This window comes from Syngnathoides biaculeatus, chromosome 8 (assembly GCF_019802595.1).
Source record: "Syngnathoides biaculeatus isolate LvHL_M chromosome 8, ASM1980259v1, whole genome shotgun sequence".
NCBI lineage: Eukaryota > Metazoa > Chordata > Actinopteri > Syngnathiformes > Syngnathidae > Syngnathoides > Syngnathoides biaculeatus.
Genome location: NC_084647.1, coordinates 8,267,932 through 8,340,020, shown reverse-complemented (window position 1 = coordinate 8,340,020; position 72,089 = coordinate 8,267,932). Strand labels below are relative to the sequence as shown.

The window sequence follows — 72,089 nt, the reverse complement described above, 5'->3', positions numbered from 1 at the left end:
TAAGCTTTTATCGGGCAGGCAACATCAGAAGCTGATCACGTTTTAAGAGACTTCAACTCGACTGATGGCGACAACGAGGACGGCGAGTCTACTTTTGGTAGGAAAAAATGCAGGAAACGGGACGCCGGCGCCGTCACGGCCGGTGATGTGAGAGGCAAATCAGAGAAGATTCCGGATGACAAGCGACTACCGGGAGAATGTCCCCCCCCCCCCCCTTTGGCGTGACGCACGCGCGATGCGAGCATAACCCCAAAAGGACAAAAAAAAAAAAAAAAATGATTGGAGGACACTCATAAAGCTCGCATTCCATACTTTCATTCAAGCCTCCGGTTAGAAAAGTTAAATACAGCTGCAATGCTCATAAAATCAGCCAAGTGGACACAACTCCAAAAAGTTCTTTTGTATATCGGAGCACTGTGGAATTTTTAGAGCATCCAAGTGCATTTCCCAGCACTGCACAATCACGATCCCGATAAACTCAAAGTACGAGTGACGTGACGACGTCACAAAGTGGCTTCGGCCCGCAGTCAAGTACAAGTACGCAAGAAAGTCCAAGCCCAAGAGGGACGAAACCGGGAAGCCGAACGCTGCGCGTGCAGCAGCTGCTACGCTCATCTGAGAGGGGCTGCGCTGTTCCGGGTCCGGACGGGACTCGGGTTCACGTTCGAGAGTTTGTGCGGCTCCGAATTAGAATTTTAGCGCCGCACATCTGGCGGGGAGGAGGCAGTCACGACAAAACTGAACGCATGCCGAGAAGACGGATTAAGAGACGTCGGGCAATCTTCGCATTTCCGGGGGGGGGGGGGGGGGGGGTGGAATAATCCAGGATCCGTTTTGACACAATCTGAAGGCCCAAAATAGTAAATTACAAAATTAACATGGAAATAAAAACATTCCAAAATGTAAGTAGTTTAGGCAAGAGATCAACTACTGCGTACTTCGTATACAAATACTGCACACGGGCAGCCACACATTGGCCAGACGTACAAAGAATGGAAATACTTTGATTCAACATCTTGCGAGAAAGCAAAAGTAATTGATCGTCTGCCCCAAATGTGTGTATTAATCCTTTCCAATGTAAAGAAATCAACACAGTTTAATATCATTGCAAATTCAATTGAACGTGACCCTTAAAAGAAATATTTGATGGAGTTTATTTCTGGAAAATAAGATGCACCGGAACTGCGCGTATACAATGTATGCACAAGACACTTCAGAACTTCCACTAACGACCCAGGCTAAATTTCGTTCCTCCGTGACATTGGAAGATTTTCTCTGTGATTTGGGCTGTATCACTCCATCCTTCCCACTAAACTTTCTTTATGCCAATTCCTTTTTTTTTTTTTTTTTAAACAGGACTTTGGTGGCATTTCAGCAAATGACTGAAATATGCTAAGACTGCTTTTGGTTATTTTTGCAGTGAAAAACTGGAGTTGGGTTCCATTTGGAGGGGGGAAAAAAAAAAAAAAAAAAAATCCTCCTTGGCATTACTATATATGGTAATTAAAAAAAAACCTCATTTCTGAAGCTGAAAACAGAAGTAATCACTTTCGGAAGAATTATTGGTGGATAATCAGACGTCACGGTGAGATGTTTTACATTGACGAATTTGGACGTGAAGACGCCTCATTTCTCAGAGCTTTTCCCGACGAGCTTTTGGGAGCAGGAATTTGATTGCTGACCTCGGTCTGAATTCTCAGGCTAAATCTAATAATAGCCCCCACGCAAGCTAGCAGAAGCACCCGGCATCAGGACCAGGACCGGGACCTCGTTCGACAGTCCCTCTTTTAGTTTGGCTCAAAAATCGAAAATCGCTGTCGGTGAGAAATGAAAAGGAGAATGTGCAAAATTGCCCACCGACGTACTGGTGGGCTCCTCTGTAACCGCCGCGCCTTCCACCTCATCGCTTACGAGAAGCAACAACGCAACAAATGCACGACGAGGACCGCGGGTGTCGTTTTCGGAAGGTGAACTGAACAGACGGCACCGATGCGCTTTCCGAATGATCAAAAACGCTGATGCTGCAGACGCCCCTCCCGGCAACAATTTTCCATGGGGACCGGGGGGGGGGGGGGGGGCACACACACACACACACAAGGCGAGAAAGAGAGACCGAGGCCGACCAAGAGTGCGACTGCTCATTCAGAGGAGTGACGAGAGACGTCATTTTGTCTCCACAGCCGATGGAAAAACAAAACTGGTCCAGAGAATTGGGACCAGCGCTTGTTCGAGATTACGTTGCAACGTAAACACAAAGAAATGAAAGTAAGACAATAAATGAATGAGGACGAACGTGCGCCTTGACAAGGAGATGCACACTTGTTCTAGTTGCCGAAATTAGGTTGCAAAAGCCTTCTTGGGAGGTTATGAAATGATTTTTGTGCGCGCGCGTGGCCAACACATAACAAACGTGGGAACAAAGTCATCATCTGCGGGGGTGGAGATCATTTTCATTCATACACAAGTATTAAATTACAAAACAAAATCTGTATTCATTTAGAAAATCCAGCCGTTTTCTAAAGGTGCTTATCCTCACGAGGGCTGCGGGGAGTGCTGGAGCCAATTGCAGGGCACATCGAGACAAAACAACAGCCGCACTCACAATCACACCTACGGGCAATTTAGAGTGTCCAATTAATGTGGATGTGGGAGGAAAGCGGAGTGCCCACCCGGAGAAAAGCCACGCAAGCACGGGGAGAACACGCAAACTCCACACAGGTGGGGCCGGGATCGAACCCGGGTCCTCAGAACTGTGAGGCCAACGCTTTACCAGCTGATCCCTTGAAAGTAAAAAAAAAAAAAAAAAAAGACATAGTTGAAAACATTTTCTGGTGATTGTGGATGTGGATGAGCCAGAAAAGTGCCACAAAGTTTGCACACATGACGGAAACTGGTTGGGAAGATCACGCAAAGAATTTAGAGGAAAAAAATAAGTCAGAAAGCAAAAACAAAATGTTTGGCTACTTAAGTTGCCATTTTATGGGAAATAAGTGGCACGTCACTGTTCATTTTCCCGTCCGATGTGATAAAGTTGCCCGTGTTGTTGTTTGCTCAAAATGTTGAACAAATACCCAAATAATGCCGAGCAAGTGGTCCCAAAAGGTTACCCCTGGCGACCGACCGCTTCACCTCTTCAAACTGGCGGACGTTTTGCGAGTCGCAAGGAGACTGGGAGAGGCTTTCGAACTGTAAAAATAAGGAAGTCATTAGCCGCTTCCAGCACAAAACGCCTCCCCAATAATGGCTAAGCATGCTCCACACTCGCTTATTTGGTGGTTTGCAGCGCGTACAAACTACGCACGCGCAGGCAAAAATGTATCAAATACCTGCAATTTAAAGTACCACACACGCACTTAATGGGTATGCCATTTTCTGGGAGGCGGCCATCTTGAAATTGTGGCCAATTGTGCTTTGGTTGTTTTCTCGGCTGAATTAAATTTAAAGTTAAAAACAAACATTGAGCTGCCTAAGTATCATGACGATATTATTTTTATATTATAATATATATATATATTTTTTGCAGCCCTGAGTCGACAGATGAATTTCTCCCGCAGGATAAAAACGTCACCAAATGTACGTTGAAAGTGTGCGGACGTTGCATAGGTGGGAAGAAAATACATTTAATATTTTATTGTTCACTTGAATTCTGAGCCAAGTCTTCGTTTTGGCCGTTAAGAGTCAAGAAAAAAAAAAAAAATCCTGGTGTGGCGTTCGATTGCAGGGGGGAAAAAAAAAAAAAAAAAAAAAAAAAAAGGTCAAAGCAGGTCACAGGTATGTGGCGTACTTGCAGTACACGAAAGCAACACGGAGGCCCGAGGGGAAAGATGGCTGCCAGTGAGCGGGGTGGAGAATTTTGGAACGGCCATCGGGAGACACCGGCGAAGACCGGGAGGAGAAGAAAAACAAGATGAGAAGAGAGAAGTCGGCGCAAGTGAGGTGGGGGCCGCGTCTGCTTTGATCCGTCAATGAGGGCCATGTGTCGGCGCGCTTGCGACACGCCCAAAAGAACATTCTGGGCCTTGTAAAGCCCCGAGTATTTTGCCCTCATAACTTCATTTTCAAAGCTTTCGCTATCGCGCACGGAGGCCGAGATTCCGACTCGGCCGTCTGAATTGCAAAGCGACATAAGCAGCAGCAGCACAAAAACATAAATTCATAGCAAACTGAATCCATAAATTTGTAAACTTGTTGGATTCGAGAAGCCGTCTCCTCAGCGGATGTCATGAACTCGTCACACGTGAGAAAACCACCAAAAAAAAAAAAAAAAAAAATCTAATCCATCAAGGAATCAAACAAGATTCAGGAGGACTGGTTTGGTTTTTGTCCTCGAGCTCTGCACCCCCAGAGGGACTCTGGAGGGTGGACGGGAGGATGTGGCTCGTGACCAAAAGAACCAGATCCCGGATACGAGCGGCCGACGTGGAGTTTCCCTCGGTCTCCTTTCGAGATTGTCCCAGATGAGGTGGCTCGGGCATCTGATTGGGAGGCGTTCCGGGCCCCTGCCTGGTGAGGTGTTCCGGCCACGTCCAACCAGGAAGAGGCCCCGGGGAGGACCCGGGACACGCCATCTCCCGTCTGGGATGAGGGAATGCGGGAATCGCCTGCTGAAGCTGTGACGTGACGGATGAATAGATCATTATTCGGATTTCACTGAACTGCACCCATCTGTCACTTATCCTCACAAGGTTCGCAGGAGTGCCGGAGCCTATCCCGGCTGTCAACGGGCAGGAGGTTGGCCGCACCCTCAACCGGTCGCCAGACAATCGCAGGCCACAGCCGCACTCACAATCACACCGACGGGGGCAATTTCGAGTGTCCAATTAATGTTTTTGGGATGCGGGAGGAAAGCGGAGTGCTCACCCGGAGAAAAGCCACGCAGGCACGGGGGAGAACACGCAAAGTCCACACAGGCAAGGCCGGGATTTGAACCCCGGACCTCAGAACTTTCCCGTTATCCCGATGACAACTTTTTTGCGCGCGTGCCTTCCACTTGTCGACGTCGCTCTCCATTTTTTTTTCCTACATGACCATATCGCCGCACGAAAAGATGACGGCGATGACTTCCTCTCGCTTCAAATCGTGCTCACTCCCGCCCGTTTGATGCCGAGGGCGCCAAAAGAAAACGGCAAGACGAGCAGCACATCAGCAAGCCTCGCGAATTGTGCCAAAAATCATAACGTGCCCAGAGTGACGGAATTCGTCGCCATCTGCGTGCGTCCAAGACGTGAGCTGAATTATTTCCCCGTTTTATCACGCGGGAATAAAAGCCGATTTGTGGTCCGGGGGACATAAACATCTTCCCACTCCATCTCCAGCATCTCTTCCTGCTCTTCCTCTCGGCCCGCCCGGCATTTCCTGTCGCGGGACCATCTGGACAGATTTGCTTAAAAGAGCCGCGGCGTCCCAAAAATATGACGTGCCAAAATGTAAGCAATTCCAATTAGCATCTGTATGTCGTGCGAGGATATTTAAATATGAAAACTCAATACATGTTGCAGAAGTAACTCTCAATCTGTTGCAGACCGCCGAAAACGGGTTTCAATTCCACGATCCGGACCGAAAGTCGGAGTAATCCCTCAGCGGTCGGAGGTCGGGAATGGAATTCCGCTGCAAATATATTCTATAAATACTTCAACATCGGAGACGTGGACTGTGGGTGTAAAGAAACAGAACACAACAAAAACACACCAAAAAAAAAAAAAAAAAAAGACACTAGTGGAGCTGTAAATCTCACTGTGAAGTCGTTTTCCAGCACTACGTCAGGAGGGAAAAAAAAGCAGTTTCTTCGACGTGCGCGGAAAGGGCGACGGCGGCCGACTTCAAAAACTGCTTGACGCGACGTGACCTCATGAACTTTATCGCCTGCAAAGCGTCTTTGGTAGAAAAGATGAGCTTCCCCTCAGATGCGGGCCCAGCATTCGCGCTTTGCTAGCTAAGCGGCGGGAACCGGTTGGAGGGGGGGGGGGGGGGAGCATGGGAACCAGGCTGGGATTATTTATAGCATGGGGGGGGGGGGGTGCTTGGCAAGCGCTACGTCTACTGTAATGAGCCTTGTGGAGGAATTTTGAAGTTGCACTCTGACCAGAATTTCTGCTGAGGCTGAACTAGATCGGGTTCAAGTGGGACATCTGGACCGATGAGGACACGAGCGGGTCCGGTAAAGGGGAGGCTGGAAGTTGAGGAAGGGTTAGCGGAGGACTGTGGCAAAGCGGGACCTGGATTCTTATGACTGGTACCGCTCCTCACGAAATTAATCTGTTCCGGAAGTCGTTGTGCCGTGTGAGTTTTTCGCAAGTCAAAGCGCATTTTACATGTAAATAGCCTAATCCGTTCTACTTTTGAATGAAGTAGCGGTCTTTTGTGTTTAGCTTTGGATCTTAATCATTTGAGGCGAGCGGGGGGATAAAATAACTAAAACTGCTGTTTAGGCTAACCTCTTTTGACATTCGCCACCTTAGCACACAGGCGGGACAGTTCAAAAACTCTTTCGGTAAATGTCTTGCCCTTAAAAAAAAAAAAAGAACACTAAAAGCACAAAGATGGCCTCTCTTTAAACATTTATCTTTTGGCGTGTCTTTGTTGTACCAGTGGCCACGCGTTGATTGAAGTGCGCCGTGCCGGCTCCCCAACCCGGTTGTTTGTCCGTTCACCAAAGGGGCCGAGCCCCCGGTCCAAAAACGTCGGCTGCATCACCGCAATATGAATATGACGAAATGTACGGAGGAGCTGCGTGTGGCCCGTATACGGTCGTTTCCTCGGTTTGGCGTTTTGCCCTCAGCCTCGACGCAGACGATGCGACGTCATCGGAGGTTGCGTTTGTGTCCATTCTGTTATTCCAGTTTGAAGGACGACTGCGGGTTGCCAAATACAAAACGAGGGGAAAACGGCGGCGACGCCGCCGCAGCTGAAAAGCCGACGGCCTAATAAAGTCCGAGTATAGTCCGACAGGGAAACGGGAGTTTTAATGGCTACTTGAGCAAAAGCCACGAGCGGAACACATCATTGTGCACGTGCGGCCAGCGCAGACGAAAAAAAAAAAAAAACGCTTTTCTTTTGCATGCTTCTCACTCCAAAGCTGGCAAATATGATATAAACAACGTCTTCCTCACTTGGACGTGATGGACGGCTGCGTATACGATTCCAAAGTTATGGAAAAAGTGCGGGGAAAGCACTTTTCTGTTTCAGCACAACACAAAGCAAAAATCCATAAAAAGGTCGCGTCGGACGACCTGACCCCCGACCCCATAAAGCATCTTTAGGATGAACGAAAAAAAAAAAAAATAATGATAATGTCTGTGCAGACCCCAAGACCAAATCCTTGAGTCAGATCACACAAAGTACGCGTTTAAGTACAGTATTTGCTGGGAAGCTTTTCAGGAAATTGGTCCCCCCATAAGCGGAATCCTGGGTTTCAGAAAAGGGCACATGAATTATGTCAGGATGGATGGAGAGAGAGAGAGAGAGAGAGAAAACGAACATTAAATTCAACTGGAGCAAAAAGAAGAAAAAAAAAAAAAAGGGTAAAAAAAATATCATGACAATTGCCGTCAAGTGATTTCACCACACGGCTGCAACAAACCGGATCCTCAAAAACGGGCTTGCCCGGGTGCATTTAAAAAAAAATCAACCACCCCACCCGGGACTTTTTTTTTTTGTGGAACGGAGCTAATCTGGAAATAAAATAAAAATATTGATTCATCGTGTGACTCTTATTCATTCATTTATGCCAACAAGATTTCAGTGTGCTTTCTTTTCTTCTGTGTCCAACTTTTATGGGTCATCAACAGGTAGACACCGAGCACGTGAGCTTTTTGTCACGTCACTATCCGTCCGTCCATTTTCAAAATTTCAGCCAGTTCGAGGTTACACGTGATCTAGATATGAATCCAAACTTTGCATGTGAATGAGACACCGAAAGGGAACTGAACCCCGACCAGTTGAAGGAAAACGAACAACCAAGACACCATCGATGGTTCTGTTGAAATGAATCCAAACATCCATCCATCCATCCCTTTGCTGCTTATCCTCACAAACGGCTATCGACTGGCACCCTGGACTGGTCGCCAGCCTATCGCGGGGCACATGGAGACAAACAGCCGCACTCACAATCACACTCAGGGGCAAAAAAGTGTGTCCAATGAATGTTGCGTGTTTTGGGGATGTGGGAGGAAATCGGAGTGCTGAGAGGAAACCCACACAGGCGCGGGGAGAACATGCAAACTGCACACGGGCGGGCCCGGGATCGAACCCAGGACCTCAGAACTGTGAGGCCAACGGTTTACCGGCGGATCCACCGTGCCGCCCGAATCCAAACAGAGCTTGCAAAGTGACTAAAATACATACACACATGTCAATATTCCATCCTCAGACACAGCAATTTGGTCTCAAAGGTTGGTTACGTAGTTGAGAAAAGTACGTTTGTCGAACCCGCACGGACCCGCTCCTCTCCGCCCGCCTGCGAAACGGCGACGGCGAAAGAGAAAACAAACACACACCCGCTTCCGACCCAGCCAGGGTCCAAACCCAGCTGTCAAGCTTTGTCATCACGGGAGAGGAGAAGTGTGAATGCAGATTGGGAGGGGGGGAAGGTTGGACACCGAGGTGACCGTGAGTGGGCAACCGCCGAGCTCCTCGGTACCTCGGTACCGCTGGCCGTCCGGGCGAACTCGAAACAATGATGCAACGCGTCAGCGGGGACGCACCCAGAAACAGAATGTCGCCTCGTGGAACGAGGAACAAGAAAATCTGGGCTTCGCCAGCCTAGCCAGCACACCTTTTCTCGTCTCTCGCCACCCGTGCGCAACAAACGCACAAAATCGACCTCGGTGGGTATCGGCGGCGTCGAGGGCGAATGAGGGTCAAGAGTTCGGCCGTTGCCACGCAATAAAAAAAAAAAAAAAAAATCAAATGGTGGCGTCCTACCTCCTCATCTGCTCAGCGGTTGGGGCGGAGGCGACCAAACACATTTTGTGGACCCGCAGCCAAACGGTTCGGGAACATGAAAGAGAAGAGCAAAAACGACAAAGTTTACAAAGTGAACGCGTCCAAAAATGACAATTCGAGAACAACAAAAAAATCAAGTTCAAAGCTGATGCAACTATCCAGCCATCCATTTTCTGGGCCGCTTATCCTCAATCCCAGCAGGCATCGGGCAGGAGGCGGGGGTACACCCTGGACCGGTCGCCAGCCAATCGCAGGCCACAAAGAGACAACAGGCGCACTCACGTTCACACTTTTGGGTCTTCAAATATGTTTTGGGGATGTGGGAGGAAGCCGGAGTGCCCACCCAGAGAAAAGCCACACAGGCACAGGCAGAACATGCAAACTCTACACAGGCAGGGCCGGGATTCGAACCCTGGTCCTCAAAACTGGGAGGCAGGCGCTCCAAATGGTTGCTGGTTGATAAATTATGTTCGTGACAAATATGCAGGGATGTTGATGAGCTTTATTAATGAAGACGTACACTTTCGAAAAGGTTAGCATGTCTGCCTCACAGTTCTAAGGTCCCAGGTTCGATCCCGGACCAGCCCGTGTGGAGTAGGCATGTTCTCCCCATGCCTGCGTGGCTTTCCCAAAAACAAACCGGTGCAGAAAATGGACGGACCGCTACTATTACTATTATTTTAACCCCATTTCCAAACGTTCCGTTTTGATCAGCGCCGTCATCAAGATATTCATTTAACAATTTGCCAATTACAATCACGTGGTTGCAGTTTGCAATGGGGAGGAATCGTCCCATCATCATGTGAGATGTTATTATCAATACCAAACATATTGTACATGCATTTTGGATGGCGCATGCGCTCTTCACGTTGTGGCCGATTTACGTACCAAGTATTAATTCCTTATCCAAACAAGAAGACTTCAGAACCACGTAAATGACACCACGCGATGCCTGACGGGCTTTTGTTTTCAATATAGAAAGGTGTATATTTCTTGAAAACATTTCCAAGTATGACTTCAGATCAATTTTGGAAGGAGCAAGATGACATCCTGGAAATGGAAAATCTCCAAGCTTGACATAATTGGCAACCTTCTAAACCGACGCACAACGCGTGCGGCGGGTGCGCTCGACATTCCTGAGCTGCTCGACGGTGGCAATTTCCTCTCTGGCGCAAACCCCCCCCCCCCCCCCCCGCCCCCGACCCCCCCGGACCCCCCCCTCGGATCATCCACCGTCGACGCCGCCGCCGCCGCCGCCGCGTCAGGCAGCCGCAGACGGGATGCGAGCATGGCCCGATCTCGGAATGCCGCCCGTCCGCTTGGCTCTCTCTCTCTCTCTCTCTCTCTCTCTCTCTCTCTTCACGGGTAACTTTTCCAGCCACACTTCATTTTTTTAATGATAAAAAAAATAATATTTGAGTTAAAAAGCAAATGTGTCGCTTCAGGTTGGACGTTTAATTTCACCGCCACTTTCTTGATTGCGAGCGTTTCCTGGCAGGTAGACGGAAAGATCCACGTCTCAACCCCGGAACCAAAAGCGTCACATTTAATTCTCGTCAAAGCTTCATTTTTCCGGACTTGTCCCGGCCAATTTTACACACCCAAAACGCCAGACGTGTACAAACTAAAATATGAAATTCCATCATCATTTCAAATCTTACCAGGGCAGAGAGGAGATGCTGGACACGTGCGTGTAACGTCAACTATAAAATCACTTTCAGGAAGAATTCCACTGATGTAATCGCATGATCACGCAAACCTCTCCTATGAAAAATTCTATGATATCAAAACTACTGCATCTACAATCAACAATATCTCAATTGAGATCTTGACTCTGAATTATTGTCTTTGCACGACCATTTGTTTTTTTTTTTTGATGATTACAGTTCTACGGCTAAATTGATCCATCGATCCATTTTCTTTGCCGCTTATCCTCACGAGGATCGCTGGGAGTGCCGGAGCCTATCCCAGGTGTCAACGGGCAGGCCACACCCTGAATTGGTTGCCAGCCAATCGCAGGGCTAAATTCATTTTTTTTTAATTCATCTTTTTTTTTTTTTAACGTGGATTTAACCAGAACAATCCTGACCAGTTTTGTTTTATTGTGCTGCCCGTTGTCATATTCAGATGCAATATAAATTATTTGAATGATTGTCAAACTGTGTACATATTTTCTTGGCTTTTTTTTAAATCCCCTGTTCACGCATATCGGAAGAAATGTTCGTCTGTCAGCGTACGCGACCGTCAAGTGTCAATACAGGGGTGTCAAACTCGTTTTTCTCGCGGGCCACATTGTCGTTCCGGTTTCCCTCAGAGAGCAGTTATGACTGTGGAACAAAAATGTTTCATCATTGCATCATATTTACATCGGCAATTTATGAACTGGTTTTGCAATCAGAAATGAAGGGGAGTGTGTTGTTGTTTGTTACGATTCACGTTTGGTAACAAAAAAAAAAAACTTTCTTGTAATATCTCAACTTTATCATTTATGATACAATTAGAAACGCTGGTACAGATTTTTTTTTTTTTTTTTTACAAGAATCATGGAAATTGGCACTCGAGATTTGGCTTTGCGGGCCGCATAAAATCATGTGGTGGGCCGGATCTGGCCCCCGGGCCTTGAGTTTGACACCTGCGCCGTATAATCTGGATCTTGACACCACTGAGAAGACTTCAGAGTGCTCTGTTTTTTTTTTTTTTTTTATTTAAATATTTACTATATATATATATATAAGTCAACTACAGCCTAAAACAGCTTCATGAAATATTCGTGTTGTAGTTGATCAAGAACTGAATCCCGGTTGATCGTAGGGGTTAAATTTCAGCGCCGCCTGCGATACGCGGACATAACCCGTCCGCGCCCAAAAGTAGCGAAGCGCTAAGGTCAATTGCAGCGTGTTTTGTCGTGTATACAAGACGCGGGTTACAGATCACACGATGAATACGAGACTAAAGTTCGGAATTTTATTTCATGGCGTTTACATCGAGGGACGGAGCACATTTCTTCGAGTGAGCAAAAGGATTGGAACACGCGACTGATGGGCGTTTCTGGTTGCTCAGGTGAGGTCGAGGTGAGGTTTTTTTTTTTTGGCTTGGGGTACACGTGTGAAAACGACATCGGAGGTTAAGCAAACGTGACGATCCGGAGAGATGTCCAGTGGGAAAAAACAAAAACACGTTCAAGTCGAGAAAAGTGGGAAGAACGATCAGAGGAATGGCACAAAACGTCGGACGGTGCCAGTACAACCATTTGGAGTACCCTGAAAAAGAAATGAAGTACTGCTGTACTGAGCGACGGACATTAAGGGCGTCCAGTCCTCCACAGGGCGGGTGTGAAAGTATCACAATCAGTTGCTCCAAGAAGACTTTCAGAGAAGAAATTTACAGGCCACCAAACCACAACATGAAAACCGCTCAACCAGAAGGCCAAAATGTAGTTTGCAAAGTTTGATAGACTGAAGAGACCAAAATTAAGCTCGACCAAAGCGAACGGGAACGAAACTGTGAAGGATGGTGGCGGTAATGTCACGACCGGTTCTGGAATGGACTTTACTGATGTTGGAAGCAGCAGATAAAAATTCACCAAGTCTGCAGAAAACGGTTTGGTTTGACAGTTTACAGGAAAAGGCCTTCAAACTAAACAGCAGCAACTTCGTTATGCCGCAAGACAAGAACCAAAACACACAACGAAGGAGTTAATCGGGGAGGACTTAAGACTGGCCAAGTCAATTACCGGACCTTAACCCAATAGAGTATGCATTTTTCCTCCTGAAGAGGAGAGTGAAAGGAGAAGCCACCAGAAAACGAAGGATAAAAGCGACTGGTGACTTCAGGGAGTCTATCGCGAGTAGAGGTGGGGACACCAAATACTATTTGTCGTTCGTCTCACAATGTCCGCTCCGATACATTTGCTCACTTGAAAAGACAAGAAAACAAAATGGTCCTCTGTCCCGAATTGTTCAACGCGTATAAATACAAATACCACGAAGTAAAGCCAAAAGTCGGAACTTTTTTTGTTTTTTTTTTAATCTGAAGGGTTTCAGTTTCTTCAGTACGTAACAAAAAAACAAAACAAAAAAAAAAAACAAAAAGGAACTGACCTTGCCGTTTCGGAGAAGCAAATAAAATAGCCCCGCCACATACTTGAAAAACTTTTCAAGTGTTCCTTGGCGCTTCTCGCTTGCACAGTTCTCCACATAATGGGCCCAAACCTACCCGCCGACCCCCCCCAGTTGAGGTTTAGTGCGCAACTGACAGATAAAAAAGATAAAGCATTGTACACCAAAATGTTCAAAACTATCACTTCATCAAACGAAAGTCACGTACCAACGTAGATAGAAGTAGAGCGGTACTAATGAGCCATAAACCTTCACACAACTGCACCGCAGACCCAAATCCTCGCAAGCATACATTCTGCTCTGTCGGAACAAGAACGTTTGCTCGAGATTAGTTGGGGACCTTCTCTGCATCTCTCCTTGCTTTGACCTCAGCGTTGTGCCGCCCCAGATTCCAAATTTTATGCCGTAAAAGCCAAAATCGCTCAAATTTGCAATATCATGTGCGTGGATCAGCTGGTAAAGCGTTGGCCTCACAGTTCGGAGGACCCAGGGTACGATCCAGGCCCTGCCTGTGTGGAGTTTGCGAGTGTGGCTTTTCTCCGGGTGAGCGCAAAAACATTAATTGCCCGTCGGTGTGATCGCGAGTACGACTAAAACGGACGGACGGACGGATGGATGTGCGTGGAGATAGGACGTCTCCCAAGTCAAAACTAGATTTGAAGGAGCACAATTGGCCTGATTCAGACGAAATCCAAATCAAGTGCACTCGTGCTTATTGTACGGCGAGGCGACAGTGAACACATCTCGCTTTGTGTTGCGTTCGCGTTCGCGTTCCCCGCAGAGTAAACAAGCGAGTCTTGCAACGCATCGCATCGCCCTTGCGGCACTCTGGAAATAGTTGAGCGCGGCGAGCGGTCGGCACTACTCTTGCATAACCGCAGGGGGGGGGGGGGGGGGGAAGCCACGCTTTTATTTATTGAGGCCGAATTTGGGTTCGCCGACAGGAAACAGCGGCAAGTGAGCGTTGTCGACGACCGACTTGGACGCTGACGCGACAGGGAACCCACTCGTTCGCTCGCTCGCTCGCTCGCGGACTGACCGAAACTCACCGTGGTTGAAGATCGCCGACCGAAGGCGGTTCCGACTGCTCGAGTACTCCATGTCGCTTCCTTCCCCTTCAAGCTTCTTCTGCCGTTTTCGCTTTTGTCCTTCCTCGGCCCGGTTTCTGTCGCCGCCGCGTCGGACCAGCCAAACCCGTCCCCTTTTTTTCCGTGCGGGGCGCGCGGCAGTCCCGACTTCGCTCGCCTTGTGCCGGGCTTGTGACGTCACGGCACGCAGGCGCTTGCCGCAGCTGCGTCGGAATGAAAACAATTGCACGTGCACACGCGCGCGCTAAAATAAATCGATCAAGCAAATAAAACCTGCGCAAATGAGCAATCATTTCACCAAGTGCATCATCGTGTTTTGAGCAAAATAAAAGAAAAATAGAAATACATATTGTTACGTTTTCCAGTGTGATACAAACATAAAAATACCAAAATTGTCACCTGCTGCACGTTTTGTTGAATAAGTTTGAATCCATTGATCGTAAAAGATTGCAGGGTTCGGGCTACTCCGTTCGGGTTTTTGCATTTTGTTTTTATTTTCTCTCCTTCAAAAAAAAAAAAAAAAATAGTGCCTCTCATATTCTTGTGAAACAAAAATGCAACTTTTCGATGTACACTTTTATTCATTTAATTTCACCTCATCTACCAAAGACCAGGCCCGTCTGTTTTAGAAATTATAAGTGAGTGACCCGTTCCCACATTTACCCACTCCTGGATTATTATTATTATTTTTTTTTTTCAGGAGCATTAATTTGATCGATCATCAATAAGCTTTGAGCAACACTATATAAAACGCCGTTATTCATTCATTAAATGAAAGCAAAAAATCAGGCTTTTGAGATAGCGACATCTTGTGGTAGAAATAAAGCACGACCGTTTGCTTGTGACGAGGATAAGTGCGACATTATTATTATATGGATGGAGATGGAAAATCTTTAATTTCCTTGTCTCTGATGTCATCATTATAAAATCAATGACCATAGAGCGGTTTCTTCAAGGGGGCAACAATTTTATTTTCCACCTGTGGCAAAAAGTAAAAAGAAAAAACAGAAACAAACAAACAAACACTCGCCTCCTCAGGAGTTTGAATGTCCACGTTCAGAATTTAAAGTGCAGAATTGTATTCACAGCTTGTGTAAAAATTAAAGAAGACGAGAAAAAAAAGGTGTAATATCAAAACAGGAGAGTGAGGGTACAGAAAATATAAATATGAGATTGGACTGGAAGAAAATCTTAACACGATCAGCGATGATATTCAGTCCACTGAAGTCAGGCTTGCACGAATGGTACATTACAGAAAAAAATAAACAGATGAAATAAATACAAATAATAATCAGGAAAGCAGGTCATTTTCAAGTCATTAGCAAGGCTAGCTTACAACAAAGGCACAGCATTGATCAGAGGTATTGATCCTTTGCAAAGAAGGGCCGCGGCAACATTCTAATCCACAGTGGCGTCTCTGCATTCGGGGGCCCCACCAGATGGCGCTGGCGGCCTCAAAAATCATTCTCACCACGAAGAATAATATCCAGAATTATGAATACCAATGATTTTGCTCAGGCAATGCCGTTGGAAACATTTTGCATAATCCAAAAGGCTTTACCAAAATCAATCACAAATTTCAGTAATTTCGACTGAAAAAGTGTCGCCCAGTCCGAAATCGGCCACTGACAGTAACAAACGTTCAGTTGTGGGGGCGAGCTTAAAAGACGAATAAAAGCAACTCATAAAAAAAAAAAAAAAAAAAATGAACGATGCCCATATTTTGATGACGGCTCAATTTAGCACTTTGCCGCTTGAGCAAAAAAATGAGAAATTAAACGTTTGGGACCGCGTCAGCCGGTGGATTTTTAACATCGTTCAAGCAGCAAAGGACAAAACCTCGAAAGGTTCGAGAGGAAACCGTGGCTGACCAGATACGCGATCAGAAAATCACTGTTTTGCTTTCCTCGAGATGCTAAAAGGCCTACAACCGGATTCAAAGATCTGAAATATCTTTTGAAGGTCTGGCCGTGGCTCACATGTTGCGGATTCCCCGAAACCGAATTTGCGTGGGACAGTTAAATTGCCCTCATAAATGTGCCATTGAAGCGCACAATGAGGAATACGAGCATGTGCCTGCGAGCATTAGTACGTGCTTGAATGCAAAATCATGATACGGGGCAGAAGCAGCAGCACAACCGGTGGACTGCACACTTTCTGTAGTTCCAGTTCAGAAAGTCATTTCCATGAGCTGAATTTGAAAAGCGCGACTAAAATTTGGCCACCTGGAAGCAAGAAACTCAACTGAGCAGTCACTCAAGAGTTGGGTACTGGCGACGCCGTGCCACGGCTGCAGTTAAGTTGATGCATTAACCCAACGCGTCACTGCCCAAAATGATCATGACAAACAACCGTGTCAGAAACTTTTCAACGCTTAAAAAAACATCAAGACAGCGACGAGAACCACAATAGACCAGCAGAGATTAAATGCACTGGCCATGTTGTCCATTTGAAAATGAATTCATACGTGGGATTATTGGACCGGAGATGAAAGGTCGACGTGAACGGCGCCGGTGAGTCATACTTTCATTTGGAAGCCAAGTTTTTATTCACAGCCTTCACATGTAAAGCTACGAAATAAAACGGATTCTCTTCCAGATTTTGAGATATCATTTCTTGTGCAGGTTTGGCCCGCGTGTCGCCCCGCTCAACTTTTCATGCCAGAGACGCCACCGCTCGTCCATCACCGCGCCGACCTCACCGAGACATCATCGACGCGCTCGCGCCAGAAATTAGCCGCGGCGTTGAGCCGTTTTTCAACAGCGGCCGTTAAAAGCCGTCGCAGGCGCTTTCGCTCTCGTCGTCTGCTGTCGTGCTGCGGATTGACGGAACAACCGGGGAAAAAGGGGACGGCCCTGAGCCAGAAGACGTCAACGTTCGGGTGCGCTTTGGGCCAAAAAAAAAAAAAAAAAAAAAAAAAAAGACTCGCTCAGTGTTTGCAACGCTTACAAACGACACGCCTGACGAGAGACCACTGAGCAAGGCAGCAAGCGGAGCTGGGAGAAGCAAACGCGGGGAAACGCCCCCCGCGCATTCAAACTGGACACCTTTAAAATGTTATTTAGCGATCCAAATGACGCAAGCTGTTACATTTTCATAAATCAAGTCCAGTTTGATGTCGAGGGGGTTGGATTCCCCAAAAACGTCCCAAATATTTCAACCAGTGTCTTCGCATCAACCTGAACCAACATCATCTTCTAATTATCACAAGTAGCCCAAAAAAGGGAAAAAAACATCAACAAAAACATGGCATAAACAAGCCATTTGGTTAATATAGTGCAAATAAAATCGATACAAAAGATTTCAGTGGTTTCCATAGCGATATCTATCAAAAAAAGAGATGCTGTTTTTGAAATATCCATTTCAAAACGTCACAATATTCAGGCTTAGAAGGCGGACCCGACGTTCGGAATTGTACCATGCAGCTTGTGTGAGCGTAAGCCAGAAATAAGAGTGATTATTATCATTATTATTATTATTATTTTTTTTTTGCAGTTTACAGCCAACAGATTTAAAAGGTGCGAGTGAGAAATTTTGTGGACGCGAGAATTTCCAACGCGGCCCCGTCGTGCACGTCGCAAACTTGTGAGCCAGTATCTGGTATTGCTCAAAGGAACAACGTAAAAATATACTGTATACAGTATCTCCTCTTTTCAGAATTTGAAGGGCGTTTTCATCATATTCCAAAAGGGAACGGAAATGATTCGACGCCGGATGAAAACGCGGGACGAGCGCAAACGGGAGTAAAAAGTACACGCAAATCGTCCGTCAAAACTTTGCAACTTCCGTAAAGTGGGGCCGGCCAATAAGAATATGGCATTCATTCAAATATGTATACAAAATATGTCTTTACATGTACAATATTTAACACATTTACAATGTCGCCGCTGACGCACACCGGAGCGAGTTGGAATATTGAAGACGCCACAATATCGGGTAGGACGATGACGCGTTTTAGCTTTAGCTTTAGCCTTAGCCGTGCGCGTGAGTGCACGTGTTTATGTGTGTGTGTGTCCCTCACAGTTGAATCAGTGCTACACAATCAGGATGAACAATTTTCGGACAGGACGAATGAAAATGAAACCAAAATGTACAGTCATGCACTCTCGAGACGACCTCGCTATGAGATCAAAGTCACGCTTGCAAAAACGCGTGTCGTGCGTGACGTGCTCGACAGAAGCCCAGACTTTCTTTTTTAATTTTTTTTTTTGCCTGCTTCGTTGTTTTGGCCACATGAATATATACGCACACACCTGGAACTGCAATTGTATATCGAGATCATCCACGACCAGAGTTATTATTAGAAAGGCGGATGCTGATTGCGAACGTCATTGCCGTATTTTCAGCATCGTGTGCAGTAGAATCAAGCGGTCATGGGAGAAGTCTCACCACTGGACTCGAACTCGAACTCCAAGTGGCTTTTCAGATGCACGCTGACCCCCCTCCACGCCCCCGAGTCTAAACCAGGGCGCACGGGTCGCGAGGGGGGAGCGACTACAGTACGTATACGCGATTGCCTCGAGGACGCCGCCCGCCGCTTCGGACTCTCTCCGGTCCCCCCCCCCCCCCCCAGTCCCCCGCCTTACTCCGGCTGTTCCGGGTGGACGTGCAGGCCGTTCTCGGGCCGCGGGACGCCGTTGCTCTCCCAGAAGGCCTTATGCAGCTGCTCCGCCTCCGACACGAGCGGCAGACCCATTTCCAGGTGCATCTTCAGGTTCTCCAACCATTCCTCCAGTTTGGAGAAAGCCGGGCTGAAGATTGAAATGGAAAAGTCAAGTTTTCAAACTCAATCGCCGGCCACTTGAACAAAAAAACTGTAAAGTTTGCCACCGTTATCATGAATGTTGCCTCTAAGCTGCGCAACTGCGCATTTGCGCACTCGTCGCAGACTCTCAGCGCAGAGGAAAACAGATCCAGCGCAGTGAACTACAGCCTGACTTCTTTTTTTTTTTTTTTTCATTTTATACAGGCCACACACTCTTCTTCCTAGTTTACCTGACGCCGCCCCCCTCGATTTTAAAGGGGTACACTCATAATTACAAACACCCGGGTATGTAAATAATAGAAGAAAAAGTGGTGAAACTGGATGACATTTTCTCTTTTTTGAGTAAAAAAAAGAAGCCAAAGAAGAAAGTGCAGGATGAGATGGTGTATAATAAAAACAAAAAGTTGGAAGTGACATTTCAAATTTATAGTTAATAGTTGGCTTGGTATGTATTTGTATTTTACACCATGAAAAATAGACGGGGATATCATTTTTTCCCCCCATTTTCTTCGCCGCTTAACCTCACAAGGGTCGCGGGGAGCCCTGGAGACTATCCCAGCTGTCAACGGGCAGGAGGGGGGAGGGGTACACCCTGAACTGGTCGCCAGCCAATCGCGGGCCACATGGAGACAAACGGTCGCACTCACAATCCCACCTATGGGCAATTTAGAGCGCAAAATTGTTGCATGTTTTTTGGAATGTCTGAGGAAAGCGGAGTGCCCACCTGGAGAAAAGCCACGCAGGCACGGGGGGGACACGCAAACTCCACACAGGCGGGTTTGGGATCGAACCCGGGTCCTCAGAACTGCGAGGCTAATGCTTTACCAACTGATGCCATTGTGGGTCAAAAAAAAAAACAAAGTTGGAAGCGACGTTTGAGATTTATAGTTAATAACTGGCTTGGTATGTATTTGTATTGTAAAGGTTTTTTTGTTTGTTTGTTGACATTTTCAGTATAAATTTGCAAAAACACAAAATTGTTCTTAAAAATGTTGTGATAGGACTGATTGACCAGTGCGTACGTCTGATGTTGCTCACAGTGGTCAAAGGGGGCGCTCACGGGCGAGGTTTGTTCAGGGAACATGGGTTATCATAGGCTCCAGCACTCCGCGCGACCCCTGTGAGGATAAGCGGTGAAGAAAATGGCTGGACGGATTGGTGATCATCAAATTGCAGAGCGTTATCAAATGACTTGATGATGAACAACCTCGACGTCGCACCGAAAGTGAAGACGGCGTCGCGTTATGAGCCGACTGACCGTTTATCGGCGTCAAGGTCACAGCACGCGGCGGCGATGGGGAAGAAGGCGACGGGACAATCGGGGGGGCAGTAGTGTTCCAGGAAGCCCGACACGTTCAGCCCGAAGTCCACCGCCCTGGGGAGGTAGTCGGGGTCGGCGTTGACCCTGCCGATGATCTAAACGGACGCACAAAAACGTGGCCTGATCAGAAAAGAAGGAAACCTGCAAATTTTGCAGCAAAGCGCCCCCCCCAAAAAAAATAAATAAATTAAAAAAAATCCAGAAATCCAGAAACCAGACCACGACCACGGCTTGTGACATCCTCGTCGGGATGGCGTGTCCCTCTGGAAAAGTCGTCGTTCTCAAGGACCCGTCTAATGTTCATGAATTGTGGCCAGGAAAAAAACAAAAAACAAAACAAAACAAAAAAAAGCACCAGTTGCATCACCAGCAGAGAGCAAAAGTAAACTAAAAGTTTCCTCAAACACGATCCAATGGCGTCGGCCACATTTTCTGAGGTTGCTCAGATTATTGGGCCCGCCCGCGTTGCGCACAATCGCTTGACGTCTCGTGATTGTGTTTATAAAATTAAACCCTTGAGAGGAAGTAGGCACATGATGATGATGAGACACAATAAAAAGTTGATCATTTTGATACGGCGTCGTGGACGGATTGCTGCAGGCGTGCCCAAAGCCTCACACCTACGGGCAATTTGCGCTCTTCAACCAACCGAGCAGGCATGTCTTTAGAGCGTGGGAGGAAACCAAAGTACCCGGAGAAAACCCACGCGGGCACGGCATGCAAACTGCACACACAACGACCCATTAAAAAAAAAAAAAAAAAAAAATTATAACTAGCTAGCTAGCCGAGAGTCCGTTTCATGTATGCCCAGATCCAAAATGTTGCCGGGCAGAATTTGTGGACCGCAACTTCACAACACGACGGATGTAGATGTTTGTGCCTCAAATTAGATTTACGTATAAAGATCCATCCATCCATCCATCCATCCATTTTCCTAGCCGCTTATCCTCACAAGGGACGCAGGGAGCGCCGGAGCCTATCCCAGCTGTCAACGGGCAGGAGGCGGGGCACACCCTTGACACAGAGAGACAAAAAGCCGCACTCACAAGCACACCTATGGGCAATTTAGAGTGTCCAATTAATGTTGCATGTTTTGGGGATGTGGGAGGAGACCGTAGTGCCCACCCGGAGAAAAGCCACGTAGGCACGGGGAGAACATGCAAACTCCACACGGGCAGGTCTCCTATTGAACCCAGGACCAAAGCTTTACCAGCTGAGCCACCGCGCCGCCCCGTACAAACAATAACTTTGAAAATAAAAATCAATTATCTGTATTAAAAACAAAAATGTCATCACACAGCTGCCCCTCCCCTCATCTTTATTGTCGACATCACATGACTCACCTCGCATAGCATGATACCGAACGAAAAGATGTCCACCCTCTCGTCGTAACTTTTTCCTGGGAAGGCAAAAGAAGAAAAATATTGACTTCTAGACTTCAGATCAAATATTTACGAGGCGTTTCTTTGCATTCATACCGTGGATCATCTCGGGGGCCATCCAGTAGGGGTTCCCCACCACCGTGTACCTCTTCCTGCGATCGGGCCTCTTCAGGCCCGGCAGTTTGCCCTGCGGAAATTTGTCCTCGAGTTTGTCGTCCACCATGAGCCGCGCCAGGCCGAAGTCCGCCACCACCACCGTGTTGTTCTTGACAAAAAAAAAAACTCAAATTACTTTTCAGCTACCGTTGCAGGAAATACAACAAACAAAAACAAACAAAAAAAAACATCATCCCAGATAATATTACAGGGGAAGCCCGAAATTCTCTCGAGTGCGTTAAAATTTCAAGAGCGCGTCGGAAGAAGTGCGTTTAGCAAAAGCTCGGCCTTGTTTTTGCAACCGGCAGGGCCCGATGCGGGCGACGTCCAAAGAAAACATGCCGAAGAGTTCTCACCTCACGGACGAGACAGTTGTGAGAGTTCAGGTCTCGGTGGATGATGTTCATGGAATGCAGATACGACTACGTGACAACAAACAAACAAACAAACAAACAATCTGTGAGTTCGGAGGAACAAAAAGTGCTTTGTTTGGGTTCAAGAGGCCAGAAGCAGGAATTCAACTCATGCGTGTTTGATCATTGTGGAAAAACTACACAACAAACATACATCCATCCATTTTATTCACTGCTTATCCTCACCAGGGTCGCAGGGAGCCTATCCCAGCTGTCGTTGGGTAGGAGGCGGGCCACGCCCTGAACGGGTTGCCGGCCAATCGCAGGGCACACACAGAAAAACAACCAAGGGCAACTCACAATCACACCTATGGGCAATTTAGAGCCTCCAATGAATGTTGCGTGTTTTTGGGATGTGGGAGGAAAAGCGGAGTGCCCGCGCGGAGAAAACCAACGCGGGCACGGGGAGAACGTGCAAAGTCCACGCAGAGAGGGCGGGGCTCGAACCCGGGTCCTCAGAAACGCGAGGCCGACGCTTTCCAGCTGAAATCCAGCGCGCCGTTCCGCCACGCAAGCAAAGGCGCTCCTGCAGTTGTCCAACTCACCATCCCGGCAGCGATGTCCTTGGCAAAACTGACGCGTTGGTTCCACGGGTAGTTGCTGTCCTGGGAGGGGAAATTCACCGTGAAGACCTCCCTTTGGACTCGGGTCCCGAAAAAGCTCCTCTCTCACCATTTTCTTGATGACTTCCCTCAAGGGGCCTCCCTTGATGTACTCTGCGATGAAGTTGAGCCGCTTGTCTTTGTAGAGGACGCCAATGAACTTGAGCACGTTGGGGTGATCCAAGCAACGCATGACCTTGACCTGATGACACGTTTGGAGGAGGAGTCAGCGATCGATCAACAGCGGAGAGAAAATAACGCCAATCAAAACTTTCGGGTCTGCTGCTCCCTCCCTGAATGGACAGTTTCATTTGTCACATTGGAATAACATCAACATTTTCTCTTTCGTAGCCTCATTCACTTCAGATTTTTGGAAAATTCAGATTATGATGAAGAGAAAAATGTTTTGTTTTCCAAGTGTGGTAAAAAAGCAAATCCAGCCGCCACGCAGCCGTGGAGATGATTTTTGCCATTTCCAGGAAATCTTTTTAGTCTCTTGGCTGCAGGTCTGCACACAAATATGCCTAAAAAAAAAAAAAAGTGGATTTTTCTATTTATGACATTAGTCCACTCAAACTCTTCAGAGAGGATTACTTCAATCGACAACATTATCAACGAATATAATTGAAACAAAAGGATACGACTTCATGTTAAATATTGAAATGAATCAATCCGATAAAATTAATAAAAAGTGAAATTATTCATCATTTTATTTATATTTGAAATGAAATCATTTTAGTCCCTATGTTTATTAGAATTACGGTGTTTATTCAGTCACCTTTACCTAGTTGTGATCTCCGTGTACGTGCACGGAGGACCGCTGATCACCGTGTGCTGTACCTCGACAATTTGAGGTTAATCTGATCTCATTTAATGGTGTGTTGAAAGACTTTTGGAATTTTCCCCGGCGCCGCCATTTTGGCGAGGCGCCTGCCTTAAAAAACAGGAAGTGACGTCCCCCGTGCACAAATAAAGGAATACGCGATGACGGCCGGCGCCGATTTCCCGGATTTATCCTCGTCCGGTGAAGAAATAGCGGTAACGGTTGATCGGGAAGACGGAGACGGTGACGTTCCGGAGAACCACCCGAAATATTCGACATTATGTCAATAAGCTGCGGGTTCCAATCTGTACGGACGTATTCCTTCGTACTGCCATTTCTTCAAAAGATGAGGATAAATCCCACCGTAATCGAACCTTTGTTTGCGCACGTAATACGTCACATCCGCGGATTTCGGTCATGCGACTGACTCGGCAAAACGCGAAAGTTCGTGATTGTCGATAAGAATCTTCTCAAAGCGGCATTAAATGAGAGCGGGTTAACATCGCCTTGTCAAAATAGGCTACATACGACACGACTGAGTGGATACGTTGTCAATCCAAACCACCGAAATTTGACTTTGAAAAAAAATTCCTTTCAATACACGTTCAAGATGAGCATTCGTGCCTGTAATTTGTTTTTGTCGCCGATAGGTGGCACTGTTCTCTCGTGTTGGGTCTCTCCGAAGCAGAATTCTGAGGAGAGCTCACGTCCTTCCTCACGACAGGATATTATTCTAGGAGGTTCCATCCTCTCTTCTCGTGGCCCCCGCCTACTTTCATCAAGGTCGCCGGGCCTTATCGCCACATTCGGCACTTTCGGGGTCATTCTCTCCCCGCACTTGATCCGGGCTTTGCGCGATGACGACAATTTTGCTCCCTTTTACGATCACGAGCGCAGACAAACGTGGATCAAGGAAGGAAGGAAGGAAGGACAGGATGACGTCCACGCCCGCTGACCTCTTTCAGGAAGGTTCTTTGCGTCTCGTCATCGAAGCGGATCAGCTCTTTCATGACCATCACCTCCCCCGTTTCCCTGTGGGTCACCTGCGGGGGGTCGAGGGCGAGCCCAATTAGTCCTCGGCACGCATCGATTTTCTATTCCGCTCGTCCCCGTCGGGGTTGCGGGAGAGCTGGAGCCCATCCCAGCGGACGTTTAGACAAAAACGAACATTCGTATTTCACTTGGACAAGTCCTTAACTTACACTAATGTGTTTTTTCAAGAACGAATAAAACACACAAGAAGGCTTTGAGATTTAAACTCGTGACCTCTCGACTGCGAGGCACACGTGGTAACCACTAGTCCAACGGCCCCTCCTGACATACAAGTCGCCACTTTCCGAACTCCAAAAGAAAAGATTCCGAACGGACCTTGATGGCCTGTCCGAAGCAGCCCTTCCCGAGCACCTCCCCGTGGATGAGGTCCGACGGGCGGAAGATGCGGTGGGTCCGGTTGGAGACCACTCGAAGCGACTCGGAGCGGTTGATGTCCTTCCTCGGCGAGACGGGCGACGCGGCTTCGCTGGAACCCGGCGACCTGTCGATGCTGTAGCTCCGCCTGGAGAAACCAATCGATGGATAAAGTCGCAATTTTATGATGCGAGTTTTTGCCATTTGTCACGCTAACAATGGCAAAAAAATAACGCGAGACGTGAGACGTCGAAGAAGCATTTTCCCGGTGTTTAATGTTAGTCAGTGAGCTGTTTCCAATATACACGAGCGGGGCAATAATACAAATATTATGGAATGAATACGCTCGCTCCGTGAAAGTGTGATTTAAAAGTGAGCACTATTTTTATGATCAAAACGATCAAACGACAACACTCGTGAGCAGCGTCCCATTTTTGGGACATCGTGATTTTCACGCATTATATCCTTCAGTATATCAAAATATTGAAGCGTTTTAATCTGAAGCCATAATTTGGTATCAGGAGAGGATAACTCATCGGTCAAAGTTAGCACGGAGTTCATTTCCCTTTCCTCCCTGACCCAACACGGCCGCCGCAAGTACACGTGGAGCGTTTTCCAAGAGAAGAACGGGAGAAACCAAGTTTGCCTTCAAAATGAAAATCCATCATGATTATTAATGCGTAAGTGTCGTTCGAGAATAAGAATGACTTAATAAGCATATCTCGAGTATGTACTACTTCACAGAACTGACAACATACCCGTCCCGCGAGAGGGTACATCTTTTTTTTTTTGCCCTTTATTTTATGCGTTAAGCGAAAAGAAGCGTTATTTCCTTTATTGTGGCCCGTTAGGAGAATTTTATCTCAATAAGGCAAAAAAATTGCTTTAACAGAGAAGTGCAGAAAGAACAACTTGGCTTAAATGTGAGGGGTGTAAAACAAACAAAAAAAAAAAACCATAAATTTACCACTATTCATTTATCTCTAAATTACCATAATTTCCGGCCTATAAGCCCCAAATTTTTGCACACCGTTTAAAACCCTGCGATTTATGCGGTGATGCGGCTAATTTCTGCATTTTTTCAACGGTCACAAGGGGGCACTCGATCGTAAAGGGTAAGCGTGAAACCGGTGGAATATGTGTGCCGAGGAAGTGACTTTTACCGGCCCTGTTAGCACTGCGCTAGCGTGCTACTGCCGTGTCTCATTGATTTTTACCAGTATATATATATATATATATATATATATTTTTTTTTTTTTTTCTAACCGGCCCTGTTAGCGCGGCGGTGCTAGCATTAGCATTAGCTTTAGCGTTAAACTTTGTGTGTACCGTCTTTCTTTGTAAATATCTTGATTGTTTTCAATGTGGGCACATGCAGCTTTTACACATCTGCGGCGTATGTATATATGTACCAAATGGTATTTCCTTTCCAGGCTGCGATACACGGTACTTGACTATTAATAAGCGCAGAAGGCTTACGTGACGAGGCGCGATTTCAAGTTGCTGATGTCAGCGATGGGGGGTTGCGTGATGGGCAGGGTGGGGCCGGGCCCCCCAGACACGGGGAGGGCCAGGGGGCCGTCCACCTGCTCTCCAACCGCCGAAGAGCTCCCCTCTTCCACCCGACTGTGGGGGTCGTGCTCGATGGTGAGCTGGAGCAGCCGACTCGTCTCTTGAATGAGGAGGTCGATCTGGTGGGGGGGCCAAGGAGGGGGGGGGGGGAAGAGAGAATCACATGGAAAGGTCCGTCCAAAATTAAAATCAAATTAAAGTCGACATGCCAAGAAATCCTCATGTCATACATCCAAAAGCGATTCATTGTTGTCTGCCTGCTAATGTACTGACTGCAAGTGCCGTAATCGTTTTTAGCTCATATACAGTTTTTCAATTTTGCCATAAATTCAATAAAAATGCAACTTCTTAAACTGCTGGTTACTCCTTTCGGTTGTGCGCGTCTTTACAACTGTACAATAACTCCAAAATTCAACTTTTGCATTTGTTTTTAAATACGAGAAGACATTTTCAGAGCGTAGATCGCCGCGTTGCATCCTCCCAGACATTCTTTCATTCCCTTAAATTGAATATTTAACGTACATCGAGCCTTTTGAAGATGTCACCAAAAATACAAAATCAACCGGAATACGTCGACGTAGCCTCTAGAGCGGCGACGTCAGACTCATTTCTGTCGCGGGGACACTTTAAATGGCCGCCGGTATGATTTCAAAACCGTGTCAGCGTTTAATCACCTCATCATATTACATAATTGATAGCTACTTTTGGAATGAATCATCGAGGATAATAGTTTAGATATTGCTCAAGTTACTGTAAAAAGGAGTTTGCTAACTTGCAATATCCCGACATTATTTATTACATCACATTTGAGCAAGAAATATGGATAGGATTTGGTAGTTCTTGTAAAGTCCCAACGACGAACGTTGAAATATTGCCAATGTTGAGATGCCAAGAAAAATTTGAGGGAGATCGAAGGCAAATTGGCAAATTCAGCAGCAGAACGATACCCCGCACAAGTGCAGTACCTCGTCCAAAGGAACGTTGTGGACGGGCGTCCCGTTGATTTCGAGGATGCGGTCTCCCACGTGGATGGAATTTTTCACATCTGGGCTGATGCAGTCGGCATCCACTCTGGGACAAAAACACAAAACAAAGGAGGATCGCTCACGTTTATTTGGGCTAAAACTGATACAATCTTTTCACCCCCCCCCGCCCCCATTTATGAATCACTTTTCATTTATCGATCTTGTCCACTCACTGAGAGACCCTGACTGTGCGTCCGAGCTCGGGGCCGCGGTCCTCGTTCCGGCCGGGCGGCTGGTCGATGGCCACGGAGAAGCCCCTCCCGCGGCGCCCGTTGGTACCGTCGGCGGACGCGGGGATCGACACCAGCGTGACCGTGTGAGGGATGCGGGAGCACGGCGAGTCCGGCAGCGACACGGGCGTGACGATGGTCTCGTAGTAGCAGTGACCACTGGATTCGGCCAGATAGATCCACGATTGATGAAATGACCAAAAAATTAAATACATTAAAAAAAAAAAAAAAAAAAATCACACTAACAGTCTCATTTGGGATCCACAGAATAGCTCACTTTACCACTTCCGGTCCGTATCCTGGTTGTCCCCTGGTGGCTTGTTGTATCGAGCAACTAGCAACTACTTTGTGTAATTCCCGGCCTACGGAGCGCAGCTAGCGTTGAAACTCTTTCTGTGTACCCAGGCTTATAATCTGGTGCGCTAACGCTAGCGCCGCACTAACACTCGTGCCGCGCCAACGCTAGCGCCGCGCTAACCCCGGCGAGTGCTTGCGCCGCATCAGCACATAAACCGCAGGGTTGAAAGAGTGTGGAAAAAAAGCCGGAAATTACGGCAGTTTCTCAGGGCGACCGCTGTGTGAGTGTTTGTTTGTTTTCAAGCCGAGACAGAACCAACAAGCTGCGCGGTGTGCAATCTGGATAAATTGTTGGGCTCACAGCTCTGAGGACCGGGGTTCAAATCCCGGCCTCCCCACGTGTGCAGTTTTCGTGCCTGCGTGGCTTTTCTCCGGGCACTCCGGTTTCCTCCCACATGCCAAAAACATGCAGCATTAACAGGAGACTCCAAATTGCCCGTAGGTGCGATTGTGAGTGCGAATGTTTGCCTCTGTGTGCCCTGCGATTGGCTGGAAACCAGTTGAGGGTTGGACCCGCCTCCTGGCTGATGACACCTGGGATCGACCCTCGTGAGGATAAGTGGCTCAGAAAATGGATGGATGGATGGACAGACACAACCCCAAAGCTAACCAATCTAAAAATAAGCAATATTTAACTATACAGAACATGACCAAGAGAAACCAGAAATTTGGTCGACATCCGGAACCTGCTGGGTCGGGTGGGTCATGTCAGAAAAGGGCCTCCCGCTGAAAAAACTGCCAAACGGACTCCCCGAAAAGTCGCAACAACTTTGCAATTGCGTATTGGATTGTGCGAGTGGACCTAATCTTGTGACTGGCGATGGCTCACGAACAACATCCATCAATTTTCAACATTGGCACGTTATGAGCTCGTGCCGGGATCCTCCCCCGCCTTTGGGCGAGATCCCAAGACTTAGTAGAAAGTCAGCGCTCACCAGTAGAGTTTGGACCTCTCCACCAGAGCGTACGTGTCTCCATCGCCGATGAACGTCCTGCAGTTCAGGCAGGTGAAGCATTCGGGGTGGTATTTTTGCTCCCCTGCGACCTGCAATAAATAGAGAGAGAGAGAGAGAGAGAGAGAGAAAAATATCATCAATCATATATCATCAGTGTCCAACACAAAGGAAGCAACGCAAGGCCGAGGTCTGGCACATTCGATTTGCTGCCGCCAGATGTCGTGCAAAAAGGAAGAGAACCCAGTCAGGACCAGAACGGGGTCGGCAACGAGCACGTCGGCCGATCTGTGCCCACTGCAGATTTGATTTTGTCCGGACAAGAAATGACACAAACAAAATCAACTCACGACAGAAAGATCACTCGCAAAATATGAAATGACACACGGGTCATGAAATTTTTGTCAAATTACAACTTAAACAAATGCAGATGACATTGACTGCATCACATTTGTAATTCTTTCACGTAATGTTGTCCTTTTTATGTGAGGATTAAAAATGAAATTACATTTCATTTGCCAGGAGGGTCAAAAACAAGCTATACTTATTTTAGTAGCTGAAATCTAAAGTGCATTTTGAGGTGTGTTGAAAAAGTAAAATGATATTTTATTTAAGGTAAGGAAATGAATTTCTCGAGGCACCATTACAATAATTAACAATGAATTAATTTTAGCCGGCAAAAGTACTACAAAGTCGTTTTTTTTTCTTCTTCATATAGACACCTAAAGTTCAACTCAAATTAAATCTATTTTCTGATAGCTGTGACGGGAACATCAATAATAAATAAAGCATTAAATATTGAGGCTATTATACAACTGCTTACCCTTTCCGGGCAGGGGTTGCACATTTGCAACACGTTTAATATCATCGAAAATTTTAACTCCAGAGTATCATTTTCTGAAAGTATCAGATTTTTCCTCTCTGCAAAATATTATTTGGTCCAGAGAGGGTTGAAAGTAATTATTAAATGTCATCAACACTCACTTGCCGGTATGCCCCCATATTTAAGGAGATAAGAGACTTCTCGCGATATTTCTGCCTTTACAATAAAACAACTCCTCTCCACTGCAAACTATAACCACAATAAAATAAAACAAAATAAAATACAATAAAACAAAATAAAATAAAATAAAAAGGGATACCTCTGCGGCAATGCCAATCAAAACAGCGTTTAACCTTTGCAAAAGGATACTTTTTGATCAAGCTGGTGGTTAATAAGATTGTGGAGGTGCCCGCCCACGCAATTGACCCCTCCGTACAGGGCACTTAACCAGGCCTCCTGAAGTGACGTCACGCCACGTGCGCTGACGTAAGACAAACAGTAAAAATGGCAAATACAATACAATACATTCTGAACTGAGACAGACTCCATGCTTCTGATTTCATTCAAATCAACGATATATTATAGATTCTAAATACAATACATTCTGAACTGAGACAGACGCCATGCTTCTGATTTCATTCAATCATTCACACGTAGCAATGTTATGCTAGCGGAGAACGTCTCATTCATTTATACGAGACGTGTATTAAAAATCAAATTTAGGGCATATCTTCGTCCAAACACCGTCTGGTTAAAGTTCGGCCGCGAGCCAGCAAGAAATCGACACATTTGCGCAGTCTGATCATCGCTAAATATCGCTCAACAAAGAATAAGTGTGTCAATCGTTCACACGTAGCGGTGTTAGGCTGGCGGAGAACGTCTCATTCATTTATACGAGACATGTATTGAAAATCAAATATAGGGCATACCTTGGTGCAAACATATGTGTTCCGGTTGATATTAGATGGATTTAGTTGACGATGCGGTCTTCCACAAAGTTTGACCCATCGAAGGCATTTTTCGTACTGGGTCTTCGGTTTTGGAAAGGGTACGAATCGAACTCCACCGACTCGCCTTTCGGGATACCCGTCGTCACTATTACAAAGTCCGTGACTACACCTCTGAACCATATTTTTTTGTTAAATAACCCAAATACGCGATAAAACGCTAACTAAACCTATACTGGACCGCGCAATGTTGTCTGAGAAAATGGCGGGAGCAAAAAACGGGCTTTGGTCTACGCGGATCTCTGGCCTCTGATTGGTCAGTGACGCGGATTGCGCAATATCCACGGAGGGGTCAATTGGACAGAAAGCTTGCAGTTCCATAAACAAGTATTCAAAACATTAAACGTCTACCGAGCATCACTAAAGAGTCCGTTTTGAAATCGCCAAAGTGAAACCAAATGAAAGGGAAAAGCCCGAGACAAAGAGGATGAAAGTGCAAGTCGAATCAATGAAATCCGCGTCCCACCCGGGACCTCCTGAGAAAAACGCGTACACAATATGGGGGGGGGGGGGGTGTCGGTCGCAGCCGACTTCAGACGTCAAAACGGCCTCAAATGTTCTTGAGCAAACAGAAATCGCACAAACTGTTTATTTATGACACTGTCTTGACAATTTCATGGATGTAAGTGAGACATTCTGAAGGAGCCGTATAATTCATTCTTTTATGAGCCGTACAGGAGAAATAATTTATCACCGGATCATTCATTGAAGGTCGGGTTCAGGAAATGAACGCAAAGTCAATGTGGCGTGTGTGTGTGTGTGTGTGTGTGTTGTGACGGAAACATGAGCCGCCCGCATGTGTGCGCGTCTGCCAAATGAGACGCAGGAAGAGGAGAGGACAGCTGGCCGCGGACGAAAAGGGTGTGCGGCTCGGCTCGGCTCGGCGTCGACACCCGGCTGCCATTTGCAAAAACGGCACATCTGAGTCACGGTCGGGGAACACATATCCGCGTCCGCATCCATCCCGAGGTGGCGATTGTCAACGAGCACGATAACGACGCTCGAGAGAAACACGAGGAGAGCGAATCAGTCGTAAAACGTCCGGAGACGACAACGACCCCCACCTCGTGCTGTGTCGATCAACGCCGGGGACAAATTCGACAAACATCACATGGGAGAAAATATCACATCCCGTTTTTACTACGTGAGATAGTCCAGGCCGCTGTATCCTCTCGTCGCGGTTTGGAGCGCGTGCGGGACTTGAGTACTTGAGTCTGGTAGCCGCGAGGGGCCTTGTTGGGTCCATTAACAACCCCCACCCCCCCCCCCCCCAAAAAAAAAAAACTGTGATTCAAAATCTCGTAAAGTTTTGTGGATTAATTTTGTGTTCTTTTGCAACACAGCAGTGGATTTCGACGCCAGCAGAAGTTCACTTTCCACCTTATGATCTCGTCACTTTCACTTCTTCCATCGTCAAAATTTACAGGGCGTCAAGAGGCCCGAGTGGCTGCTTCGGCAGGACCGTTTCAAAACGTGACAGTTGATGGTATTTCTTTGCTCAAATACATATTCCATGAATGGAGGATGAAAAATGTGCACATGCATTCTGAGCATGTTGATAAAAGTGTCACCACGACAAGCGCGTTTTGTTTGATCAACCCATCACAGGTAAATACAAAGTACTTTTCACAAATATCGTTAATTTACTTTGAAATTGCAGATAAAACTCCCCCCAAAAACATCTTCAGACGGCACACGTTGGCAAGGTCCGCGCTCTGTTCCCCAGAACATTCGAAAACTTGGGACGTTGTTGGAGCGCGCCGCTCGGTACACCTAGAACCGCTGCTTTCAATATGGCCGACGCACGTACGTATCCCTCCCAGCGGCCAACACGTTTATTAGTAAATTCATAAAAAAATGGAGCACGCCCAGCTGTCTGAGCAGCGCAATCTCGGGGCGCTGTGAGCGCGTCGGACAGAATTTCCCAACGTACAGAAATAAAGTCACGATTTTGGAGAGCTGTGCTGTGGTTTTTTTTTCTTTTTTGTCCTACGAGCAAACATTTAAGTTATGGTTGCTAAATGGTCGTAGTACATATTGTCAACGATTCTTTTCAAAGTGCACCTTTTAAACCGTTTCTTGCCAGTCTCACTTGACTTGGAATGGAAAAAGTAAATACATTAGAAATAAATGTTGTGCATTTGCCGGAGGTTTACACACACATTGCGCAAAAATCAGTCAGTCGGGACCACCGGCGTCATCTAATTTTGTTCAATGCCACAATAATGAAGAGACAATTTCACATTATTTTCGTTGAGGTCAAAGGTTTACGTACGCTTCCTGCATTTCCTTTGAACGGCATCACGTGGGTCAAACGTTTTGGGGAACCTTTTTGCACAGCGTATGTCAAATTCTGGCTTCGCATGTGCGAATTGACCAAGGAAAACTGAAATTATTTCTATATCACAGTGCCGTGTTTTATTAGGGGAAACGTTTACTCAAAAGTTCTGGACACAGACTGTCTCGGGACGTATTGTATCCATCATTAACGACCAAATGAAGCGGGATCAATCCATTTTGTAATCAGGAAGTCTGTGTAAGTTCGATCGATCTGGCGTCGGGTCCGGCCTTGATGGCTAAACCGAGCGGGATCGATCTAGCAAGCGTGTGCACGTGCAATCCAACTCTGGACGCGCATTTGCTCCTCTGCACATTCTTCTTTTCATATCATAGTTTGGTCACACGGTTCCATCAACTTTGCTCGGATTTCACTTTTGAGTGGCAAAGTTGACCTAATGCGGTTTCAAACTGATTTTTTTTTCCATTTATTCATTTTTTTGAGCGGGGATAATTAAAGTGTACAGAATGTCTAATTTCATTATTTGACACATGATTGTATCTGGATGAAAATATGTGTTCAACTGTTCCATATCCTGTTCGACTTTTTTTTTACCCCAAAATACAAGCGTTTATGACTTAAATTCCGCGACCTTTGACCTAGTTTCTCTTGCCTGCTTCGTGGACGGACCTGACGTCACAAATTCTGGGACGGGCTATTTTGGAACGACGACAAGGTGGGAAGAAAAATCTCATTCGTTTCGAGAATTCTTCAGCGATCGTGAGCTAAAACCAATCCGTAAAAATGATTTATTATTATTATTATTATTAAAACTGTGCCAAACAAATATGAGCGTTCATCTGAGATGACACGCTGTGGCGACCCCTAACGGGACAAGCCGAAAGAAAGCAGCATTATATTATGAAATTATTATCTATTTGCGAAAATATACCAACTTAGATTACGTTACGGGCTACGGGGTGTGTTTTGGTGCATTTTTCACGCACTCGCACAGCGTTTGCATAATTTCAAAACAAGACATACAGAATACATCCAGAATATCGAAGGCTTTGCTGTTTTATCAGTTCACGACTGACTAAACATCACAAGCGCTCACCGGTCGATATTTGCAACACGAGGCATTTCCTCCACGATGGGTCTTGACTGCTGTGTCAGCTTCTTCTTCGTCTGAATTCAAACGCGCGTGCCGTCTAACTGGCTCAAATCGACAACCTTTGAACGCCTTCATAAAGCTCGTCTTGGTGGGCCCCTTCAGAATAACGTTCGCCGCTCGAATTATCGGAAATTTCATCGGCGTTCTTCCAGTGCATTCCGACGGGATCCACGCCGCCGATCGGCTTCCTCCGCCACGTTTCCGTCCTTTTTCCGGCGGGTGCAGCAACGTGCGATCATTTGTTGCAGATAATCGAAAAATAAACGTGTTTCCTCCATAACGGATTTAAGATTCGTATTCAGCATGAAAACCGTATAATATTAGCAAAAAGGTGCATTGCGGTCCTTCCGTTCCCTTTAATGTGCGACCTTTGCTTGACTGTGGAACGCGCACGGACACTATTGAGTCAATATGTCCAATTTATGTCCACCTAGAAACATATGAAATACATACAGGCACTTCTAAATCAAGAGATGCAGTACTTGACATCTCCTTTGTACTACAGTATTTGTCAGGAATGTTGAGATTCATCAAGTAATGGCTCGTCAGTTTCCTGAAAAACCTTCACAAAAACACCAAAATGGGAAATAAATCAACGTTTCATGTACTTTGTCGTATGTAATGAGATGCATTGCAAGAGTGTTTGCGGGCACACCAGGATTTATGAATAAGATAACCTTATCATGTGCTTTTCCATTAGCAGCAGTCAGGCAGACTGGCTAAATATGGAAAAGTATGACCTCATAACAAGAGCAGACAAAATGTTTTTCTCAATGGGTTCAGGAAATTAGACGCGGTTCTGGTTTTGCTTCTTTAACCGCGACACCAACACCAAAGGCCAAAAGCAAGACTTTTGTTGAGACTTTGAGGGGGGCCACATCTTCAATCATATCATAATTCTATTTTGACGACAAATCTAAAACGGGAACAGACGCTGCCTAGCGCTTGGTCGAGTTTGTCGAAATCGTTTCCTGGTGTAAAAACCCAAAATGTGACCAAGGTCGGGACTCCACAGCAGAAGTCACGTTTGGACCACAGTTACTCAAGACAATATTCAGACAGATGAGCCAGGAAAAAAAAAAAAAAAAAAAAAACCCCACCGGTGGCTAAAGTGATGCTCAGAACGAAAACCCCCCTTCGACCCGAAACGGCGGAGCAGCACAGTACCGTAGTACCGTACAAAAAAAAAAAAAAGAGAGAACGAACCCGGTCATCTTTTTTAGCCGATCCCCGATCACACCCACTCTGCGATTAAAGAATTTGGCCCCGGCAAGACGGAGAACCTGTTAAACATGACGAGTGAAGAATCCATTTTCCTCTAAAAATAGCGCCGATCTGCCGTGGCGGCTCATCAGTTTTACGGAGCCTCGAGCACCTCCCCGAAAAAGCGCAGATGTCGGGAATTACGCAGCATTAAAGTGACCCACATTTGAGCGGCACATATTCTGCAGCTCTGCAGCATCAGCTGGAAATCCGAAAAGACGGAGGCGAGCGCGCGCCGTCCGCATCCGCAGCATCAGCATCGGCGACTCACCTTCTTGTCCCTTTTCCACAGCCGGAGACAGCAGAAGCTCCAGAAAAACAAGTCCCCCACCATGTCGGCCGCGGAGAGCCGGCGTCTCTGCGGTTCTAGCGCATTCTACGGAGGACGGGAGGCCGCGGCGCGCAACACGCAAGAGGCGGCGGAAAACTGAAGCTGCACCGGGGGGGCGCCTACGCCTCTGCAGCTGAGCTCATTCCGCCCCCCCCCCCCCCCCCGTTCCCCGCCCTCGCCTGCTTTAGCTATGACCTCATTGCTTCCTGTTTGGGCCCGCCCCCTCTCGCACAGGCATCGGCCGGCTATTCCGCCCCCTCCCCGACCCCAAAACACAAACACGCGCACACGCTCTTGTATCATCAGCATATTCGTTCTTTATTTCGAATCTCCCACTCGGCCACATTTTGACCACAACAGAGTGACTCACGGTTAAATATGAAACAAAAATCATGCGGCGTTTGTTCTGGCAAACCAAAGGTTATGATTGACCGATCCATTATTTTTTTTGTTGCACCTCTCACTCCTCATTCCAGCTGTACAATACTCCCGTTGAAATCAGAGTAATAATACGCAATATTCGGTCACTGATGATTGCTTACGAGATTGACACAATAATCGATTCGTAATTTCCGGCCTATAAACTGTGACTTTTTTTCACACGCGTTCAACCCTGCGGCTAATTTGTGCATTTTTTCTAACGGCCGAAAGGGGGCACTCGAGCGGAAAACGTAAGCGTGACACCGTTGGAATATATGTGCCGAGGAAGTGCCTTTTACCGGTATGTTTTTTTTTTTTTTACCGGCCCTGTTAGCGCTGCGCTAGCATTACGCTAGCGTTTCGCTGCTGTGCTACTGCTGTCTCTTTGTGGTTTTTACCGGTATGTTTTTTTTTAACCGGCTCTGTTAGCGCTGCGCTAGCATTATGCTAGTGTGTTGCTGCTGTGTCTCCATGGTTTTTACCTGTATGTTTTTTTTTTTAACCGGTCATGCTAATGCCGCTCTAGCATCTCACTGATTTAGGTATGTTTTTTTTTTTTTTTACCGGGCCTGTTAGCGCTGCGCTAGCATTACGCTAGCGTTTCGCTGCTGTGCTACTGCTGTCTCTTTGTGGTTTTTACCGGTATGTTTTTTTTTAACCGGCTCTGTTAGCGCTGCGCTAGCATTATGCTAGTGTGTTGCTGCTGTGTCTCCATGGTTTTTACCTGTATGTTTTTTTTTTTAACCGGTCATGCTAATGCCACTCTAGCATCTCACTGATTTAGGTATGTTTTTTTTTTTTTTACCGGGCCTGTTAGCGCTGCGCTAGCATTACGCTAGCGTTTCGCTGCTGTGCTACTGCTGTCTCTTCGTGGTTTTTACCGGTATGTTTTTTTTTAACCGGCTCTGTTAGCGCTGCGCTAGCATTATGCTAGTGTGTTGCTGCTGTGTCTCCATGGTTTTAACCTGTATGTTTTTTTTTAACCGGTCATGCTAATGCCGCTCTAGCATCTCAATGATTTAGTTGTATGTTTTTTTTTTGTTTTTTTTTTTTTTAACCAGCCCTGTTAGTGCTATGCTACCGTGTTGTTGCTATGTTAAGCTAAGCTAAAGTATTAAAACGTGGAAAACTCTTTTTGTGTACCATCTTTCTTTGTAAATATCTCGTGTTTCAACGTGGGCACTTGTGGCTTTTACACAGGTGCGGCTTCCGTATGTACCAAATGGTATTTCCTTGACAAATGCACTGGGCGAGGCTTATAATCAGGTGCGCTCTGTAGGCCGGAATTTTACGGCAAATAGCGCACTTCGGCATTTGTCATTAGATGTCGTTGATTCCTTGTCAGTCGGAATGAGAAAAACGTGTCAGTTATGGAAATCTACGTCCGCTCAGACGTCGACGGTCCATGACTGAGTTGAAAACGCTCAACGGTCAAACGAGTACTCCATGTAGTCGGCGCCCAATACTTTCTCCTACTTGCTCTTTTCTACTTGATATTATGCATTTCCAATGTACTTTTTCTGTGACGCTGTCAGATCGTAACCCACTGCCAACAGATCTTCTTATTCTCATATTATACCGTATTTCAAAATAAAACAAAACCTCAAAGTGACTTATATTTTAGACTATTAATAATAGATTAAAACTGATCATAGAATTGACTTAATCATTTGTACATATTATCACCAGCTACTTTGTAAGGTACACACACGCAAGAAACTCAAAACAAGAGAACAAATTCAGCCTTTAAAAAGATAATAAGGGTCAATATCATATTTCAGGCACAAGAGGCACAAGATTACTCATTTCTCCACAATTACAGGTATAGACAGTTTATATTTTTGAACAGATAATGCTCTGATTGCCTTGTTTGGACTAATTTTTGCGTCTGAAAAATATAGAAAGTGAAATAAAAAGGAAATGTCATAACAAATGAACAAATAAAATAAATAACAAAGGAACTAATAAATAAAGTTAAGTCTCCTGTACCCGCAAATAAAATAAAATAAAATAAAATAAACAAAAAATTCGGCAAAGGGGTGAAGAAGGAAGCAAACACAAAGCCGCAGTGTTGACGGACTCGACTCGTGCCGTCATCGGGCATGTGATTCGCAACGTGTGCGATCCGTCAAGCTGGTTATCGCCGTCCTTCAACTCTCGTCCGATCGCTATCGCGCTGCTGTGTCACTCCTACGCCGGATCAAGCCGTCGTCTCAAAGTGTGCTGAGCCCCCCCTCCCCCGTCTACAGGCCTGGACTCGAGGCCGTCTCAGCGGTGAGATATTAAACAGGCGGCCGGCCAGACACAATGCACGCGCCCGCTCACAATTTTCACGTTAACAACGCTGCCTGCCCGGCCTTCAAACGTCAATCCTTTTCCCGCTACTTGTAGTATTTCCGAAACTGTCACTCATTTGAGGCGCCGATGTACCGCAATAAACACGCGACAACGAACGAAGATCCGGTGTCACTTTCAAGCAATCTCTAAAAGACATACAGAAACGCTTCGATGTCCCACGTTGGACACCCGAATCCAAAAAGGTACGCAGAGCTGCCGTGAGTCTTGTTGAGGACCTGGATTCAAATCCGCCATCCCCAGCTCCTCAAAACTGACTAATTTCATTGGGATATGAAAAATAAAAAAGTCGTTCTACAATGCTACATCCTCGAGATATAATAAAAGTACGGGGCGGCGCGGTGGGGCAGCTGGAAAGCGTTGGCCTCACAGTTCGGAGGTCCCGGGTTCGATCCCGGCCCTCCCTGTGCGGAGTCTGCATGTTCACCCCGTGCTTGCAAGTGTGGCTTTCCTCCGGGTGCGCACTCCGGTTTCCTCCCACATCCCAAAAACAAGCTACATTCATTGGACACTCGAAATTGTGCCGAGGTGTGATCGTGAGTGCGACTCTTTGTCTCCATGTGCCCTGCGATTGGCTGGCAACCACTTCAAGGGTGTGGCCCGCCTCCTGCCCATTGACAGCAGAGGATGGGCTCCGGCACTTCCGCGACCCTCCTGAGGATAAGCGGCGAAGAAAATGCACGGATGGATAGAACACAAGCACGTCTCAGAATAGCTTGTAAAACACCTGGAAACTGCGGAGCAAAAAAGCTCAGTCGTCTCGATCATTTCAAAATAGAAATACCGTATATATGAAAGTACAAATATACCAGCATTATATTGCTACGCTGCGTGTGCATACAAACAGGGACGCATATATACAAATACACCCACGCGCGCCGACATTTATGCAATGAAAATAACTTGGCGGGAGGATGACTTTTCAGAAGTGAAAGACCGTCACTAATTCCCCGGGAAAGGGCAACTGCTGAAAAACGTCTGAATCATGGACTAATTTGATCTTTATGGAGACAGTGTACGGGACTGGCTTGGAAAGATGATAATAGGGTTTGTTTTTATTGCCATGGCAACCTTGGATTACACACGCTTCGGGTGCTTCGTTATGTTGAATCAGCCTTTTCAGGGCATCTTAACATTAACATCAGTACAATACGGAGTTGATTGTATTAACTTTGTTGCACATTTGAACACAGTCATACCACGTTAATAATGCTACATAATGTTATAACTTGTCTTTGGCATTTGCTATGCGACGTATGTTGAAATAACCCTTTCTTGTAGATCGCCTTTTTTGTTCAAATGAGTCCAAAAGCAAAAGTTTATTTTTTTTTTTTTTAACAAGTTTATTACTGAGTGCTCCCATTTCACTTTTAACAATATTCAAAATGTTAAGATTTGTTTGCGGGCATGCGTGAGTACGGCAACAACAATGATGAAACCGTTCTGGACCGCAGTCGCATCGCTGTCCACGAAAGGCGCCGTTTATTTGCACGAAAGCATCAAGTGCAGTCATGGTCCAAGGTCTTCTGTATATCTATATCGATACATACGTGCATCTACTTGCAACAAATTTTCCGCAAATGATTTTTCCGTGCACGAAGGCGCGCGGGCGCGTACGCGCAGGTCAAATCACAGTGACGACCTGCGTTATTGTTCGTGAGCCCAGCACAAGCAATTCAAGCCTATCCGTACGATATAACGCGTGTATGGAAATATTATTCATGAATGACCACATGCATGTTAGCCAAATGCTGGAACACACCGAGCAAGGCCAGCGCAATTCATCGCTCAACCACATTTCACCAGCGGCGCTTTCACAACAACGCAACCGATAACGTATGTCGCCACGCCGTCACGCGGGCGTCACCAACGCATTCCGTGACGCACAAAACCCACCTCGCGCCCACAGGAGGTTAAAAAGTTTGTTGCATCTCACACTCGGGACTTTCCAGTTGGTGAAGTCGTTCCCGAATCGTAAGCGCACGCCATGCTGCAACTGTCGGTCTGCCGACCACAATCAGCAAAGTGACAATAGAAAGCGCAAAAGACAAAAGCAGAACAGGCTGCAGCTGCTTTGTCAACCAAATACTTGAGATTGCTTTTTGTTGATTTATGAAAATGAGACGAGTACTAACTAACTAACTAACTAACTAACGAAAAGGATCGAGTTGTTCACGTCATTTCCGTGATTTCGCCTTTGTTCCCGTTGCCCTTGAACGATCGCAGTCACACAAACGGCCCAAACGTTGGTTTCAGAGCGAAAGAGAAAACAACGAGCGGAAAGTACAAGACGTGACTCGCGCTGCATGTGATTTGGATTTTCACTGAGTGCAATATCTTGTGACTTCAGATTTCACAGTCCACTCTTTTTTTTCCTTTTTTTTTTAAAAGATGGAAAAACAAAGTCAAAGAAAAGATCCCAAAGAAATGCAACCGGTCTGAAATCACCAAACACGTCAACAAAAGCCGCCACTGTACAAACTCACTTGGAGGAGTGGCGCTAATCCATCCCCATGAACGCTACAAAGATCATTTCACACAATTTGCAGCTTTTTATCCATTTGTCTACTCAAAACAAAAACAACGATAATGTCGGGAAACAATGTACAGTAATTCAGTTACAGAAGTGAAAGCGTGAACGTTGACTAATATGTACAAAGTCAGTTACTGCTCTCTGCAGGTGCTCACAAGTAAAGCCAACGGATCCCCCCCCCCAAAATTACAGTGCATACAAGAGCCCTGTGGAAAACTATTCATATTGTAATGATGCTGATATTGTATAGTAAGGAGTAAGGCTGTAATGATTCGAAAATCACCCTTTTCAACGAAAGGAACTCGCGTTGACTTGGAAATGGCGGGACTGTGACGCGCCCTTTTCGATTGTGTTCCTCCATAGTAGTTAATTCACACAGCCACACGAGTTCACACTGCTAGAAAACTTGATTCATCCATCCATTATCCTCACGCCGCTTATCCTCACGAGGGTCACAGGAGTGTCGGAGCCCATCCCAGCTGTCGACAGGCAGGAGGCTGGTGGGGTACACCCACAACTGGTTGCCAGCCAATCGCAGGGCACATACAGACAAACAACAGTCGCGCTCACAATCACACCTACGGGCAATTTAGAGTGTCCAATAAATGTTGCATGTTTTTGGGAGGAAACCCACGCAGGCACGGGGAGAACATGCAAACTCCACACAAGTGGGGCCGGGATTTGAACCTTGGTGCTCAGAACAGAGTCCCATGCTCAACAGCTCTATGGACAACCTCATATCCTATCCGGCATCGTTTAAAGACCTCGTAAAGGGGAAATTAAAACTAGAGGACGCAGAGGACGAGTGACGATCCCTCATTGACTTTCGACTCTGCGACGTTACATTATGGAGATTGCACACAAAAGGACACACACGTACACAAATGTGTCAAGGAAGGTACCATATTTCATCATGCGCAATAAAGATCGGACCATCCATTTCCAATGTCAGAGAAAAGATACACGCGTACACACACACACACACGCACACTCTCTCAAATGCTTTTTACAAACTATGGGGGAAAAAAAAGGATAAAGGATATTCATCGTTTTGATAATTATTGCTCTAAAAGAGCTGTAAGCTACATAATAGTCACAGGATGCAATTTAATAGACCGTAATTTACAGCCTACACAGCGCACCTGATTATAAGCCTCACCCAGTACTACACAGCAGCAACACAGTAGAACAGCACTAAACAAAAACATACCGAAATCACTGAGACGCGGCAGTGACACGCTAGCGCGACGCTAACAGGGCCGGTAAAATAAAAAAAAAGAAAAAAAAAAACATACCGGTAAAAATCACCGAGACATGGCAGTAACACAGCAGCAATATGCTAGCACAGAGCTAACACTAGCGCAGCGCTAACAGGGCCAGTAAAAAAAAAAAAGAAAAAAAAAAACATACCGGTAAAAGTCACTTCCTCGGCGCATATATTCCACCGGTCTCAATCTTACCTTTTCCGCTCGAGTACCACCTTGTGGTCGCCGGAAAAAATGCACAAATTAACAGAGTCACCACATAAGCCGCTGGGTTGAAAGCGTGTGAAAAAAGTCGCGGCTCGTCAAATGCTTTACACAAACTATGGGGAAAAAAAGAATAAAGGATATTTATCATTTCGATAACTATTGCTCTAAAAGAGCTGTAAGCTACGTAATATTCACAGAATGCAATTTAATAGACCGTAACTTACGGCCGACAGAGGGCACCTGATTGTAAGCCTCACCCAGTACTACACAACAGCAACACGGTAGCTAAAGTACAAGCTAAGGTACTAAACAAAAACATACCTAAATCACTGAGACGCAGCAGTAACATAGCAGAAACATGCTAGCGCGGTGCTAACAGGACCGGGAAAAAAAATAAATAAATATGCCGGTAAAAATCACGGAGACGCAGCAGTAACACAGCAGCAACATGCTAGCACAGCGAAAACGCAGCAATAACAGGTCGAGTTAAAAAACAAACAAACAAAAAACATACCGGTAAAAGTCACTTCCTCGGCACATATATTCCACCGGTCTCACGCTTACCCTTTGCGCTCGAGCGCCCCCTTGTGGCCGTTGGGAAAAAAAAATGCACAAATTAACCGCGTCACCGCATCAGGAACAAAGAAACAACAGCGGCGGCGACCGTGGAAGCATGTCCGCTTGAACAAATGGAGCGAACTGAGCAGATCCGTTGAATTATGCTGCAAAACCCATCGAGAGATGACAGATTTGATTGACGTGTGCGCGGCTAGCTCCGTCGAGGTTCTGGGCGGGGCAAAGTGTTGGTCACATGATGCCACGCGGGCGTCGTTGGCCGTGGGATCGCGGTATTCTCCGCAGACGATACGCGTCATTTTTTTTTTGTTTGTTTTTTGGCAAGTAAAACGGTACGGCTTTCAAACTCAAGGCCTGGGGGTCGGATCCGGCCCTCCGCATCATTTTATGTGGCCCGCGATTCCACGATTCTTCTGGAAATCGGCACCAAAGTTTCGAATTGTCACGTATCTACAAAGTGATAATGTTGAAAAATGACGAGCATTTTTGCGTTGCCAAACATAAACAATAGATGAAAAAGCCATCACGCTTGCTTTTTAGTTGATAAATGTTGTGTGTAAATACGATGAGGCCATGAAAGATTTTCAAGGCTTCGCCAGGCGAGTTTGCCGTCGGGAAAGACGAGGACCATCCGGGAGTCCAAATCCTCTTACCATAATGAGGCCAGTGGTGATCAGGTCACTGCAGCCGTGGCACAACTCCCCAAACTTGGCCCAGTAGTCATTTTTGCAGAAGAGCCGCCCGTCTTTTTCGTAGTACCAGTGGGACAGCGAGGTGCTGCACTCACAGCATCTGACGGAAAAAAAGGAAAATTGGATATTGATATTAAGCGACCAGCACAGGAAGTCAAGATTACTACTGGCATGTCAACATTTACGTGACTGAAAACTTGCCTCACGGCGTCATTTTTCAACATCTGACTCGGTTGAAATCCAAATGAGTCGTTCCGTTGGTCCACGACCTTTACGTTTGACGCCAATTAAAAAGAGTTTTGCGCCACTCGCGCCACATTTTCCATTTCAACTCGACTGTAACGGCGGCCTGCAAAGTCCTCAATAAAAAGAAAACATCAAAGTCCCGGTGGTGATAATTGGGCGGACCGGCCAAACCGACGAGATCACGTGACCACCAAACGGCGTAGCTATGACCGCCTGGGCCTTTGTGCTCTTGTTTGTCTGCAGTTTCAAAGACAAAAGCAATGCTGTCATCTGCAACATCATAACGACTCCACTCGTCCAGTTATCAAGAATGCTACCAAACAAACAAAAAAATGATTTGGACCAAAGCTTGGTGCTTTGCGTTTTCAAAGCTCATTTAGATTTTGTAGTTGGAACCTCAGCAGGCGGGTTCTGGAAAGGGGTTCTGTGGCCTCGCAGGTGCCAGAATCAGAATCAGATTTCAAAGTATAAACACAAAAGTTCAAACAAGTCACAATCCGACTGGAAAAGTGGAAATAATGTCATCTGAATGGTGAATTGTTTAGTTTCCGTTTTGACGAATTCCCAGACAGATATGAGCAAATGCCACGCCGATACAAAAATGATCATGTTCATCTTTTAAAATGTGATATTTGTTTGTTCATGCACGTGCGTAAGTGACTCAAGATATGGTGCGGTGCACACTTGTGTACAATTTGCATCCATCTTGTTCCCGCCCTTCTACTGTATGATCACAGCATTTTTGTTTTTTTTTTTTTTTTTTTACCTTGTTGATTACGTTTTGACAGTCTGAATTTAGACTTGCACGCCTTTCCTGTGCCGCCACACTCCAGGTAACACTGACGTCTAGTGGAAGATACGCAGAGTGACGAACAGCGAGAAGAATCAGAGGCGGTCCCTGGTTATTACGCAGTAATAGCCACTCTTGCCGCTTCCTTATTTTTTTTTTTTTTTTTTTTTACAGTCGGGAGTGACGAGATAACATCTTAAAAACAAGCACAACTTCCCTCTTAGGACAACTGTGACCGAGATAGTGACAACGGGCACTGAGAACAACTTTGAACGAGCGTGTTTAAGTAAATTTAAATGTGTTTTAAACATGTGCGAAGGGTGCGACTGCATATTGCCTCGAAGAAGACAAATTTTCACACGTGGCGGGTGGCTTGCGGGATGGCATGAAAACCGACGGGCAGACATTTTGATTCAGGGTGTACAATGTAGCAAGCAAACCCATTCATCCATCCATTTTCTTTGCCGCTGATCCTCACAAGGGTTGGAGGGAGTGCTGGAGCCTATCCCAGCTGTCCTGAACTGGTTGCCAGCCAATCGTAGGGCACATAGAGACAAACAGCCGCACTCATAATCACACCTACGGGCAATTTAGAGTGTCCAATTAATGTTGCATGTTTTTGGGATGCGGGAGGGAACCAGAGTGCCCACCCGACCCGGAGAAAAGCCACCCAGGCACAGAGAGAACATGCAAACTCCACACAGGCAGGGGTTGAACCCGGCTTCTCAGAACTGTGAGGCCAACGCTTTACCAGCTGACCCACCGTGACACTGGCAAGCAAACCAATAAATGAAAATAAATTCTTTGATCAGAACTTTTATCCGGATCTGCAAAGTACTCAACTGTAGTTCTTTGAAAGTTGTGAAAACAGATTAGAAGCAATGCATGCAAAATTAACACATTAGGGGAGAACAAAAATGCAACCAATAGCAAAGTTGGAATTTATCACTATTTTCTACCATATTTTTGCCATTTTCTGAAGACAACGCCTAAAAAGTCGACCCAGCTCAGAGTTGAATATTTACTCCATCTAAAACTGAAGGGTACTAATCCTCACTGGGGGAGCATTTTCTTGTCGGTAATCTGTCTAAATCTGTGCTCCAGCAGCTGTGACTAAAGGCGTGTCTCCCCCACTTCGTCTGAACGTCCGCCCCCCCCCCCCAGTTTCCCACCTTCCTCATTTTACTGCCATTCCCGAGCTTGGCTCTGAGCCATTTTCTTGCTCTGACCTCGGACGAGGTCGGCGAGCGTGCTGACTGACTTGCGCTTACCTTGCACCGCCTGAATACACAATGCGTTCAACCCCCCCCCCCCCCCCCCCAACACACTTGGCCGGAGACACGCGCGCCCTCTCTCCCGACCGAGCGTCCGCATGCGGTACTTTGCAAAGGACTGGCATACTGTAGCGGGGCCGCTTCCGTATGCAGCATTTTTGGCAGGGAGGAGACTTGGAAGTGGGTCAAAGCTTTCAGGAGACGTCTGCAACATCTAGACGGGAGCTACGACGCCGTCCTTTTGCCCTTTTGCCCCGTGCGCTTTAGTAACTTCACCAGAGGCGCATAAAAAGCCTGCACAACTCACACGCGAGCAGATGTAGCGGGTCGCTGGGATGGCAGCATGAAGCCAGTTATTGGGGAATACCAAATGAGAAAAAAGGATATCGTCAATTTTTTTCATTATAAAGGGAAAGCGGTAAATATTCCGTCATTATTGTACATCCAAAGATCTATCTATCTATGCAACTTTTTCAATTGTCTGTTCTTTTTTCATCTATCTATCTATCTTTTCACACCTGACTTTTGCTCCGGTTGAATTTAATGTTCTCTCGCTTTCTCTCTCTCTATTTGTTTATTGGGGTGGGGGGGGGCAAAACAGACAAAACAACCCGTTTTTCAACGGATATCAGGAATGTTATCTATCTAACACATTTTTGTGTGACTGGTGTCATGATCCTGCCACTCCAGCATGAGCTGTGCAGGTGCCTGCGCAGGCGCACTGATTGGGGTGCACACCTGCGTCTCATGCGGCTTGATTAGTCCGTGTATTTATATCACCCCGATGACGACTGGTGCCCGCCAGTTCGTTGAGCTTTATGTCCCGTTCCAGCACCCTCGTATTCCTGACTGAACCTGTGTGTACCGACCTTCGTCCGTTCTCCGACCAACCTCGTAAGCCTGACTCCTTGACACTCCTGCCTGCGTTGATTGTTTCCCCGTGTACCGACTCGCAGGTAGTCCGGTGCAGCAGCAGCAGTAGTTGTGACGTCGGGCGAAGACAACAGATGAGTGGACAGGCAGGAGTCGGTACACGGGGAAACAATCAACGCAGGCAAAAGGATCAAGGAGTCAGGCTTGCAAGGTCGGTCGGAGAACGGACGAAGGTCGGTACGCGCAGGATCAATCGGGAGTACGAGAGTGCTGGAACTGGACATAAAGGTCAACGAACAGGCTGAGGACCAGTCGTCACCGGGTCCTATATATATATACACGGGGGATGATCAGGCCGCATGAGGCGCAGGTGTGTGCCTCCCAATCAGCGCAGCCGCACAGCTCGTGCTGAAGCGGCAGGATCATGACAACTGGATCAATCAATCAATCAATCAGTCAGCGTGAAATAGTCTTTGCACACTTGATTTCATACATGCGAGCAAGCACGGACGGACACACACAAAATAAAAATGTGAAGATATCAACAAGAACCGGTGATTTGTTGAACTCGAGAAATGGAAAAAAAATAATACGTACGATAGGATATGGAATTTATGACCGCGTAAAAAAATAAAAAGGGGATCAGAAGAGATTTGAGACGCCCACCCTTCAGGGTCCGAAAACAGCCAATAGCAGGCGAGCTCGGAGCTGGTGAATCGAAACCGGTCGTCTCCCTCGTAATTCCCTTTTTCCACGTCAAGCTCAGTCAGCTTGCGTCCGTGTCTCTCACCTTTTGAGACCACAAAAACAAAGTAGTGGCCCTCTGAGGTTTACCGGAGACAACTGCACGTGTGAACGCGTGTCATTGTTTTTCTCCCGCATGCCTTGCGATTTACTTTCAAACCAGTTCAGGATCTTCAGTTAGCTGGGAAAAGCTTCAGCTGTCCGGCAACGCTACGCGAGATGAATTTGGACACCCAGGAAATAGCGTCATTCCTGGTCATTTTAAGAAAAGCGCCGCAAGCCAAAGCTCCCGGCGACTTTTCAGAAGTTATTGGATATTTTCATTTTTCCCATTCCTCTTAAGTAGGAAAAAAAAAAAGGTCCTGAACTCACAAACAACACACAGTCCAACAGGAAGGAGTTCACGGTTTACACCGAAGGAACGAGAGATTATTGGAACCATAACGAGTAGTTGTGGAAGACCAAAAAATGGATTGTAAAGGGACATCTTACTGATATGATTTTGTGTTTTGCGGCACGGCTGCTCGCACCCCCTTTTCTCTCTTCGAGTGATGTAAGCAAATCTACGTTCCGAGGGCGGCTTATTAAAAGTAGGCGGATATGAACAAAAGTCAAACAAATTGAAATCATCTTGTCGGATTGTTGTAGTCAAATTTCCTCCTTGACCACTCAACCACTTTGGTAACATTCCAACAAGACATAACTTGACAAGATATGTTTTACAAAAATGTGCCCTCGCTATTGTCACCGTTTGTTTTACTGCCGCAGTTTTTGCAAAGTCAATTGAAATAAATGGAAACACTTTTGTCACGAAATCATGTTTACATTCCATCAATCCATCCATTTTCTTTTGCCGCTTATCCTCACAAGGGTCCCAGGGATGTTAATGTTGCGTGTTTTGGGGAGGTGGGAGGAAACCCACGCAGGCACAGGGAGAACATGCAAACTCCGCACAGGAGGGTCCGGCATTGAACCTGGAACCTCACAACTGTGAGGCCAACGCTTTAGCAGCTGCTCCACCGTGCCGTCTCACTTTCGATTGCAAAGTAGATTTAAGAGATTTAATCGCAATTGCATTCTTCTGCATGCGTCACAATCATTTTGAAATCCATAATGACCTCCACATGCTGCTCATGTAATAACATGAAATTTATTGGACGTTTTTAATGATGCCATTTCGCTTGGAGCCATCCGTGCATCGTGTTAATCGTGACGTGCCAGACTCGGGTCAAAACTGGACATGATTCATTTGTCTCCGGTCACGGGAATGATCGACAGTTGGATGAGACAAATGGACTGAAATAAATGTTGTAGACTAACCCCCACTCCCCTCCCCTCGCCCGACCATTCGCGGGGGGGGGGAAAGAGGAGTGGAGTCTCCGCAAATTGCAAAAAAATTATTGATGGGTACTTTAATTTCACTAAAAATACATATTTAACTCCCCAAAAATAAAGAGGGGATTTACCCCCGGTAAGCATTTTCCCTGAAAAAGCCGAACCCTTGGGTGAAGCCCCCCCCCCCCCCCAATAATCAAGCAAACAAATAGAGAGAGAAAATATTAAATTCAACAGGAGCAAAAATCAGGTGTGAAAAGAGATAGATAGATAGATAGATAGATAGATAGATAGATAGATAGATAGATAGATAGATAGATAGATAGATAGATAGATAGATAGATAGATAGATAGATAGATAGATAAGACAAACAACAAGCCGCATATATTTGTAAATATGATTAACTTTCAATTGGTAAATCAAATTATGATTTCTCAAACTCCCGCCATATGACCGAATGCCGAAAGTTGGGAGGACGAAGCTCAGGGTCAAGCGCGTTTGTGTGCACAGGTGTTCTCTCCCCCCCCCCCCCCCCGCCCCACTTGGGTTATGATATGACGTGCAGGAAGTGGATCACGCACACACACACACTCCACATTGTGGTTACACACTTTCTCTTCCGATTCCTTCCACTTTCACAACAGTACAACAACAACAACAACAACAAAAAGCGTGTCCACCATGCGTGCCGCATGTCTGTACAGAAATCCTCCCCCAAAAAAATGATTGTTCCGCGAGAGATCATCAGTTATGCTGTGGGAAATTTGCAAATATCGCTTATTGTCATTTCTCTACTACAAGTAATGTTTTTTTTTTTTGTTTGTTTGTTCATCTGTTCACCGACGCGCTCGGTAAAAGGTCAGGGAGCACCACACCCACAGTGTCGCAAAAATGTAGCTGCTTATTAATTATTAACGCTTCCATCATCTTCCATAACTCTCAGAGGGACGGCCATCACCTTTATCTGCAAGGCGAGCCGTTTCGATCCGACCGCTACGGCAATATGTCAGGGACAACGGCGAAAACACATCACCGATTATCAGAATGATGACAGTGAAAATAAATGCATCATAAAATGGATTATTGTGCGACTGTTGCGCACAAAGACTCTGCCCGGAGCAGGCGTCTTTCTTCGCCCTCTCGGGATGATGCAAATTGAGGGGATTACGCCACCCGTGGCAAAAAAAAAAACAAAAAAAAAAACAAAAAACGGTAAAAGACGCCAGCAGGATTCGTCAACACGAGACAATCAAACTCCCGCTGCAAACGAATTCAAATTTGAATGTCGCTCGGCTCTCACGCGGTCCCGAGGGCCCCCTTTTCGAACCCCGTCTTTTTCTCCTCCTCCTCCTCCTCTCTCGCCATGGCAACTCGGAATGCCCCAGCGGTGATGTCAGCGCTCCGCAACTCCCCCCCCGTGCTGACCTTCCGACCTCTCTGGGATCAAACCAGGAAATCCCTGAGCCAATGAGACGACGGCGCCCGTGTGACCTCGGCGGTTGAACGTTGACTTCATTTGAAGGACTCACACCGAGTGAAAGCCGCGCATTTGAAACACGTCCGCGTTTGTGGCTGGCTCTATTTCAGCCGGCAAACGGGTCCGGGTCCGGTTCTGGGTCCGGGCAACGCGTGAGTGAAAGGCTGCGCACGGCAGCAGTTTGCTTTGTGAGCGTTAAGCTGCCGGCTCAAGTCTGGGAACTTCTCGCTCGTTTGGCTGCCGGGGGAACAAAGAACGAAAGGCCTGGAAAGCGCCGATTGTCGTTCAGCGGGACTCAAAAGGGACACACAGCAACGTGCGCTCGTCAGCATTTAGAGAAAAGCTCCAGTTATGCGTCAACACAAAATGCTGAACAATACAAAGATGAGGGGAGGAAAAAAGTATCAACAACAGCAAACGAGCTCGACAGAAACTGTTCAAATATCACAATCATGTTAACATTGCAAACTAAATACTTTGGCAACACTTCTTCAAAGAGACCAGCTGCTTGCTCGATGCAATTTAGCCAACTAGCTTAGCTTAATGCTAGCATACAGTGCAAAATTCCAGAGATGGGCGAACAAACTAGCATCAATTTTGCAGCGACACAACAAATATTTGAAAACAAATTGTCCAGCGACGCATACAGTCACAATAATCGCAGGCTTATGCTGTTTATCCTCTGCAAAAAAAAAAAAAAAAAAAACGGCTAGTATTACACATCTTACGGAGCAGTATTGTCTTGTTTTTGGTTTTTTTGACAAGACATAGCCATGGATTACACTGCCCCCTGGGGGCCAAGGCTTGCACACCAGAAGGAGCAGCACAGCAAATACAGCGAATATTCAGTTCTCGAATGTCTCCGTTCTTGAACCAAATCAGTTCACTTTGACAAACGTCTGCTAGCTTAATGCTAGCATGCGATGCAAAATACCAGAGATGGGCTAACAAACTAGCATCAATTTTGCAGCACCATCACAAATATTTGAAAACAAATTGTCCAACGACGCATACAGTCACAATAATCGCAGGCTTATACTGTTTAGTATTCCGCATCTTACTGAGCAGTATTCGATTACACTGCCCCCTGGGGGCCACATCTTGCACACCAGAAGGAGCAGTACAGTAAATCCAGTTAATACTCAAGTTCTCGAATGTCTCCGTTCTCGAACAAATCGGTCTTCGAAGGAAAATTTCGAGATTTTTTTTTTCTTTTTTTTTTGCTTCTGTTTCCGGATGAAAATCGGTACTCGAATGCCCCCGACAAAACCCGGAAATAATAAAACGGGCGCGGCACGACCAGCTGATCCACAACGCACTCCGTTATTGCGTATGAGACGCAGACACGAAAGTGGAGCGAAGGTACGAAGTCGTACGAAGTCCTAGCATGGGGGTCCGGGGGCGTCACCCCTGTAAAATGTTTGAAAAAAAAAAATGGATGGCTGTGGTGCATTCTGGCGATATCTGTGAAAAAAATTCAGACAAAAATTGAAAGTAAAATTTCTAACTCCTGACCCAAACAAAAAAAAAATTGGGCAGAAGTTGCCCAAGGGCCAAGCCCAGATTTTGTTGCCCAATTTTTTAAGCTTGGAACACATGATTTCTTTTTTCATTAATCGTAATTGGGAAATATCGATTTGGTTTTCAAACAATGAACGAACGAATGGCCTCCCGGAACGGATTTTAGTCGAGAACCGAGGTTGGAACTGGATGTGAAATCGCGATGCGCAAATTGTTTCATGAAAGAAAATTCTTGAAATGGTATCTCATGATGTCATTACTGTATGGTTTTTATGAAGTACAATATCGGGCAGTTGCACCATATCAAATGAAGAATCATTATCGGATCCAAATATTTTCAGTCGTGAAGTCAGGGCTCCAACGACTGTCATTTTCTCTCCTAACGAACGGATTCGACAATTACTATCGACGGGCTGGCGACCAATCGCGGGTGCACAACAGCCCTCCCCCCTCAGTCAGTTGGGATTGGACCCAGCGGACCAGTGACGCAGTTGAAGGCGGACGGGCAGGCCAGGACAGGAATGGATTAATAAAAAAAATTGTTTTCCAATCCAAATTAATATGGCACATGTATTTAATTTGAAAAATATGATTTCAATCCTTTTTCCAGGCAGAAAAAGTCAGGCTTGTTGAATTGATTATGTTTAAGTCTAAAACTTTATTTATCATCGTTTAACTCCAACAGCCCTCTTTCAAGGTCTTATGGAAGGCTGAAATATGGAATTTCATTGAATATGTAGTGTGATTAATCACATGATATAAGATTCAGACAGTCGCAAGTAAAGTACACACTTTTGCGTTTGTTCAAATTTGTTTTGAGCGCTCAACACAACCCAAACAACAACTTTGGCCAAAAGGATATGATTTTGAAAGATTAATTATTCTTTTGAATTGGATTTGAAGATCCGCTTTCACACGTTGATTGGTTCACTAACAACACTTTAACATAAATGCTGTTGTTAGAAGAACTTAATTCACAAAAATGATATCGTCAGCATATCGGCGTTTAAAAAAAAAAAAAAAATCATAATCCACCTACGATAAACAAGGGGAAGTCAATACCAATAATTGTTTATTTGCATCCAGGCAAAAGTGGAAGTAGTTAAAAGTTGAAGTGAAGCATAAAATTAGGAAGCGGGAGACCAAAATGATAACTCAGAAGTGAATTTAAAAAAAAAAAAAAAAAAAAAGCTACATGACATTCGGAGCCTTTTAATCCTTTGCTTTGCGCTTTCATGTAAAAGCGCAAAGCAAAGTCCAACAACAAAGTCAAATGTCAGTCACCACAAAATCATTTGAATTATTCAACTAACCATGAAATGCGTGTAATATCCGGTCAATGCGTCTAAAGTATTTTCTCTTTTATGTCCGATTCCATGTTTGCCGTACGCCGTTCGCGCGTTTATCTCGCATATGAAAATGGAAAAGCTTCCAACAATTACAGCTAAGGTCGCATTTTTCATTTTTCATCCCTTCATGTACATGCACAAGAATCGGAAGTCAGTCCCTACTTTGCATTTTCACTTACGGGGATGTCTGTTAGAATAGATTCTGCTCTAATTTCTCACACGCATTGAATTTATGATAACATAATAATACTATTTTGAGGTTTGGTTCCCAAAAAGAATGAAATGTCATATTTGGGTTATTGACTAAAAAGAATTGAGGAAACCTTGGCTCTAATTTACACGTTTACCCGTTAATCAAATTTTTTGTTGTTGTTCAATTAGGGCTTGACACATTTGAGTGCTGTGGGTGCAAATCCCTTCAAACTTTGAAGCAAGTGCATAAAAAAAAAAAAAAAAAAAAAGTCGCGAGAGAAGTTCTACTTTCCATCACGCCGAGGCCGTCAACTTACTCGGTGCGCTGAAGCTGCCGCCTTTTGCTTTGTTGGTTCTCGGCCGACATTTCCTCCCCCCCTCCCTCCCTCCCTCCCTCTCGGCAGGACCGCTGGACTCACAAAGCGGGGAACGAGCCTCGCTGGCCCGGCCGGCGACTGTCACCGCTGACGCTCCCGAACTGGGTTTTTCTCCCCTTCCTTTTTGGCCTCAACTACTTCCTGTCGCTGCGCCGTCCTCCGGGAGCGCGCTCGACTCTGTGACATCACAGGCTGCGCGCATTCTTGCCCATTTAACCGACGAAATGAACGATTCTCGCCACAGATTTCATTTTGGAAACATTATTCTTTTTTTTTTGGGGGGGGGGGGGAAATAATATTTCTGTTATTCATTGCTTTTTGCTCTCTCACAATAATTAAGAATTTAGATGTTTGTCTTACAAGTGTTTAAAATTCTTTAAAAAAAAAAAAATCTAAGTGCTGAAACGATTACGGCAAAAATCTTTTTATTGAAAGACTTTCCCCCCTCGCGTCGGCCTCACAGTTCTGAGGTCACGGGTTCGATCCCCTGTGTGGCGTTTGCATGTTCTCCCCGTGCCTGCGTGGGTTTTCTCTGCGCATTCTGGTTTCCTCCCACATCCCAAAAACATGCAGCATCCATCCATCCATCCATTTTCTTCGCCGCTTATCCTCACAAGGGTCAAAAGGAGTGCTGGAGGCTATCCCAGCTGTCAAAGGGCAGGAGGTGGGGTAACACCCACTTATGTTCTCTCTGTGCCTGCGTGGGTTTTCTCCAGGCATTCTGGTTTCCTCCCACATCCCAAAAACATCCATCCATCCATCCATTTTCTTCACCGCTTATACTCACGAGGGTCACGGGGAGTGCTGGAGCCTATCCCAGCTGTCAAAGGGCAGGAGGCGGGCTTCACCCCGAACTGATTGCCAGCCAATCGCAGGGCACGACGAGACAATTTAGTGTCCAATTAACGTTGCATGTTTTTGGGATGCAGGAGGAAAACTGGAGTGCCCACCCGGAGAAAAGCCACCCAGGCACGGGGAGAACGTGCAAACGCCGCACAGACGGATCCGGGATTGAACCCGAGACCTCAGAACTGTGAGGTCAACGCTCTACCAGCCGCTCCACGTCTGTATTTTGGTGACGTTAATATTAAGATGCCCTGAAAAGGTGTCCAGGCTGATTCACCATCATAAAGCACTAAAATATGTAATCCAAGGTTGCCATGGCTAAAAAAAAAAAAAACACAAAAAAAAAACCAGACACTATTATCCTCTTTCCAAGTCAGTACAGAGTATAAATTGACAGCTGCGCCACCGTGCCGCCAGAAAAATGATATTAGCGATGAATTCTATTTGTCTTCTCCAGCCGACATCGAGTCGGGGGCGATTCGCAAAACGCGCTTGGCGCTCAGAGCAGTTCTCGGGCCCATCATCACATTTTCTCGTCTTCGTGTTGCCGGGCAGAGTCGGCGCGCAAGCGCCAGCTTGCTGAGTCACTGCAGACTTTTCTCTCCTCCGCCGCCGAGGGAGGCAAAGCTCGCCCGTTACTACAGCAACGTCATTTGGACATTTTCAGACGTAGTCGGGCGCGTGTCGGGCGGGCCTGAAAAATATTTTCATTTTGGAGATAACGTGACGCAGGGTGGCGTAAAACTGAGTGCATCTCGTGACGGCATGCGTGAAAATGTCTCAAGGACGCGCGGATGAAATCAAAACGGAAGTTCGGGTGCAGATTGGTCGGGAATTTGATGACAATTTCGACGATTCTTGGAGCAGAAAATAAAATCAGATCACTTTTTCCACACAGGACCATGTACAGTGGATTTGGTTTTTTTTCTTTCTCCTCCTTGAATCATTAAAAAAACATATTTCAAAACAGCATGCTGTGACTAATATTTAAGTCTGTTTGATGATGGGACGCATTTAAGAGTGACCAACACGCAAAAGAAATCAGGAAAGGGCAAAAATACTTTTTTGCAAACATTAAGTGTCAAAATGCTCCTTCAATATTTCTCTTTCCTTTGGAATAATGTTCCCAAAACACAAGAAGCCCCGGAAAAAGCCAAACGTGTGCTCCGTTACAATTTTTCCGCTTGCTAAAGTGAGGTCTCGCTAATTTGCTGATGCCACTTTCAACCCGAGCTCGGTGCCGGAATTCTTGATGGGGGACATTTCGTCCTCACGGGCAAACGTTCAACAAGATTTGAAAATGGCCGTTAATTCGACTTATCCCGTTTGCGCCTTGTGTGCCATTAAGAAATAAAATATTAAAAAGAAACGCCACTGCCTCCATTTTGCAACGAGCAAAAATCTAGCATTTTGTTTCAAATATTGCTGTCTCAGAGATGTACATAGTAAATTATGCTTTGTATGCAGCATTTTTCATGCCACGGCCTACTCGCTCGCCTCCTGGTCCAAAAGGGGGAGTAGCAGGACGCCCTCTGCTGGCCGAACGATGCACTTACAACACTGAAAATCGCCATTCAATGCTGAGGCTGCTCCATGTTTTATTTGCTCAACAACACTCATATAATAGTCAAACGTGAAAGGCAATTCAGTTAAAAGAATTCGTTTTTGGGTTTTTTTTTTTTTTGGTTTTAATACAGTCCAGCTAACTTATTTGCAAAATTGATTTCGTTTAAAAAATGTGACTTTGCAATGAAGAATGAATCTGTTTTACAAAGACAAAAGTAAGTTTTCACCTAACCAAGAAGGTTATTAGGAAGCGGGAGGCCAAAGTGTTAAAAATATAAACGTTGCATATAAATAAATATGTAACAAATATAAAATATCCATATTTTCACTTTATGTCTTCTCGAGGCCCAATTTGTCGGACGAGCAAGATCATTGAAAATATCATTAATTTCATTTCAAATAAATTCTTGCCCCTCTCCACATTTTCCATCTGGATCTTACTAAAAAAGGCAAGAATTTCATTTCCGGGAAAATCTTTGACGAATTGGATGTCGGTCAGCCACTCGTGGGCGTGGGCGGGGGGCGGGGGGCAGGGGGATGCTTCACTTCAATACAGTAACATGCTTCCACTCAAGAGGACGCAGATCAACGATTTAAGGAGAAATATGAACATTAAAAAAAGCCATCCGAGCATTTTTAGCAGCAGGTTGGGGAACTGTAGGGTGCCGGAGCCTATCCCCAAAAAGACAACAGACAACACCCCGAACTGGTCGCCAGTCAGTTACTGGGCACGTATAGACACGGGTGAACCATTTGCACCGTGACCGAGTGGGAACAGAACCCACGCCGCCTGGACCAAAGTCAGGCAAGGGTACCACTACACCAACAGTCACTCACCCCTTTGATCTTGACCCAAATGTGCGATTTTTATGGTCATAAAAAGAGATTTTTTTTTTTTTTTTTAGCTGCTGGCAAGGAATTTGTCTGGAGAACTTCTGGCAAAGTTTTCAAACCCAAGAACACTGGACGTACTGTCAAGCGTGGTCCTGGTAGCATCACGCCCTGGAGCTACCAGTCCACTAAATAAAAGTCGACATTTCTAATCTTCAAATGTAAAATCCCCACGAAAATTCTTCAAATTCACCTCAAAACCCAAATCAAGAGTTGTACGGATGAAACACGGACACAATTGTGTGCTCCAAAAGGACGATATTGGACAGGACAAAAACAAAAACCGGTTCTGGAAGGGATGAAGCAGGCGAAAAATTCTTTTTCTGGAACAGCATTCCCAAAACCCTGACCTCAACCCTATTGAACATTTGTGGATTATGTTTCAAGGCTCGGGCAGCATTCCACCACAATATTGTTGGTCGCAAAGGCGATAAATCGCAAAACACACAATAAGTGGACGTGTGTGTTTATATTTCAAACTGTACCGTTTGTATCATCTTAAGGGGATTCTAAAAATTCCACAATGCAATAAAAGTTGTGCATCCAATTGTTTCATGATAAACAATATTTCAAGTCATTCAACCCAAAGGGGGGAAAAAAAAAAAAAAAAAAACATCAGTATTTGATCATTTAATCCCGAAAAATCCCCAAATTCACGACACATTCCTGTCCATGCAACTTTAGCGCCACTCTTACCTTATTAATTCATTCATTGCGTTGATATTTAATAGAGGAGAGCGGACGGACCCTCGGGGCCGACACGCGACACCTCAGGTGAGCGTAAAGGAGCCCAACGAACCAACGGGCCACACAAAGCGGCGCGGCGAGTTATTCATGAGGCTCCATTCTGAAGCCACCCACGCAAACCCGCACGTGCGCAAAAAAAACAAAAAAAGAAGCATCGCCGCCACGTGGACAAAGGCCCTCCTCGCGTTACCCTTTCAGACCGCCGCGCCGACGGAAATCCCGAGCGACGCGGCGAGTGTCTCGGGTGAACGTGAAAGGAGAAGGGAAAGTAGTGCGGGGTGCACTGAAGAAAATAAGCGCAAGAACACCGTCCCGACTGTGAAGCCTGGGGGTGTTAGCGGCATATTTCGGGGGTGCTTTTCGGCACATGGGACAGGACGACTGCTCTGGATCGAGGACGTGTATTGTGAGATTTTGGGGAACAACCGCTTTCCCCTCACTCAGAGCATTGAAGATGTGTCAAAGCATATCAAGGCCAAAATCCCTCCTGCAGTGTCTGCAAACCTGGTGAACAACTACAGGAAACGTTTCACCTCTGGAATTGCAAACAAAGGGCTACTGTACCAAATATTAACCTTGGTTTTCTCGGGTGTTCAAATACTTATTTGCAGCTGTATCACACAAATAAATCATTAAAAAAAAAAAAATCATACATTATGATTTCTGGATTTTTATTTTTTTAGATTATCTCTCTCTCTCACAGTGGACATACACCTTTGAGAACTTGCAACATAGCAGGGTGTTCAAATACTTATTTTCATCTACAGCAGGGGTGTCAAACCCGTTTTTGCCGCGGGCCACATTGGAGTTTCAGTTTCCCCTCATCGGGCCATGATGACTGTGAAACCATAAAAATGTCTGACCGCCTCATCATTATTTCCACATGGAATTTATGAACTAGGTTTGGAATCAGAAATCAAGGGAAATGTGTTTTTCCAACTACTGTTATTTGGGAAAACAAAACAAAAAAATGCTTACAATACCTCACTCACTGTTGTCATTAATGAGATGACAATTGGAAATTTTGGTCCAGATTTGAACAAGAATCGTATGATTTGCCTTTGCGGGCCACATGACATCATCTGGCGGGCCGGATCTGGCCCACGGGCCTTGAGTTTGACACCTGTGACGTACAGTATACTTTCAGCCATCGTCAGCTCCTGTGACGCTTGTGAGGATGAGTGGTTTGGAAAAATGGACACGGCCAGACAAAGCAACGTTTGGACTCAACACCTCCGAGACGTACGGTCCAAGTTGCCCACGTCACCGGCCAAAATGGCTCCTCTCGAGAACCCGCGGGCACCTCGCCGCAAGGGCCATTAGCGCGAAAAACGGGCGTGGCAGATGTACCAAAAGTGCCCCATTTGTCAGAACTCAATCAAGTACAACGCAGGGCTGATTTCCCAAGTGAGAACGTCCAGAAAAACCGAACTGTGCAGCGGTTTTCAACCTTTTGACACTTAAGTAGCAGCCGTCCAGCCGTTTTCCGAGGCGCTTATCCTCACAAGGCTCACGGGAGTGCCGGCTCCTATCCCAGCCGTCATCGGGCAGGAGGCGGGGTACGACCCCGAACTCGCAGGGCACACGGAAACAGCCGCACGCTCACATTCACACATACGAGCAATATACAGCAGAGCGATTCCCAACCTTTATTGCGCTCCCACCAAACAAAAATGTCATAATAGAAGAACATTTATCTGTTCTCTTCTGTCTTTAGAAATTGATGAAGAATGTAAATAAATCATATTTGGAGCAATTAAGTGAAATTTCATTTTTCACCGCACACTGGTTGGGAACCACTGCTCTAAATCAACCTCCCGTGAGAAAAGCCACAAAGGCACCGGGGAAAAACTTGCAAAATTCACACACGGGATTTGAGCCCCGGTCTTCAGATCCGTGAGGCAGACGATCTAACCGCAGTTCCGCCGTAAGTCTTTTTTTGTTGGGTTTTAATTCCCGTGTGCCAGCATAATCTTTTTCACAATTCTGTTTAAATATCAGAATAAATGAATGTCAAATGCATGTAAGTGAACAGTTAAATACAACTGAACTGTATTTAGGCCCGTTTGCACGTCGGAGCAGCTGGAAAGTGTTGGCCTCACAGTTCTGGGGACCCGGGTTCGACCCCGGCCCTCCCTGTGAGGAGTTTCCACGTTCATGTCCGACGTGGGTTTTCTCCGGGTGGGCACTCCGGGTTTCCTCCCACATCCCAAAAACATGCGACATTCATTGACGGCTCTAAATTGCCTCATCAGCGTGATGGCAAGTGCGGCTCTTTGTCTCGATATGCCCTGCGATTGGCTGACGACCGGCTCAGGGTGTACCCGCTGACAGCTGGGATTGGCTCCAGCACTCTCGTGATCATTGTGAGGATAAGCGGCTCAGAAAGCGAATGGATGGATTTAGGCGGGGATTCTTTCATTGGCGAGAATCACCGGTGAACGTGCAGCATCAATTTCGGCGGAGGTCGCACAGCGCCGCCAATACTGGCGTACGCCCGCAGTACCTGAAACAGACGGTGTGCCAGTCAGTGCCGAGCGCCTGAAGGTACCGCTCATCGTAGATCCTCGACTTGCACGCCGCACACACGGGCAAACTTTCTCCGGCTGGAACGACAGCGACACACGAGGGGGCGTTAAGGACGGTGACGTGCGGCGAAGATCGGAAACGTGTCGCTCAAAAGTATCATGCCGCGATCATCCGTTGATCCGAAGAACGCGGCCTTGTCGGGGAACGCGTTAAGGAAACGACGATGTAAATCCGCAGCGTAAAGCCGGAGCAGGCAGGAGAAGGAGAAACGGACAGAAAGTCGTTACGGCTCACTTAAGCACATTTTCAACTTAATCCATTTAAGAGCCCTGCAAGACATCAAATGCATTGAGAGGCCGAGGAAGAGATGTTAGTGAACGCTAATGCGTCATTAGCCTCGCTGGGTAACACATCGCACATGTTTTTACTTGAAATGATTTACAACCACAGCACTTATGGACTAACCTTACAAAGTAATGACGTAGAAATGCAAACAGCAGAGAAATTTTTACTGAGCACTTCTTCTTCTTCTTCTTCCTTTCGGCTTGTCCCGTTAGGAGTCATCACAGCGCGTCATCTTTTTCCATCTAAGCCTATCTCGTTCATCTTGGGGAAAGTTGAAGTTGAGGGTTGTGTCCACTTGTCCAGCGTCCGCGAAATCCTCACGGTCCTTGTTGCTGTCTTCCTACTTGTGGTCCAATGTAGGCCTCGCTAGCGTTAGCTCGTCGCTAGCGTTAGCTCGCCGCTAGCGTTAGCTCCTCGCTAGCGTTAGCTCGCCACTAGCGTTAGCACGTCGCTAGCGTTAGCACGTCGCTAGCGTTAGCTCGCCGCTAGCGTTAGCTCGTCGCTAGCGTTAGCTCGCCGCTAGCGTTAGCACGTCGCTAGCGTTAGCACGTCGCTAGCGTTAGCTCGTCGCTAGCGTTAGCTCGTCATTGGTTATTTAATTTCACTCTCAATGGTTGGTAGGCATAAGGTTTAAAAAAAAAAAAAAGTGTAGTGTCCATATTGAGGGGGAAAAATGAACAACAGTCATTACCATTGCACAAATAATTAATACAGGCAATTTCATCAAAAGTGTAAAAGGATAATAACCAGAGTGCTCATGTAATGACACAGTCAAGACTACGTAACGACCTCAAGTCACTGCGAGCAGATGTAACAACGTAGTAATTACTAATGAGCAACTGACACTTGCAACATTGTAATGAGTGCAAGTGTAACCTCACAGTGGCAACAGAAAATTGCACATTAAACATAATGATAGCGCTATTGTTACTGACGACACAGTAATGAGTACTGAAAGGAAACTTTAATAGTCAATTTAAAAAAAAAAAAAAAAACCTTTTTTTTTTTTTTCAATTGACGATAAATACATTCTTTGACAAATCTATCACAGTCGGGCTATTGGCATAAAATTAATAAACCAAAATATGCTGACGTCCCTAAATAAGACCTTTTCCCCTTCGAGGGTCTTAAAACTACAGTAATTGTTGTTTGCAATGGCTTGCTGTAGTTCAATACCGTCAGTTTATTACCGTCATTGATGATGGCCACTAATGTCTCTCCACTCTCCTTCCACCCCAGCTCTTTATTAATTCATACGTATCAAATTGTCTCTTTATTATGAAGCACTTCACTCGCCGGTTATTGCAGACTCCGGCGTTTGCGACGACCGCTAAAAGCTCAGATGAAAGGCAAACAAATACGCAAAGTGCAAACAGCGCACTTCTCCCGACTCAAATGTAAAAAAAAAAAAAAAAACACAAACAAACGCACGATGATTTATACAAGCGGCGGTCGGCCGCAACGCCGAGCGAGTCATCGCATTTAAATCGGCCCAGTTTGTGCTGCAACTGCATCCAACAAACGAAGCGAGAAAATGTTGATAAAATGGACGCGATACGTAGGCGGGTGCGTTGCTGACGTGTTTGTCAGATGGAACGGGAGGTCAACAAGGATGCTAGCGAGCTATGTTGGGTTTTGTGAGCTCGAGCGACTTTTGGAGAAAAGTTCTGTCGACTGAGAACATTTTTGCAATGTGTGAAGCCCATTACATTTGGTGCAAAAATAATTTCATAAAAAGGAACATCGGGCCCAAGTGTCAAACATGATGGTGACGCTGCGATGGTTTGAGGTCGCTTTGCTTCTTCAGGGCCTGGTCGACCTGCTCGAATGAATGGAACATTTCATTCCGCTGTCTAGAAGAAAATCCTGGCATCCGGTCATCAGTTTTGGCCTACAAACGCGCTTTGATTACGCAGCACGACAACCACCCGGAACACACCAGCGAGCCCACATCTGAATGCCACCCCAAAAAAAGATGAATAGTTTTGAATAGCCGAGTCAAAGTTCGGATTAATTGACGCACGTCCTCAAAAACTTTGAAATGTGAATGCCAAAAGTTCCCCACAGTGATGTCAAAGACTCAGTCGTTATGGAAATTGGTTCATTTTAAATTATTAGTTACTGTGTGCTATTTTTACATTCTGTCGGATAGGTCTACATTTTTTTTTAAATGATCAGCATTTAAAAAGTGCATTTTGCATTTTCTGTCGGCTCTCATGAACATACGTTGAATTTGGTGAGCGAGATAAATATTCAAAAATCTATTTTACTTCATCACAGCACTTCAGGTAGCAAGATAGATAGATAAATATGGAATGTGAGGCGGCACAGATTTCATTTTGTAAACACTATAGTAGTTGTCACTTTTTTTGGTATAATATTTTTGTTATTCATTGCGTTTACTGGCGGCACAGCTGATAAAGCATTGGCCTCGCAGTTCTGAGGACCCGCGTTCGATCCCGGCCCCGCCTGTGTTGAGTTTGCACGTTCTTCCCGTGCCTGCGTGGCTTTTCTCCGGGGACTCCGGCTTCCTCCCACATCCCAAAAACCTGCAACATTATCTGGACACTCTAAATTGCCCCTAGGTGTGATCACGAGTGCGGCTGTTTGTCTCCGTGCGCCCTGCCATTGGCTGGCGACCACGTCAGGGTGAACCCCGCCTCCTGCCCGTTGACAGCTGGGGTAGGCTCCAGCACTCCCCGAGACCCTTGTGAGGATAAGTGGCAAAAGAAAATGGATGGATAGATAGATAGATAGATAGATAGATAGATAGATAGATAGATAGATAGATAGATAGATAGATAGATAGATAGATAGATGTTGATTTTTTAAATATGGAATGTGATTTGGATTGTACTGGTTTGTGACGAAGAAGATAATGAAGATAGATTTGAAGATCATGCAGTGCAGTGCAGTGCAAGTAACGTTATGAACTCAACGCATACGCATATATTCAAAACATAGACAAGAAGAAGATGCTGGAGAGACGTCGACGAGAACGAGCGTGCGTGACCCGGAGGTGAACACGAGGACGCGAGCCCGACGAAGGAGGCAACGTGGCCTCAATTTCAAACAACCATCTGGAAGTGCAGCCTCGCACTCGTCGGGAGTAGAAACACAGAATAGACCAAAAGGCGAGCAAACAGCCATCCAAAATTTGTTTTGCACAAAAAAAAAAAAAAAAACAAGTCCCGCCCGGGCGAAAAAAAAAGAGGGTGTCACATTTCAAACATATTTTATTTGTATTTACCTTCCTCCTCTCCCATGCGTCCGTCCTTCCAGGTGCAGCAGAGCAGCATCAACCGTCGTCAGTCTCGGGTGGAGAGCCAAGGAGACGGGTCGACCTTACAACCGGTGCCCAACCACCTCGGGGGGGGGGTCGTCGTTGGTGGCGTCGCTCGTTTATTGGGAGGGGGGGGAGGGGGGGGTCCTTCTTCCTTCCTGCTGCCCGCTGCCGGTCTGCGCCCCATCTGCGGGGATTCATTCAAGTAGGGCGGGCGGCCAATGAGGCTGCCCGACCGCGAGCGTCGCGAGTGTGATTGGCGGAGAGCGGATAGGCCCGCCCCTCTTTGGGTGAAGGGGACACTGGTGGGCGGAAAGAAAAAAAAACATCGTGGCTTGAATTTTTTAAAAAACCTTTCTTAGCTAAGTTGTGTGCTAACTAATTAGTGGACAACTGATCTAAAAAAAAAAAAAAAAAATGGATAGCGCATACATATCAAGCGTATGTCGATTGGTTAAAGCCAGTTGGCCGCCATTTTGGTACTCCCAAAAAGTGTGGAGGAGATGCTTCTGGATTGGATTATGGCGGGGGGGGGGGGGGTTCCCCTCAAAGTTTGGCATGTAGAATTAAAAAGCTTGACATTTTTCCAGTTCTGGTAATATGAAGGATTTTTAATTCGACTTGGTAAGCTAAAAAAAAGGCGAAGTGCAAAGGAAAAGCATAGAACAACGTGACTAGCAAGAAATCTTGCATATTACCTCGGGCCCGATTTCCGTGACATGATAAATTTTCGCAAAATACGCTGTCATCATAACATAAAAAAATGCTTAGTTTTTTGCTTTCATAAAAACATTACATTTTAAGTCACTCAGTTAGCTATATTTTTGGAAATAAGGACTCGCAATGGGAAAATACATGCTAAACGCGTTGTTCATTTGTTGTCTCTGCGACGTCCTATTTCAGACAGAAAATCTAAACATTTGAAAACCAAATTCAACACGCAGAGTTCTGATTTGTGAAATTCATCAAAAATTTCACAGAAAATGGGTTTTCTTGGGTATCCACCGATGAAGTTTGGGAAAATATCGACATTGCTTTTTCACGAAAAACCGTCGGCCTATAAATGGTGAAGCAGAGAGTGAACAGTGAACAACACTTTGTTCATGTGAATTAAGCTCATCAGAAAATAAAAACAAAACCCTTTACAAACAAACTTTTCTAACTTTTCTGTCGCTGCACAGGTCGGCATGCTCGTTTTGGGAGTATCAAGATGGCGGCTGGCGACTCCGGTTTTGGTGGCCAATGAGCCATGCGGTCTTTTTTTTTTTTTTTTTTTTTAGTTGTGCTAACTGATCAGTGGACGCACACGAATTCGGGATTACACGCTAGGTTTCAAATGATGTCACCTCCACCCTTAGACCAATCGGATAAATGAACGAAAGACCTCTATGACACACAAAATGGCGTCGTTGGAAACCTGTCCGTTGACAAACCCACTCACACGTTTGACCGAAATGCTCTCACGGCTCATTCTGAATTCCCTTTTGCGTTGTGCCAAAACGCTGACACGCATGAGGATACCGAAATACTCGCGTACGCTACACTGAACAGTTCTCATCTAATACCGTAATGCTCTCGCACGTCTGATTCTGAGATGCTTCACGCATGGTGACTCGCTCTCACACATTAGTCGGGAGTCTAACGGTGGTTTGGCATTCTGTGGATTCACCTTTAATTATTAGCATTAGCAAACAATTTGAATTTCTCACAACGGCCCACATTCGGATTAATTGTTTATGCGTTGGGGTGGGAAGGTACAGTAGCTGTGTCTGTTTTCCATGCACCACGTGCACAGATATGCACATTCATTTATAAATGAATATAATGTAGTGTTTGTACTGTATTTACATGCATTTGTGTGTTCCCCCCCCCCCCCCCCCCCCATCAGCTTCAGTGCTTCTTGATCGTAGCGCTGCTTTCATGAAAACATGCCACAGTCACATTATTAAGATGCAGGAGCTGCCTTGAATTGAAAACAATTAAGATAATTCACATTTCCGTTCATTTTTCCAAGCTGCATTTGGCCGACTGAGCGGTTAGGAACGCGGCCCTGGTTTGATTCCCGCAGCGAGCAGCATCCCCCCCCCACCCCCCCAAGTCTTATGTAATGCCTGCATCATGGCCCACTGATTTATTATTTCCAGATGTCCCATAAAGTAATAATCACCCAACTGAGGCAAAGAGACATCTTAATTTCTTTTGTTATTAAAACAGTCATCTACGGATGGTTTCATACAGCATGAATCGAAACGGGGGAAACGGCTTTTTAAACACATTTTATTTTGGTATTTCAGGAAGCAAATGCAATGGCAGGATATATTAAGTGATGTGTGTGTGTGTGTGTGTGTGTGCGTGTGCGTGTGCGTGTGTGCGTGGGTGTGTATGTACGTATGGAAACATTTTTTTTCCAAAAAAAAAAAAAAGTGCAAAACCACAAAGTTCCTCCATACAGAAATAGTTTTAAATAAAGACGAAGCGTAACCCACGTCACACGTCTGACCCAGTGAGGTTCAAAGACACTTCTCACACAGCTCAGAGTGGATGAACCAATGCCAGCAACTTTCATATTAGTACAAAATACAGTACACAAATACGGAAAGAAAAAAAGGGGTCACTTGGCAACAGCACCCGTGAACGAACCTTTGGTCAATTGGGCTTTTTTTCCACTTTTTACTTTTGTTTTGTTCTTCCTCCGAAGCGGCTCCAGTCAATGAACGACGGGGCTCGGATACACCCGTTAAATACAAGTTATCCTGGACTACAATTCATGAATAAATGCAAAGGGATAGATCTTGACTGCATTTTCACACAGTTATAATATCAATATGTGTTAGAAGCTTGAACGAACGTTATCACGTAAAATGTAAATAACCTCCTGAAATGCCGCTCGAGGGGAAGGAAAAGCGTCACCGAGCAGATGCGCGAAAATCCAAAACTTTCCGGGATAAAAGTAGAAACGGCAGCACTGTTTTCAGAGACCCATCTTAATAAAGCGTTTGTCGAGAGAATCAGCATTTAAAAAAAAAAAGTCAATGAGAACAGATGGGCCGGCTGGGGTCCGATTCGCCAGGACTTTATACCCGCTGCGGCTAAAAATAGCGGCGAGGGAGAAGGAGGAGGGCCCCGGACGAGGCCCACAAAAAAGCAACCTTCTCACGGGTCACGGGTCACGTTGCGGCTCGATTGAAAACGGAACGGGAAGGCCCCTGCCGAACTTCATTGTTTGCACACGGACGAGCGTGAGCTGCACCGGTGCAGAAAAGGATGCTTGGAAGCCAAGTGACGTTCACACATTTATGATCGAAGGCACTGTCGGTATTAAATGCCGCATTGGGGGGGGTACAAAACTCTTGGTCGGTGGGTTTGCATAAGAGCAGACGAAGTCAAGTAAGTAAAAACAACACTGGATGTTTATGTTCTAAAATGTACATTCTAGTTCATGCAGTAGCACCATGGTTTCCTTCAGGCCCCGTCGCGCACCGGGAGGACGTCTACTTCCTCCTGCCGCAGTATTTGCCCTGGCACGCTCCTGCTGCTCCGCCTGCGCCCAACAAGCGACACGGACAAAAGTTCAAATATCTCAACGGCAGATGAGCGGCAATGGTGCAAAAAAAAAAAAAAGTGCAAAACCACAAAGTTCCTCCATACAGAAATAGTTTTAAATAAAGACGAAGCGTAACCCACGTCACACGTCTGACCCAGTGAGGTTCAAAGACACTTCTCACACAGCTCAGAGTGGATGAACCAATGCCAGCAACTTTCATATTAGTACAAAATACAGTACACAAATACGGAAAGAAAAAAAGGGGTCACTTGGCAACAGCACCCGTGAACGAACCTTTGGTCAATTGGGCTTTTTTTCCACTTTTTACTTTTGTTTTGTTCTTCCTCCGAAGCGGCTCCAGTCAATGAACGACGGGGCTCGGATACACCCGTTAAATACAAGTTATCCTGGACTACAATTCATGAATAAATGCAAAGGGATAGATCTTGACTGCATTTTCACACAGTTATAATATCAATATGTGTTAGAAGCTTGAACGAACGTTATCACGTAAAATGTAAATAACCTCCTGAAATGCCGCTCGAGGGGAAGGAAAAGCGTCACCGAGCAGATGCGCGAAAATCCAAAACTTTCCGGGATAAAAGTAGAAACGGCAGCACTGTTTTCAGAGACCCATCTTAATAAAGCGTTTGTCGAGAGAATCAGCATTTAAAAAAAAAAAGTCAATGAGAACAGATGGGCCGGCTGGGGTCCGATTCGCCAGGACTTTATACCCGCTGCGGCTAAAAATAGCGGCGAGGGAGAAGGAGGAGGGCCCCGGACGAGGCCCACAAAAAAGCAACCTTCTCACGGGTCACGGGTCACGTTGCGGCTCGATTGAAAACGGAACGGGAAGGCCCCTGCCGAACTTCATTGTTTGCACACGGACGAGCGTGAGCTGCACCGGTGCAGAAAAGGATGCTTGGAAGCCAAGTGACGTTCACACATTTATGATCGAAGGCACTGTCGGTATTAAATGCCGCATTGGGGGGGGTACAAAACTCTTGGTCGGTGGGTTTGCATAAGAGCAGACGAAGTCAAGTAAGTAAAAACAACACTGGATGTTTATGTTCTAAAATGTACATTCTAGTTCATGCAGTAGCACCATGGTTTCCTTCAGGCCCCGTCGCGCACCGGGAGGACGTCTACTTCCTCCTGCCGCAGTATTTGCCCTGGCACGCTCCTGCTGCTCCGCCTGCGCCCAACAAGCGACACGGACAAAAGTTCAAATATCTCAACGGCAGATGAGCGGCAATGGTGCAAAAAAAAAAAAAGGTGGCGCCATGACCCCCCCCCCGACATATTCCGCTGTCAGTGGGGGGGGAAATATGACTGACTGCAGATCCAGGAAGTGACATCGTTTTATCGGACTGTCCCTCAAAGCGAATTCTAATGAGAAGTTTAATGTTAAAAAAAAAAAAAAAAAAAAAAAAATTGGTTCAATATCCATCCTTCCATCCATTTTCTTAGCCGCTTATCCTCACAAGGGCGGCCAGAGTGCCGGAGCCTATCCCAGCTGTCGACGGGCAGGAAGCGGGGTAAACCCTGAACCGGTCGCCAGCCAATCGCAGGGCGCATGGAGACAAACAGCCGCACTCACAATTGCACCTACGGGCAATTTAGAACGATGTGGGAATAAAACCCGAGCGGCCACCCGGACAAAAGCAGGGGAGAACGTGCAAAACTCCACACGCGCATGTCCGGGATTGAACCCAGGACCTCAGAACTGTGAGGCCAACGCTTTACCAGCTGAGCCACTGTGCTGCCCTTGATTCAATATTTTATTGGAAATTCTGTAAATATTACATTTGGCAGTTTTCAACATGAAGCCCATTTTTAATTTTGTTGCACATTACTATTCACAACATGAATTCATATTCTTTCTAGCCAACTTTGTGAAGTGTCTTGAGCATTTTTAGCTAGCATTCAACAATTATTGAACAATTTGATATCAATTATATAATATACTTAAACAATTATTAGTCCAAATGGCTTTTTTTTTTGTTTTGTTTTGTTTTATAAAGATGTTCAATGTCTAATTTCCTTTACGTCGACACGCTCAAAATTCCTCGCGTGTTTTTTCCCCACATGTGACCAATAAGAGTGATTCAGATTGAAGATATTTCCGTTACCTCTGTAGGCTCCTCCTCCCGCCGCAGCGCCCAGGAAGCCTTGCAGCGGATTCCCGAGGTACTTTGCTGCTTTGGCTGGAAAAGCAAAAACGCATAAAAGTAATTCAACTTTACTGATATGACTGTGCAGCATCTCCATCTTGATATTTCGCATCTCCCGTTAAGGGTGGCTCGTGACGATGAAACGTCACAACGGTGTGGACTAAAACTAAAAGTCAAAGGGCCTATTGGCATCCACATTAAAACAATATCAGTACAGAATTATGTTATCGGCATTGAATACAGCACAACATGGTTGGTTGCGGATGCCGCAACAAAACCATAAATCATCAAGGCAGCAGATTAAGAAATCAGACGTGCGCTCCTTGAAATAATCCCGGGAGAAATCCAAACCCCCGACGATCAGGAAAAGACAGATTATCGCGCATACACACGCAGGTTGCGTCACACGCGCACGGACTTCATATTTCATCCAGATAATCTCGTAATTTCCCGGGGAAGAGAGGTGCCGATTATATCGTCGGCGTTATCAAGGTCATAAATGCTTTCCGGGTACCTTGCTGAGGGGTCAGCGGGGCCGGGACGTAACCACCTGTGGACGGGGGGGGAGAAATACAGGTAAATGGTTAAATAGATTTATGTTAAACAATGTTAATATTTCATCTCTATTTGTTGGTAGTGAGTGGGATCGCACAGATATTCATTCTTGAAATGATTTGTCCTTTCAGACGAGGACAGATCGGTCCGGGGAGTCCTCGGGTTAAGCCGGTCTCGTCCCCCGTCCGCCATTTTGTCTCGCTAAGGCTCGTCCGTGTTTTAGCGCCGGGGGCTAACTTTGCATTTTTCGCCCTCCTTTTTCGACATTATCGCCCCAAAGAAGAAAACTGCCAAAATCAAATCTATCACCATGGAAACGACGCTCGAGATCATGAAAAGATCGGAGGAAGGGGAGACGCCGACACCACCGACACACCAAGGCTTCAGTCGATCGACCGTGGTGACAATTATTAACGACAGAGCCCACATTTTAGCTCATTTGAAAGGGTTCCGGTCCAACTTCGGATGCGAGGATCACAAAACAAGGTCCAGATAAAGAGGATTGAGGACCATCTTCCCTCGCAATAGCTAAGCTAAGCACCGCCTCCCCTTCTTCTTCTTCTTCTTCTTCTTCTTCTCCATCCACCTCTCATCAGTAACGCTAACGACGCCATCTCGTTTATTTCAGTGTATTTGTTTTTGACGTCAATTCTGACTCGAATGGCGGAATCCGACTTCAGTCGAAATTTGATTTAAGAACGGATCTCGGTCGTAGACCGACGACTCCCTCTATTTAACCGTGTCTATCGATTTAAAATGTTCGCTGTATGTATCTCTGACGTTGTCTGGTACGTGTTTCGCCATTCCTGAAAGTGTAGCTGAAGAGAATTAAAAAAAAAAAAAAGTATATTTGAGCCATTTTCCAAGCTTGGACTGAAATGCCTTAAGAATTTTGTGCTTCTGCTTCTCAATGGAGGCGTATTATAATTCAATTGTATATGTAATGTATCTGTAGATGTATGTAATGGTGATGTCATCAGTGTGATATTGCGATGACGATGAAGGGCGCGATCAGTACTGTATACGTGTGCGGGGGGGCGGGGGGGAGCGTTACGCAAATGGAGGCGGTCCTCACCTGACTGAGGCGGATATCCGCCGCCGCCACCTCCGAGATTTCCATAACCTGTTCCAAGTTATCCAAATATTTACAGGATTGAATCCGTTGGGCAGGACATAAAGAACACGTTGTCATTTGCCGTCTTCCTATCTCGACTGCATTTGTGTTGGTTCGCTTTTGGACTCTCCCGGGCTTCGTGTTATCGTCGCTCTTTGATGCCGTGCGGCGCGACGGTTACGGCGGTCCCGCGGGGAACGGCGCCCAAACGGCAAACCGCCGCAATGTGCAGGCATC

At 46.0% G+C, this 72,089-nt stretch overlaps 2 protein-coding genes across 13 annotated transcripts in view; both read right to left on the bottom strand.

Moving 5' to 3' along the window:
* Positions 1 to 15,110: 15,110 nt before the first annotated feature.
* Positions 15,111 to 64,565, bottom strand: limk1a (LIM domain kinase 1a). Of its 4 annotated transcripts, XM_061827230.1 has the most exons (16): positions 64,433 to 64,565; positions 60,815 to 60,914; positions 44,041 to 44,179; positions 29,138 to 29,247; positions 27,789 to 28,004; positions 27,556 to 27,661; positions 26,498 to 26,709; positions 24,980 to 25,166; positions 24,568 to 24,654; positions 22,859 to 22,990; positions 22,732 to 22,791; positions 22,130 to 22,195; positions 21,714 to 21,882; positions 21,579 to 21,634; positions 20,173 to 20,330; positions 15,111 to 18,900 (listed from the first exon to the last, which is right to left on the bottom strand). In XM_061827230.1, the coding sequence occupies exons 1-16, from the start codon at positions 64,479 to 64,481 to the stop codon at positions 18,732 to 18,734; spliced, it is 2,016 nt and encodes a 671-aa protein (XP_061683214.1). In that variant the 5' UTR covers positions 64,482 to 64,565; the 3' UTR covers positions 15,111 to 18,731. The 4 variants fall into 4 exon arrangements, with proteins under 4 accessions (XP_061683214.1, XP_061683215.1, XP_061683216.1 ...); XM_061827231.1 differs by lacking the exons at positions 60,815 to 60,914; positions 64,433 to 64,565 and adding an exon at positions 54,199 to 54,349; XM_061827232.1 differs by lacking the exons at positions 60,815 to 60,914; positions 64,433 to 64,565 and adding an exon at positions 44,281 to 44,471.
* Positions 64,566 to 68,080: 3,515 nt separating this feature from the next.
* Positions 68,081 to 72,089, bottom strand: part of elna (elastin a) — an 87,497-nt gene continuing 83,488 nt past the window's right edge. For all 9 annotated transcript variants that reach the window (XM_061826538.1, XM_061826545.1, XM_061826544.1 and 6 more), the window contains 3 exons: positions 70,698 to 70,733; positions 70,142 to 70,216; positions 68,081 to 69,204 (listed from right to left, as the gene is read on the bottom strand). In XM_061826538.1, coding sequence (XP_061682522.1) covers positions 69,155 to 69,204; positions 70,142 to 70,216; positions 70,698 to 70,733 — 161 coding nt within the window. In that variant the 3' untranslated portion in view covers positions 68,081 to 69,154. The remainder of the gene's footprint in view (positions 69,205 to 70,141; positions 70,217 to 70,697; positions 70,734 to 72,089) is intronic.

What these genes read in the sequence shown, in the direction of transcription:
- limk1a (XM_061827230.1), bottom strand. Translation starts at nt 64,481, where the DNA reads ATGCTGCTCTGCTGCACCTGGAAGGACGGACGCATGGGAGAGGAGGAA. An exon ending in CGCACAGTCAGGGTCTCTCA is followed by an intron (nt 27,662 to 27,788) that starts GTGAGTGGACAA and finishes TTTTTGTCCCAG; the next exon opens with AGTGGATGCCGACTGCATCA. An exon ending in AGGACATCGCTGCCGGGATG is followed by an intron (nt 22,196 to 22,731) that starts GTGAGTTGGACA and finishes GTTGTCACGTAG; the next exon opens with TCGTATCTGCATTCCATGAA.